This window comes from Coregonus clupeaformis, chromosome 3 (genome assembly GCF_020615455.1).
Source record: "Coregonus clupeaformis isolate EN_2021a chromosome 3, ASM2061545v1, whole genome shotgun sequence".
Taxonomy (NCBI): Eukaryota; Metazoa; Chordata; class Actinopteri; order Salmoniformes; family Salmonidae; genus Coregonus; species Coregonus clupeaformis.
In genome coordinates this window covers 25,008,600-25,068,668 of record NC_059194.1, presented here as the reverse complement: position 1 = coordinate 25,068,668, position 60,069 = coordinate 25,008,600, and the positions used below count along the sequence as shown (strand labels likewise).

At 44.6% G+C, this 60,069-nt stretch overlaps 5 protein-coding genes, 1 long non-coding RNA gene, 1 other non-coding gene and 1 pseudogene across 11 annotated transcripts; 3 read left to right on the top strand and 5 right to left on the bottom strand.

The window, feature by feature from the left end:
- The first annotated feature begins 5,629 nt into the window (after nt 1–5,629).
- LOC121542759 lies at nt 5,630–8,192 on the top strand. The gene is made up of 3 exons (XR_005995959.2): nt 5,630–6,294; nt 6,754–6,866; nt 7,441–8,192. It is a non-coding gene; the product is annotated as an uncharacterized LOC121542759 (long non-coding RNA).
- A 906-nt stretch (nt 8,193–9,098) lies between these two features.
- Nucleotides 9,099–12,128, bottom strand: LOC121542752 (short coiled-coil protein B). Its single transcript, XM_041852283.2, has 4 exons — nt 12,008–12,128; nt 10,414–10,485; nt 10,240–10,320; nt 9,099–10,141 (listed from the first exon to the last, which is right to left on the bottom strand). The coding sequence occupies exons 2-4, from the start codon at nt 10,430–10,432 to the stop codon at nt 9,999–10,001; spliced, it is 243 nt and encodes an 80-aa protein (XP_041708217.1). The 5' UTR covers nt 10,433–10,485; nt 12,008–12,128; the 3' UTR covers nt 9,099–9,998.
- Nucleotides 12,129–14,635: 2,507 nt separating this feature from the next.
- Nucleotides 14,636–15,685, bottom strand: mgst2 (microsomal glutathione S-transferase 2). 2 transcript variants are annotated; one of them, XM_041852233.1, is made up of 5 exons: nt 15,544–15,685; nt 15,288–15,387; nt 15,114–15,184; nt 14,941–15,022; nt 14,636–14,836 (listed from the first exon to the last, which is right to left on the bottom strand). In XM_041852233.1, the coding sequence occupies exons 1-5, from the start codon at nt 15,602–15,604 to the stop codon at nt 14,719–14,721; spliced, it is 432 nt and encodes a 143-aa protein (XP_041708167.1). In that variant the 5' UTR covers nt 15,605–15,685; the 3' UTR covers nt 14,636–14,718. The 2 variants fall into 2 exon arrangements, with proteins under 2 accessions (XP_041708167.1, XP_041708174.1); XM_041852240.1 differs by lacking the exon at nt 14,941–15,022 and having other exon boundaries at nt 14,734–14,836.
- A 3,088-nt stretch (nt 15,686–18,773) lies between these two features.
- On the top strand, nt 18,774–29,848 carry setd7 (SET domain containing 7, histone lysine methyltransferase). 3 transcript variants are annotated; one of them, XM_041852137.2, is made up of 8 exons: nt 18,778–19,044; nt 24,331–24,460; nt 24,621–24,822; nt 24,987–25,176; nt 25,269–25,350; nt 26,920–27,037; nt 27,690–27,847; nt 28,451–29,848. In XM_041852137.2, the coding sequence occupies exons 1-8, from the start codon at nt 19,008–19,010 to the stop codon at nt 28,638–28,640; spliced, it is 1,107 nt and encodes a 368-aa protein (XP_041708071.1). In that variant the 5' UTR covers nt 18,778–19,007; the 3' UTR covers nt 28,641–29,848. The 3 variants fall into 3 exon arrangements, with proteins under 3 accessions (XP_041708087.1, XP_041708080.1, XP_041708071.1); XM_041852153.2 differs by lacking the exon at nt 28,451–29,848 and having other exon boundaries at nt 18,774–19,044; nt 27,661–27,782; XM_041852146.2 differs by lacking the exon at nt 28,451–29,848 and having other exon boundaries at nt 18,774–19,044; nt 27,658–27,782.
- Nucleotides 29,849–30,111: 263 nt separating this feature from the next.
- Nucleotides 30,112–34,289, top strand: zgc:113425 (uncharacterized protein LOC541425 homolog). Of its 2 annotated transcripts, none has more exons than XM_041852174.2 (6): nt 30,112–30,515; nt 30,626–30,685; nt 30,835–30,966; nt 33,165–33,311; nt 33,462–33,522; nt 33,656–34,289. In XM_041852174.2, exons 1-6 carry the CDS (start codon nt 30,351–30,353, stop codon nt 33,760–33,762), a joined length of 672 nt encoding a protein of 223 aa, XP_041708108.1. In that variant the 5' UTR covers nt 30,112–30,350; the 3' UTR covers nt 33,763–34,289. The 2 variants fall into 2 exon arrangements, with proteins under 2 accessions (XP_041708108.1, XP_041708116.1); XM_041852182.2 differs by having other exon boundaries at nt 30,113–30,515; nt 33,659–34,289.
- Nucleotides 34,290–37,749: 3,460 nt separating this feature from the next.
- Nucleotides 37,750–39,463, bottom strand: LOC121542676 (ras-related protein Rab-33B-like). The gene is made up of 2 exons (XM_041852163.2): nt 38,961–39,463; nt 37,750–38,401 (listed from the first exon to the last, which is right to left on the bottom strand). The coding sequence occupies exons 1-2, from the start codon at nt 39,189–39,191 to the stop codon at nt 37,901–37,903; spliced, it is 732 nt and encodes a 243-aa protein (XP_041708097.1). The 5' UTR covers nt 39,192–39,463; the 3' UTR covers nt 37,750–37,900.
- A 5,317-nt stretch (nt 39,464–44,780) lies between these two features.
- LOC121542612 lies at nt 44,781–57,414 on the bottom strand (annotated as a pseudogene).
- Nucleotides 48,889–49,022, bottom strand: LOC121547286. Its single transcript, XR_005996514.1, has one exon. It is a non-coding gene; the product is annotated as a small nucleolar RNA SNORA18 (small nucleolar RNA).
- Nucleotides 57,415–60,069: the final 2,655 nt, after the last annotated feature.

The following is a 60,069-nucleotide window of genomic DNA, read 5'->3' as shown; positions in this document are numbered from 1 at the left end:
TGTCTGTGTGGGTGATTGTTTATTGTGGAGATTAGTGCAGCTCGGTGGAGCTCGTGTATTGTGTATCGACGGGAGTATTTTCCCGTGTGCCTTGTATTTTCCAGTGCGCCTGTTTTGTGCCCTGGAGTGTGTTTGACGCATTTCTACGTAAACCTGTATTTTGCGGATTAAAGCCTGTTATTCTGTGATTTACCCTCCTGTGCCTGACTCCTTCAACACCACCTCATCACAGAATCACCCACCTGAATATGGAGTCAGCGGGAGAGACGCACATGCCTGGAGTCGTGGAACGGGTCCAGGAGCATTCAACTATGCTAGCCAGCTTGGGTGAAGCGATGGGTCGGGTTCTTCAGGTCGTCCAACGCCTGGAGAGGAGAGAGCCCGATCCGTCGAGACCAGCTGGTCAACCGGATCCCACCACCTACACCCCAGCACCCGGAGGCATCCAGATATCCCGACCAGGGGAGTTCGACGGGACAGCGGCGCTGTGCCAAGGATTCCTTCTCCAACTGGAGCTCTACTTCTCCAGCATCCGGCCGGTTCTATTGGAGCGGGAGAAGGTGTCTGCCCTCATCTCCTGCCTCTCGGGGAAAGCCCTGGAGTGGGCCAACGCGGTGTGGAACGAAGGAGGAGCCGCGTTGGAGAACTATGGGGAGTTCACTCGCCTCTTCCGGGTGGTCTTCGATCACCCGCCCAAGGGTCGAGAGGCGGGCGAGCAGCTGGTCCACCTGAGGCAGGGGACGAGGACTGCGCAGGACTTCGCATTGGAGTTTCGAACTCTGGCAGCTGGGTCCGGGTGGAACGAGCGGGCCCTGATCGACCAGTTCCGGTGGCATCTGCGAGAGGACGTCCGACGGGAGCTAGCCTGCCGTGACACCATGTTGTCCTTCTCGCAACTGGTGGACATGGCCATTCATTTGGACAACCTGCTGGAAACCAGAGGACGTCCCGGAGGAGGTCTGCCCGTTTCCATCCCGGCCGACTCGGATCCAGAACCGATGGAGATGGGTGGAACTGCTAGCCGAGAGAGCGGAGGACGACAGCGCCAGTGTCACACTGGTGGCACGAAGGGACATTTCACCACACGTTGTCGTCAACGCTCTTCTGGGTTTGGAGGCAGCAGGAAGGGCACTCTCACATCAACCCAGGTATCGAACACCCACACTCGTTCAGAGCCCTCTGCTGCACACTGTAAAATACACATCTCCTTTCCTGAGCACATGGTAGTTCCACAGTGTAAGGCGCAAGTCGATTCAGGCGCAGCTGGGAACTTTATGGACAGGGCATTCGCACACCGTATAGGCATTCCATTGATTCCCCTATCCATTCCACGCCCCATCAGAGCACTTGGTAGTCGACCATTAGGGTCTGGGTTGGTTAAGGAAGTTACTGCACCAGTCACCATGATTACCCAGGAGACTCATTGTGAGCAGGTTACTTTTTCCATTATTGATTCTCCTGCTTTCCCTGTGGTATTAGGTATCCCTTGGCTAGCACTCCACAACCCCACCTTCTCATGGCCGCAGAAGATTCTCACGGGGTGGTCGCGAGAGTGTCAGGGTAGCTGTCTAGGTGTTTCCGTTGGTGCAACCATGGTGGAAAGTCCAGACAGTACCTCCACCGTGCGCATTCCCCCTGAATACCTCGATCTGGCGCAAGCGTTCTCTAAAACGCAGGCGACTAAATTACCACCTCATCGGGCGGGGGATTGCGCGAAAAACCTCTGGATAGACGCTGTACCTCCCAGGAGTCATATATACCCCCTGTCACAGGCTGAAACGGTGGCTATGGAAACATATATCACCGAGTCCCTGCGCCAGGTGTATATATGTCCCTCCACTTTACCTGCCTCCTCAAGTATCTTCTTTGTGAAAAAGAAGGACGGAGGTCTGCGCCTGTGCATTGATTATCGACCACTGAACAGGGAGACGATAAGATTTAGTTACCCTCTCCCCCTCATTCCTTCAGTGATTGAATCAATGCATGGGGCGCGCTTCTTCACCAAATTAGATCTCAGGAGTGCGTACAACCTGGTGTGTATCCGAGAGGGAGATGAGTGGAAGACAGCATTCAGCACAACCACGGGGCATTATGAATACCTGGTGATTTCCTATGGTTTGATGAATGCTCCCTCAGTTTTCCAGTCCTTTGTGAACGAGGTGTTTCGGGACATGCTTGGTCGCAGTGTAGTGGTCTACATCGATGACATCCTGGTGTATTCCGCTACGCGCGCCGAGCATGTGTCCCTGGTTCGCAAGGTGCTGGCCCGACTGTTGAAAAATGACCTTCATGCTAAGGCAGAGAAGTGTATGTTTTTCCAGCAGTCCGTCTCCTTCCTTGGATACTGCATTTTCCACCTAAGGTGTGGAGATGGAGGGAGATCACATTTCAGCCGTGCGTAATTGGCCGACTCCAACCACGGTTAAGGAGGTGCAGCGCTTCCTTGGCTTTGTAAACTACTATCGGAGGTTTATCTGGGGCTTTGGCAAGGTCGCAGCTCCCATTACCTCCCTGTTGAAGGGTGGGCCGTCCCGGCTCCGCTGGTCTGCTGAGGCTGACCAGGCCTTCAGCAAACTGCGGGGTCTGTTCACCTCAGCCCCAGTACTGGCCCACCCTGATTCATCACTACCGTTCGTAGTGGAGGTGGATGTGTCCGAGGTTGGGATAGGAGCTGTCCTGTCTCAACGCTCAGGTACGCCACCCAAGCTCCGCCCCTGTGCGTTCTTCTTGACGAAGCTCAGCCCGGCGGAGCAGAACTACGGCGTTGGTGATTGGGAGCTGTTGGCTGTTGTCCGAGCTTTGACCGTGTGGAGGCATTGGCTCGAGGGGGCAAAACACCCTTTCCTCGTCTGGACGGACCACCTTAACCTGGAGTACATCCGGGCAGCGAGGAGGCTGAATCCTCGCCAGGCCAGGTGGGCCCTATTCTTCACCCGGTTTGATTTCACTCTATCATACATCCCGGGTACGAAGAACGTGAAGGCAGATGCGCTGTCCCGGCTGTATGACACAGAGGAGAGGCCCAGCAACAACACTCCCATACTGCCGGCCTCCTGCATTGTGACGCCGGTAGTATGGGCGATGGATGCGGATATAGAGCAGGCATTACGCACGGATCCCTCTCCACCTCAGTGTCCAGATGGGCTACAGTACGTGCCTGCTCTTATCCGTGATCGTCTGATCTACTGGGCACACACGTCACCCTCCTCTGGTCACCCAGGTATCGGCCGTACAGTGCGCTGCCTGACCGGACAATACTGGTGGCCTACCTTGGCTAAGGACGTGAGGGTGTATGTCTCCTCCTGCTCAGTGTGCGCCCAGAGTAAGGCACCTAGGCACCTCCCAGCTGGTAAGTTACAACCTTTACCAGTTCCACAACGACCATGGTCTCACCTAAGTGTTGATTTTCTAACTGATCTTCCCCTCTCCCAAGGTAACACCACCATCCTGGTCGTTGTGGACCGCTTTTCTAAAGCCTGCCGCCTCCTTCCTCTGCCCGGTCTCCCCACGGCTCTGCAAACTGCGGAGGCCCTGTTTACACATGTCTTCCGGCACTACGGGTTACCAGAGGTTATAGTGTCTGACCGAGGTCCCCAGTTCACATCTAAGGTCTGGAAGGCGTTCATGGAACGTCTGGGGGTCTCGGTCAGTCTGACCTCTGGGTTCCACCCCGAGAGTAATGGGCAGGTGGAACGGGTAAATCAGGACGTGGGTAGGTTCCTGCGATCCTACTGCCAGGACCGGCCGGGGGAGTGATCGGTGTTCTTGCCATGGGCAGAATATGCCCAGAACTCTCTCCGCCACTCCTCCACTAACCTAATTCCTTTCCAGTGTATTCTAGGTTACCAACCGGTTCTGGCACCGTGGCACCAGATACAGACCGAGGCTCCTGCGGTGGATGACTGGTTTCGGCGTGCGGAGGAGACGTGGAATGCTGCCCACGTTCACCTCCAACGTGCCGTGCGTCGTCAGAAGGCCAACGCTGACCGCCACCGCAGTGAGGCCCCCGTCTTTGTACCGGGGGATCGGGTCTGGCTCTCGACCCGGAATCTGCCCCTCCGCCTGCCCTGCCGGAAGCTGAGCCTGTGGTTTGTGGGGCCGTTCAAAGTCCTGAGGAGAGTCAACGAGGTCACTTATAGGTTATTACTTCCCCCTGATTACCGTATTAACCCCTCGTTTCATGTGTCTCTCCTCAGGCCGGTGGTAGCTGGTCCGCTCCAGGAGGCTGAGGTGCGGGAGATCCCTCCACCTCCTCTGGACATCGAGGGGGCCCCGGCGTACTCTGTCCGTTCCATCCTGGATTCGAGGCGTCGGGTGGGGGGCCTTCAGTACCTCGTGGAGTGGGAGGGGTACGGTCCGGAGGAACGGTGCTGGGTCCCGGTGAGGGATATCCTCAATCCCTCCATGTTACGGGATTTCCACCGTCGCCATCCAGCTCGCCCTGCTCCGCGTCCTACTGGCCATCCCCGAGGCCGTTGTCGGCGCGCTGCTGGAGCCGCGCGTCAAGGGGGGGGTACTGTCACAACTACCGCCGAGGCTGCCTCCCCTCCTTGTTCAGGCAGGTTTCGGCATTCGTCGTCACCGGCTTACTAGCTACTGCCGATCCCATTCTCATCACTCCACTTGTCATGTCTTGTCTTGTCAATCACACACACCTGGTGCTCATTCCTCTAATTAGTATGTGTATAAGTGTTCCCTCTGTTGCCCTTGTCTTTGTGAGTGATTGTTTCATTGTGAGAGCGAGTAGCTCGGTTGAGCTACTCTTCCATTTGTTATTGCCAAGGTGGAATATTTCCCTTGTGATAGTTTCGTTTGGACGCTTGGTGCCTCCATCCTGCTCCTCATGGCCTATAGGCAGAAACGTAATCAGGAAACACTCGTGGTAAAGACGTTGGTCTGACCAATCGGAATCTATGCTTCAAGACTGTTTTGATCACGCGGAATGGGAAATGTTCTGGGTCGCCTCTGGGAATAGTATTGACGTATACACTGACTTGGTGTCCGGGTTCATCAGGAAGTGCATAGATGATGTTGTTCCTACTGTGACAATTAGAACAAAAACCGTGGATAGATGGCAGCATTCACACAAAATTGAAAGCGCGAACCACCGCTTTTAACCACGGCAAGGTGACTGGGAACATGGACGTGTACAAACAGACCGGCTATTACCTCGGTAAGTCAATCAAAGAGGCTAAACATCAGTACACTGACAAAGTGGAGTCGTAATTCAACGGCTCAGACACGAGACGCATGTGGCAGGGACTCCAGACAATCGTGGATTATAAAGGGAAAGCCAGCCACGTCGCGGACACCGACACCTCACTCCCAGACAAGCTTCTTCACCCGCTTTCAGGAAAACAACACAGAGCCACCGACGTGGGCCCCCGCAGGTGGTGAAGGTAGGAAACAACACCTCCGCTACGCTGATCCGCAACATGGAGGCCCCACCATGGTGTGTGCTCAGCCCCCTCCTGTACTCCCTGTTCACCAATGACTGCGTGGCTACGCACGTGTCCAACTCAATTTATGAATTATAAAAGTGTTGAATACAAAGTGTTGACAGTGCTGAGTAAGAACTTAAACATGAACTCACTAATAAAAACAGCATCTCTTTGTTGTATTCGTTGACAGTCTCTCTCTAGTCATGGTTTTAAAAGTTTTGAAATCTCACAGTATCAACTTTGCTGTAGCTTTCTTTTATGCCTACTACGCTACTGCAGACACGATCATCTGAGCCATCCGATTGGCCAGAGGTAGGCCTATAGTTCACTTATTTGCTCTCTGGGCCCGCCAGGAAGACAGAGTTTGTACCTTCAGACAAATTAAATGGTTCAAAATGGAAACAGTTCGCCTAACCGGAGCGCAGGGCAACTGAATCGGGTGCACCTACCGCCAACAGCCCGAGACAAATAAAAAAAATAGTAACACAAGGCTTATTGTTTTTTGCAATTGACTAGGAATACCTTGGTGATCGACAAATCAATCGCGTTTGACCGGTTGGTTACCACTTCTCTAGAAAGTTGAGTGAATTTCAATCTCGTGCATCTCTCTGTGGGCTGATATTTCTGTGCCGCAGTCCCGGGGAGCTGCGCGGAAGTCTCGGCTACTGCAAGCTCCCCGAGACTGCCGCGCAGAAATATCAGCCTACAGAGAGAAGCACGAGATTGAATTTCACTCAAGAGGGAACATTGATTGTAACATGTGCTTTTCCTCTCCAGAGCTCCGTGAGAGACAGACTGGTGGGTGGCCAGTCTCCTCAATACAAAGGATCTTATGGAGGCTTCATAGTGATTGGTACATGAGTTTCACTATTCTATATCATTACTAGGAGCATGAGTTTTTACTGAACATATGACGTGACCAGGAAAAACTATTTATGGCCCAGAGTAAGGAAATACTCCCATCTTCTATTATTACACAAACATTTTTCAGGGTCAGACAGGCAGACATACCTCCATCAAGGTGTTGGTCTGTGTATCAGGATGATTCTGAATCATAGAAATACAATGACTAGAATGACCCCTCCCCTTCAAGTCATGGTACTGTGATGTGTGGATCAGCAGCCATACTGAGTGTACCCATGCCAGGAATGCTATTTCTATGCCCAGCTTGCCAATGGGCTATATCCCACTGTGGGTTGTTTTGTATGTGACTGGTTGTACTGTTATAATATACTGTATATTCTGCCAGGGGTCTAAAGAATAATGCTACATTTAGGTAACTGATATGTTTTAAAAGTTTGTCATGTTGTAGGTTGCTTTGTGGATGGAGTGGCTGAGGGACAGATAGACGCACAGATGCAGCCCATCTCTGCATTACGTCTACTGGTAAACAACGACTCTGACATGTGGGTTCTGCTCAGCGAGGTGAGCTGTGTGTGTGTATGAGGAAGTGACAGGAAATTGTTTTTTTATTAGTCAGTCAATGGTTGACTAGATTTAAATGTGTTTTCAAACAACTTCTAGGTGCTCAACTGAAAGAGGAAGGGGGCTTGTTTCCCTAGAAAAACATGTCACATTCCTACCTAGTTCCCGCTCTAAACTTAGAGGGACTCTGTGAACTTATTCACAATAATAATCAGTATCCTTGGTACCTTCAGTAGCTCTGACGTCAATCACTATCAACAGATATGAGAACAAACCATAACATTCTGTAACTAGTCTAGTGACCACCCGTCCACAAATGAGTGTCACAAAAAGAGCATGGGAAATCATGTGTATTACAGAATGGGAAAACATTACATTTACATTTTACATTTTAGTCATTTAGCAGACACTCTTATCCAGAGCAACTTACAGTTAGTGAGTGCATACATTTTTCATACTGGCCCCCCGTGGGAATCGAACCCACAACCCTGGCGTTGCAAACGCCATGCTCTACCAACTAAGCATTCATTAAGTTAATTAGTAATAACCGCTCATGCTTCTCCCTGTCTGTCAGATATTTATTCAACTTTGATAAGGGTAATAGAGAGAAGAAACCTTGGAGGGCATGCGGCACTCGCCTGTGACTCAACAACTGGAACAGTGACCTATATTGGACATGGACAGTCAATGCAGTTCCTCCAAGAGCCTCACCTGCTACTGTATGGAAGCACACACACACACTCTGTGGATGTTCTCTTTGCGCACAACAGAGAATTGTTCAACCTTTGACTATAATGTGAATCTGGAGGAGAAAGTGTGTTTTTCTGTTCCTAAATGAGTTTGTCAATCAACTTGAGCACTTCTACATTTGTGGAAGACTTTATACTGGGCACCAGTTTTCAGCTGTGGTTTTAGTCTCAGTTGTCTAGAGGGAAAACATGATTAACATGTACAGGGCTATACTAGAGTGTAAGAACGACAGTTCAGTGATTGGATTGATACACTCGGTGAGTAATGGATGCAATGTACTATGTTGTGTTTGAGAACAAATATGGAGTGGTGCAATTGTTTGTATGAGTGTATTATTGACACTGTTTGCGCAAGTGTGTGTGTGTTCATGTTTCTGGCCAAAATGCTGTAGATCAGGTTCATTCCTCAAGTAGCTTTTCTGCCATAGGTGCATTTCGTTGTTAATCTTCTGTTATGTTTCTGGTACTGAGCTGCTAGTTTCAATGGGGATCACTGGAGCGCAGCCACTCCACATGTATATACAGTATGTATGTGTTACTATGTGCTGTAAATAAATAAATAAAACATGAAAGCATTCTTGATTGTGGATAACAGTTTAACTGCTTGGCAAATTCTCATTTTTTCCCAACCCTTACAGTAGATAGAAAACACAGGTTACCTCTACTCTCTAAAAACAAGAACATTGTCTGACATTACATCCCCTACTTATTTTTACAGATATAACCAAGTTGATGAGTAGTATTTGCTCAATCTCTCCCCACGTTTGGTCTCTAGTTTACTCAGACTAGCAGACAGAAACAGATAATGTTCCCCAGCACAAGTCTAACAGCTGGGTCAACTCAACAATCACTTCTATGGAGACTATATGGGGAGATTCTTAATTGGTTTTCCTCTCCTCCGGATTTGTCAAAAAACTTCCTCGTTAGCCGGCGGGAGAATACATCTGTGTATCATCGGCTGGAGGAGGCAATCAAGGAGATGGCAAACTCATCCTTTCACCTTATAACTAAGAAACTCCTACATATGGCGACCACTTATCGGTATCCAGCTCACAGAGGACTGAGTCGAGGAGAGGACAGACTTTTTCCAAATTGAGAATTAATGGATTGACCTTAAAAAGGGATTGACCCTCAATCTAGGGATTTGTATGTCAACTGAATATCAGGCTACCACAGGCCCATGTAGAGTGTGCCAGATTCTGAAATATAATGTTAACTACAAGAACATGTTCCAGATTGTTGTGAGATACTGAGCCTTCTTAGCTGCTGACATACAATACCTCTACATTTCAACAGATACATTTACAACATGACGTCACAATGAGACGCAGAATATCAAAACTCAAAGCTGGCTGTGCCTCATTTGTCCTTCCGGACACCCTTAGAGCCCCTGTGGAAGGGTGGAAGATGGAGATATCGTTTAGTGAGAGAGGAATATGAGGAGACTACACAAGGGGAGAGGAATACCACCACAGACACTCAATCAAAAAGGCAAATAAAACAGTTTTATTAAAACAAATGTTGAAAAGAGCAACATAATGGTCAAATGTACACACCGGCGACACAGTGCATACACAGCAGGTTTAGGGTGACTTCCTCTGGATCATAAATGCAATGAATTAACTTTCTTCACCAGTGATTCATATGAGCAAGCCCCAAATGGTTCATTCAATTACAATTTATTTGAGCTAATACAAGGGCTGAGCTCTGTTTTAACAAATTGTTTGTTTGAGGAAAACTTTGGCAGTGGAGAGAAGTAATCATCATTGCAATTGAGCCTAGATCTAAAAGCATAGTCTAATAATATTGATGACAAACACAATATTAAAACATGACAATCTAAATTAAATAATTTAGCCTTAGGGTTGCAAAATTCCAGCAACTTTCCCCAAATTCCCTGGTATTCCAGAAAAAGGATAAGCAGGACATTTGTGAATACTCCAACCGGGATTAATGGAAAACCTGAGAATTTTGGGAAAGTTACCAGACATTTGCAACCCAAACTACTAGGCAATCTGAAATGACACAGTTCCCTTGTCTCTTCCTCCAGGTGAGGTTATGTGTAGTAACAGGTAATAAACATATACACCCCAAAATAACATAATGTCGGATACAACAACTGTGCAACAATGACAGCAATACTGTAACAAATACAAAAGGGAAAAAGTAACCCAACTTGAGCTTCACTGAAAAAAACGTAAAGGTGGCGAAGTGAGGGGAGGGTCTAGGGTTGTCATGATGACAAAGGCATAAACTCTACCAGTTGTAGTTCGGGGGCGGTTATGGAGTGGTATACAGGTTATGAGGGATTTGGCTGAAGGTAGAGGGGGCCAGGGGAGGAGGGTTGGTTAAGGAGGGTAGGGGGGGGTTCCTGGCTGGTCGCTTACTTTCGTTTGCTCTTGGTGTCAGTGGTCTGGAACACGCTGGAGGCAGACATGAGGTTCTCGATATACTGACCCAGAACCTGGTTCTCAGACTTCAACTTCAGGTTCTCCTCCTTCACTGCATCCACACGCGATGACAGGTCTGACAATGACAACAATGATTTTCAAGGAACTGCATTAACTGTAACATTATTTACTGATGCTTTCGCCTGTCTGTCTGCACATATCCAGCTGTCTCACCTTCTAGAGTGTGCTGAAGCTCCAACACCTGGTTTATAAGCCTTGTCTTTTCTTCCAGCTCAGCCTGATTCTCCATGTCACCTACAACACACACACAGTGAATTTATTTACAAACATGTCCACAGCAATCACATGCTGCTGGCATTTCACATTTCCCAGAAGTGTGTCTCTTACCGTCCCCATCGGAGCTCATGGCGAAGTACACGTCTTCCTTTTTGGAATGCAGGGCTGCGACTTACAGGGGCACTGGAAGTGGACAACAATAAATGTGAAGGAAGGCAAGGGTCAATGGCCCCATGACTGACGTGTTCAACTCTATTATGTAGTTCAGAAAAGTCGAGGTTTGTGACAACATGGCGCCTACATGTGTGGATTGATTAATAACCGTTTTAGGATTGATTGACTTGCTGTAAATAATTAAATACAATCAACGGTCTCTACAGGTAGGCCTACATTTGATGGCACTGTTCCCACTGCTCCATTCAATTCGCCATCCAAGTGGTACACTTCCACTTGTGATTATGTTAGTTGTTGGCAACATTTCAACATTTCCTTTCAGTTACTTTAAAGGGGCAATCTTGGGATTGCGACATCCATTTTTGGACTTTTAATTATGTAAAATTAATGATATAGCTATACCCTTTAATTCTTGGATGGTCAGTCCTTGCATTACATTTCCATTTGAGTAATTTAGCAGATGCTCTTTTCCAGAGTGACTTACAGTAGTGAGTGCATACATTTATACTTTTTTCGTACAGTGGCGCACTCCCGAGTGGCGCAGTGGTCTAAGGCACTGCATCGCAGTGCTAGCTGTGCCACTAGAGATCCTGGTTCGAATCCAGGCTCTGTCGTAGCCGGCCACAACCGGGAGACCCATGGGGCGGCGCACAATTGGCCCAGTGTCGTCCAGGGTAGGGGAGGGAATGGCCGGCAGGGATGTAGCTCAGTTGGTAGAGCATGGCGTTTGCAACGCCAGGGTTGTGGGTTCGATTCCCACAGGGGGCCAGTATGAAAAATTGTATGCACTAACTGTAAGTCGCTCTGGATAAGAGCGTCTGCTAAATGACTAAAATGTAAATGTAAAATGTACAGGTCCCTGTGGGAATCAAACCCACAACCCTGGTGTTGCAAGCGCCATGCTCTACCAAATGTGCCAAGGATCTCATGGATGGTCAGTCCTTGCACAGCTCCGTCTCTGAATATGAGAGTGGTTACATCTCTCCAGCCCCATCCCTCAGCTGTTTACCAAAACAGTGGCGGGGTTTTCGTTTTGTTGTTGTTTGAAATGCAGATTTCCCATTTAATGTCTTTACATAATATACACGTGCTGGCTGCAAGACTATTACCCTATTATTACCCTAACCCTAGCTTTGAGCAGAGAGATAACGAGATAGCTAGGTAGCTACTGGCTAAATTACCTAGCTAGTTACCATGCTAGCTAACGTTAGCTAAAGAATGGCATTTTGTCTGCCCGTAGTCACAATAAGCAAATCTAGAAACACTTGTCCACCCAAATGTATGTTATGCTACCGGTAATGTTATGAATCATGTTCTTCTACCGGCGTCCAGGCTTAGCACCAAAGTTAGCCACGTTAGCAGGCTAGTTAGCCGGTTAGCTAATCTTGCTAGCTACGCCGACAGAGGCCAGCTGGCGAAACAATAACAAACCCTGACAGACCTCTCTTATTTGCTACCCAGAACAATACTTTCTACAAAACCATTAAAACAGCACAAATCGACATTGACAGAAAATATGTAACTTACTTACCCTCAAAGACCAAGAAAATTATTGAATGTTGTGCTGAAATGGAAAATGACAGGAAAAATACAACAATCCTGCCAGCAGCTGCTCAATATATCTAGCGCTTCATTCGTGTGATGTGTCACGTGTGTCCGCTAGGGGGGGTCCTCGTCGTCGTCTTCTTCGATGAGGTTTAACGGCGGTTGGCATCCAATAAATGTTGCATTACCGCCACCTACTAGACTGGAGTATAACTCCCTTATACTTTGCTTAAAAAAAAAATAATAATTCCAACAAATACCCTACCATCTAACACTACACTCACAAAAATAAAATAATAAGAAGAATAATTATTACCATACTCCACTATTTAAATCTATTCATTCCTACTTCAGGCCAACAGCCTGAAAGGATGGGACACCACCACATAACACACCCTGTAACTCTTCTGATGTCAAGTCTCGCACACCCAAATACCTCTCTGCAGCTGCCACCACAACCTATATTTTCTGCGACTTACGTTTCATCCCTGCAGTACAGTTGATAACCATTGCTATAAATGCCAAAAATCCAATCTTACTGAAACATATATAACTTGTTGATTTATCCCTCTTTACTGGTACATATCTACTATTCACACCACTCCTCTCAGGATCCCTCCCCCTTGACCCATCTTCCTCTACTTTCTTCACTGCCTCAGCATAAGACAACTTCTGCACTACTCTAACCCTGGAAACCTCAACCTGCCTCTCACACCGGACATTTCGGATCCCCAGCCCCATGGGCACCCCTACAATTAACACATACCACTACTTTCCCCAATGCTACACATTCCTTTGTCTCATGCCTTTCTGCACACCGAGGAACCTCCCTCCTACACACTGCTGTCACATGCCCATAAGCTTGACACTTGTAACAACGTAATGTATTCGGCACAAAAGCTGGTACCGGAAAGCATATATATCTATTGGGGATTTATTATTCTCCTAAACTGATGGGATGACTAACTTAGAAAGAATGCATTCTTGACTGGGCTAATGTAGGCTGTGACACCTGGCAAGGCTGTGATTGATGTGAAGAGCTGTTTTAGGGGTTAAAATAAGATAAGGATTGTGTCTTCAAATGCTAGACTATAATAGTTATTTGTGACCTGTGAGCCTTCCTCTGACGTAGGAATGATGTCTAAGGGAGCTGGCTCTTCTCACTATGATAGGTTGTTATGATAATCTTGTGCCTGGCTGAAGTGTGTAACAAATGGCGCCGAAGAGATGAGACCAACCTCTGAATCAATGGATTGGCTGAGTAAGTTTAAACCACACTCAGTCCTTTACTCTAATTGGCCAGCAGAGAAGTGGGAAACTCCCTCTGTCAGAGTATTTGGGTATTGTTTCTGGAACAATGAGTTAGTTCTCTGGAGTGTCCTGCGAGACATCTCAGAGAGTCCGTATATACGAAACATCATATTTACCATTGAAGGTTTTTGCATTAATTAAAATAACTAGTATACCTTAGAAGTCGTGTTGACCTCTTTTGTTCCTAATACCAGATTTGAATTGACGCGACTTTGACATATCCTAACATCACTTTGTCGGGCAAAGACAACATCAAAACTCAAAAGAACAGACAATGACTCTTCTGTTTCTCCACTCACGCCACCCTGTCTGCGTCGCACCAAACGACGAGCATCACAAACACCGGAAATCTTCCCCTTCAGTTGGTCAGCTTTCACATTTACCGCTACCCCAGTAATCACGCCTTTCAATGGCGCCCTTTTCTTGAGAGCAAAACAATTAACATCTCTTTCCCCATTCGTTTAACACAGAGCACCTTCTCCCTCTGACCAGCAGAAACACAAACAATTATCACTAGACCACTTCTGGTTACCCTCACCGATTCCATAGCACCCAACTCTGTTTTCACCCACCCTGAAACCACAAATGGATCAGCCAAAAGGCAAGGGTCCACTTTTTCCAAAAACTTCTCTCCTACTGTCACAGACTCATCTTTATCCTGACCCTCCGTGCAAACCTCGGGCTCCGAGAACTTCACCACACCTCCCACCTCCGATACTTCGCCCTCATTCACTTCCATTTCTACTCCTGTCTTCAACTCACTCTGCTTACACTTTCTACCATTCTTCTTTAACAAACCATCTCCATTTTCTCTGCCCTCTTCCTCCCTCTCTCTCTTAGACCTCCTCTGGCTCTCTTTTTCCGTCCATTCCTCCTCCGTATTCCAAGTATAACTCTCCTGACATACATGCCTTATCTAGGGACGCCACTTAACCTGCTGTCACATTCTCCGTACAATCAGCACGAACCCTCAGGATGTCCACAAGTTGTTTTGGAACAACATCAGACAAACATTCCACCATGTTGTTCCCATCTTTCACCGCTAGGGGGTGACATAAAATAGATTATTAAAACCAGAGCATAATTTAGCTACAGCAGCTACAAATGTATTTGTCCTGATTGTTGCCATTATTGCGAGCCCCTTTGCAACAATGTCACAGGGGATCGATGACATTGCATTTTGTTGTTACAAAGTTACAATATTTGCAATTTCTCTGCTTTGACTAGACAGTTTGACACAGACAGGAAAAAGCATGGTCAAACCCTTTTTTTTTTTTTTTAAGATTATATTTTATTTTGGAGTTTCACAGGTGTATAGCACAAAACAGAAATGTCACCAACATAGCATTTTCCCCATCCATTTGTTTATATTAATTGCTAATGTGTTTACATCATAGAAACCATTTTGTAAAAGTATTCAAGAAGAATGCCATGAAGAATACCGACTGTGCTCAGCACAGACAAGCAGAATAAGGCACCCAAAGTCATGTAAAACCCAGGCAACCTAGAAATACAAGGTAAGCTGCATTAGAGTCCAGTTCACGTATTCATTTTCAGGGGAAGGTAGGGTACAGATTAAGCCATGTTCATTTTTTCAGGCAATCCTACCTTTTTTTAGTGGACATGACATATCCATTGAAATACATTTGTCGAGCCACCATATACACAACACCTCCAAGAACTGCAAGCGCTTGGAAGACACAAATGTACAGTATGTAATGGTATTTTATGGTACAAAATGTAAGGAATGCCCTAAAACATTCTCAGACATACAGTATTACCTTCACTGAAGAGCAGTCCAGAAGTCCACAGCACCACTAGGAAGACTGGGTACAACTCAACATTGTTCTGACTAGGGATGCAGTAGAACAATGACACACACACACACACACATCAGCATTGAGTTATGCAGACACAACATTTAATCTAAAATCAATAAAGTTTTGAATTCTTACTGTGCCCTGAATGTTCTCTCAAACTCTGGTGGTCCAGTGACAGCGGGCGGCATGACCTTGTGTGTCATTCTCGCCAGCCCCACCTGTCTCGCCAGGTACCCTGAGGAAGATACCCCAACAACACTTCAATCTTACAAACTCAACATTATATTTACACAATATAGGCCTTCATGGTTCTGTTCCCATAAGCAGGGGCATAGATATTCGTGTAGTCAACCATATTGCAGTGTAAGGCCTGAAAGTTTAGTTTGCTTACCCATTTGTAGGGCAGAAAACAGAGACACGGCAGCCAGCAGAAGGGGTATTTCCAAAGTCATGATTTTAGTATAGTTTTAGCCTAAGACAGATAGGGTTTGTCCACTGTTATAACACCAGGTTGGTTTGCGTAACTTCCTTAGGGAAAGTCACACCCATTGTCAACAAGTCTGTTCTTGTATTATGAATGCTCCAGAGCTGAGTTTCTATAACCCGCCCATAATATTGAGGAGGGGTTGTTTTAGGAGGCTGAGTGAAAACAGGTGGCTGTCCACTTCTGATAGCAAAAATAAATATACAGTAGGCCTATATACATAAATTTTATTTTATTTTAATTTTATATACATTATTACTCACATTCAGTATTGTATACAGTATGCATATAGTCATTCAGTGTAGTAGGCTATATTGTCAGAAGAACTTGGATAATGTTGGAGGTGACATAATGACCTCACTGTGATTTGATGCCCTTTAGATCTTTGCCCAGTGACCCACCGCATGCTTTGGTTGTATAGTGATCGACAGGCACTATGCAGCTCAATATGAGTGATGTCAGCGCCTCTTAAAGGTGCTGCATGGTCAATCAGATATCTGCATTGGCCGTGCAGCATTTACGGTGATACAGCCTCTGCAGAAGTCAGGGCATTCATACTTCTTGTGCTTCGCGGAGCAGTGCAGAGCTGTTGTGAAGGAAGTTGTCAAGGAAGTGAGTTTGTGTTTATACAGGACCTCCCGCCCCCACCTACCATCAAGTAATCATGTCAATGCGGAGCTATAACGGAGCCGATGAAGTGTCGAGTGGAGATGAGAGTGAGAAGAATCGGATTTCAGTGGCGAATGCAAAAGGAAATAAGAGAAATAAAATGGAGGTTAAATCCAAACCAAGTTCTGAGTCTTTTTTGGTTGTAATAAGGGTTTTGGATCGATGTTGTTACCTGGGAGATCCGTTTGAAGTCTATTAAAATTATGGATGCATTGGATGAGAATAACGAGAAGTGGGCTTATTTTGTTTTTGTGTGTTTCTATGGAACAGAAGGAGCGTGCTTTGCGCCTCAACAAGATTTCGGATTGGAATGTGTAGTGTGTGGATCTTCGAAGCAGGGCGCCTACGAAGGGTGTTATCTCTGGGGTGGCGCTAGAAGTAAATGCGAAGGATATACGTGAGGAATTGGATCAAGTGGTTGGTGCACAACGACTGACCCGCATGGTAGATTGAGTGTGGAAGCCCACTCCATAAGCCCACTCCATCCATTCTATTCTTTTTTGATGAAGAGTCTCACTTGTCACGTGTATTTGGGTTATATGAGATTCCCTGTGAGAGCCTCGTGCCCAAACTCAAGCAGTGTGATAAATGTACATTATTTGGTCATGTGTCAAGTGCATTCGGAAAGTATTCGGACCCCTTGACTTTTTCCACATGTTGTTACGTTGCAGCCTAATTCTAAAATTGATGAAATACAACATTTTCCTTGTCAACCTGCACACAATACCCCATAATGACAAAGCGAAAACAGGTTTTTTGACATTTTTACAAATGTATTAAAAATAAAAAACAGAAATACCGTATTTACATAAACATTCAGACCCTTTGCTATGAGATTCGAAATTGAGCTCAGGTTTTATTTTATTTATTTATTTAACCTTTATTTAACCAGGTAAGCCAGTTGAGAACAAGTTCTCATTTACAACTGCGACCTGGCCAAGATAAAGCAAAGCAGTGCGATAAAAACAACAACACAGAGTTACATATGGGGTAAAACAAAACATAAAGTCAAAAATACAACAGAAAATATATATACAGTGTGTGCAAATGTAGCAAGTTATGGAGGTAAGGCAATAAATAGGCTATAGTGCAAAATAATTACAATTAGTATTAACACTGGAATGATAGATGTGCAAGAGATGATGTGCAAATAGAGATACTGGGGAGCAAATTAGCAAAATAAATAACAATATGGGGATGAGGTAGTTGGGTGGGCTAATTTCAGATGGGCTGTGTACAGGTGCAGTGATCGGTAAGGTGCTCTGACAACTGATGCTTAAAGTTAGTGAGGGAGATAAGTGTCTCCAGCTTCAGAGATTTTGGTGCATCCTGTTTCCATTGATCATCCTTGAGATGTTTCTACAACTTGATTGGAGTTCACCTGTGGTAAATTCAATTGATTGGACATGATTTGGAAATGCACACACCTGTCTATATAAGGTCCCACAGTTGACAGTGCATGTCAGAGCGAAAGCCATGAGGTCGAAGGAATTATCCGTAGAGCTCTGAGACAGGATTGTGTCGAGGCACAGATCTGGGGACAGGTACCAAAACATTTCTGCAGCATTGAAGGTCCCCAAGAACACAGTGGCCTCCATCATTCTTAAATGGAAGAAGTTTGGAACCACCAAGACTCTGCCTAGAGCTGGCCGCCCGGCCAAACTGAGCAATCGGGGGAGAAGGGCCTTGGTCAGGAAGGTGACCAAGAAGCCGATGGTCACTCTGACAGAGCTCCAGAGTTCCTCAGAGGAGATGGGAGACTAGTGGGGATCAGGGAAAAGCTGAACGGAGCAAAGTACAGAGAGATCCTTGATGAAAACCTGCTCCAGAGCGCTCAGGACCTCAGACTGGGGCGAAGGTTCACCTTCCAAAAGGACAATGACCTTAAGCACACAGCCAAGACAACGCAGGAGTGGCTTCGGGACATGTCTCTGAATGTCCTTGAGTGTCCCAGCCAGAACCCGGACTTGAACCCGATCGAACATCTCTGGAGTGACCAGAAAATAGCTGTGCAGTGACGCTCCCCATCCAACATGACAGAGCTTGATAGGATCTGCAGAGAAGAATGGGAGAAATTCCCCAAATACAGGTGTGCCAAGCTTGTAGCATCATACCCAAGAAGACTCGAGGCTGTAATCACTGCCAAAGGTGCTTCATCTAAGTACTGAGTAAAGGGTTTGAATACTTATGTAAATTTAATATTTCAGTTATTTAATACATTTGCAAAATTATTTGGCCCAAATATTTGAAGAAGTAATGGTAGTAGGAGTAGAGACAGAATATGATGTTCCTTGTCAACACAGGGATCCTGACATGTTACATGTTAAGAAGGTGGACTTTGTAGCGTTTATTACTTAAATTATCAACTGCACAGCGCAAACGGAGAGCAAATCGGAACAAATAGGCATCATTGTGAGTGCGGTTGAGCGTTTTTGGGGACTTTTGATGCATTACAAGGAGTCCTGTCGATGAATGAATGGGGCCCCACCGTAATGAAAATATCTTATTTTTGTTTTCTTTCAATACCCGGTACAGTAGGTGGCGGCAATACACCAATAGGTGTAGTCTGGCATAAAAATTTAAAGAAGAAGAAGAAAAGCGAGCTGAGGCAAGCAATGGAGTGGTAGATGAAGTGCTGAATATTACAAAAACGACCGCAACACTTCAATTCTCTGCGCGTGTCATCCACAGCAACCTCCACTATGGACAGCGATGACGATATGGAAGAAGTCGTTGAAGGTACGGAAAAGGCTGACAAACTCATATGCGTCGTTTTGTGTGTATTTGTTTTAATATATTTTCCGGTAAACTCTCCGCATAATATACCGTGAACAAATTGATGTTATGGTTTTAACAGGGGTTGTGGGCCCGTCGCGCCCGGGACTTTATTTCCGATGGAAGCCCACTCTTCGGGCGTGTGAGGCAGCAGAATCGACACAAATGTGGGCCTCTGTGCTTTGACACTTGAGTTAAAATGCATGAGATTGAAAAAGTATTAAATTGTATTGTAAACGATTTGCGTGCGCTCTGGGTCACGTAGGCTAAGTCGGTATGTGTGCCAAAATTGTAGACTTGACTTAAAGTTTGTCGTATTAGGTGCTATGCGAAATCCGTGACACTTTATTAACCGTAGGCCTACTTGATGTTTTATCACACAATTGTTACTTTTAGAAAATAGGTGTTATTCACAGTAGCCTACATGTGCTGACGCCGTAACGTTGTTTTTAGGGAATATCAGAGGTAATTCTAAATGCATAGTGTCGGACGACCGCGTGCGTGCGAGTTCTTGTGCCTGCATGTCTACACAATTCCATATTATGTGGGTGATTTTGCAAATACGGGCCTTTTTGTGTCTCATGATTATATTTTTAAGAGAAAATGTGAATTTAGATTTTTTTATTTCACATCCATTAAGTAGAGACTAAAATAACCGTAAACTTTTTTTTCCAGCTTTCAATGTGTTTTTTTTATTTTGTTTTCTGAAGCATTTCATGTCTGTATTTCACTGTTTTGCACTGTTTTTGTCCTGTCTCACACCGACTTTTGACATTTTGCTATGTATTACACTTAAAAGTCTTTATAATTAGAAAATAATTAATGCACCTGTTTAAAAAAAAGAGTCAAATAAATGGAAACTATATAATGGGCGGCAGGTAGCTTAGTGGTTAAGAGCGTTGTGCCAGTAACCGAAAGGTCGCTGGTTCTAATCCCCGAGCCGACTAGGTGAAAAACCTGTCGATGTGCCCTTGAGCAAGGCACTTAACCCTAATTGCTCCTGTAAGTCGCTCTGGATAAGAGCGTCTGCTAAATTACCAATTTTTTTATTTATTTATATACATATTAGATGTGCATAAGCCACTTGTTACTTTTTTAAACAGAAAATACAGTCGTCTCTAAGTATTGGGTCATTACCACCACAACAAGCAAATTACATGATAATAACGTTTTTTCAAAAGTCTGTGTTCTTGGTTACCATGGATGTGAATAGTGACAGTGGCGCACATGGATGTCATGGAGGCAGATTCAAATGTTGATGCCGGGAAATGATAGAAAAATAAAGGTGAATATGACTTGAGAAGATAATATTTTTATTGTACATCATTACCAAATAGGCTATAATGTCATCAAATAATGTCAGATTTTTGAAATTATGTTTTAATTATATGTAGGATACATTGTATACTAGCTGTTCAACTGGAGTTAGCATGCTAGAATCCCTGCTATTTATGACCAAATACTGTAAAAATGTCATTCCCACAACACATCATTACCACCACATAATGAACTGGTAATGACTAAATGTATTAGTTCATAAATTTTTACTAACCTTAAGACCTGAAAAGACACACAAATTACATATATGATCATGGTTAAGTTGAAATTGAACACTTATTTGCTAAATAAGACTATTACATTTTGTATTATGTTAGGATGATTGAGTGATTTGGATGTCTTTTTATGTGACTTACTATGGTTATTACTGATTTAATAACAATTATTAATTTTTTCTATAAGATGCCCCCTAAATCAACCAAGGAGAGGACAAGAACATACATTTGTATATATATATAGTATATGTGGACACACCTTCAAATTAGTGGATTCGGCTATTTCAGCCACACCCGTAGCTGAAAGGTGTATAAAATCGAGCACACAGCCATGCAATCTCCATAGACAAAATCGAGCACACAGCCATGCAATCTCCATAGACAAACATTGGCAGTAGAATAGCCGGTACTGAAGAGCTCAGTGACTTTCAACGTGGCACGGTCATAGGATGCCACCTTTCCAACAAGTCAGTTCGTCAAATTTCTGCCCTGTAAGTGCTGTTATTGTGAAGTGGAAACATCTAGGAGCAACAACGACTCAGCTGCGAAGTGGTAGGCCACACAAGCTCACAGAATGGGACCACCGAGTGCTGAAGAACATAGCGCGTAAAAATGGTCTGTCCTCGGTTGCAACACACTACCGAGTTCAAAACTGCCTCTGGAAGCAATGTCAGCACAATAACTTTTAGTCGGGAGCTTCATGAAATGGGTTTCCATGGCCGAGCAGCCGCACACAAGCATAAGATCACCATGCGCAATGCCAAGCGTTGTCTGGAGTGGTGTAAAGCTAGCCGCCATTGGACTCTGGAGCAGTGGAAATGTGTTCTCTGGAGTGTTGAATCACGCTTCTCCATCTGGCAGTCCGACAGACAAATCTGGGTTTGGCGGATGCCAGGAGAACGCTACCTGCCCCAATGCATAGTGCCAACTGATAAGTTTGGTGCAGGAGGAATAATGGTCTGGAGCTGTTTTTCATGGTTCGGGCTAGACCCCTTAGTTCCAGTGAAGGGAAATCTTAACACTACAGCATACAATGATATTCTAGACGATTCTGTGATCCCAACTTTGTGGAAACAGTTTGGGGAAGGCCCTTTCCTGTGCACAAAGTGAGGTCCATACAGAAGTGGTTTGTCGAGATCGGTGTGGAAGAACTTGACTGGCCTCCACAGAGCCATGACCTCAACTCCATCTAACACCTTTGGGATTAATTGGAACGCCGACTGCGAGCCAGGCCTAATCGCCCAACATCAGTGCCCGACCTCACTAATGCTCTTGTGGCTGAATGGAAGCAAGTCCCCACAGCAATGTTCCAACATCTAGTGGAAAGCCTTCCCAGAAAAGTGGAGGCTGTTATAGCAGCAAAGGGGGGACCAACTCCATATTAATGCCTGTGATTTTGGAATGAGATGTTCGACGAGCAGGTGTCCACATACTTTTGGTCATGTAGTGTATATAAACAAAATCAAACAAGATCCTATAAGGTACCAGGAGTATCTTAAGAAACAAAAAGAAAGATACCTCAAGAGAAAAGAAAGTGGTGTGTTGTGAAATATGATGAAGACCCTTACCTGGTATTATACAAGATGTTGATGCAGAGAGCTGCGCTCTAGTCAAAACCATGAGTCGTGTGGGAGCCAACCGATTATTTTGGCCAATGAGAGAGGACATTGTATGGTACCAACCAGAGAATGTGCTTGGGCTTGTCCCTGAGCCTCATCCAGTGACAAAACGGCATGTGATGCTTGATGGCGCAGTCTGGGAGGAAATTTGGTCTCTCGTTAAGCAATAGAGAGCATAAAAATCTTGAGTGAGCACACACCTGTCTCGTGTCTGAATTAATAGGCTGCAGCCAGTGAACAATAATTTGTTTAATGTCAACCAGTGTTTCCAACCTTGTACATGTATTTATGCCTAATGCATTGAATCCAAAAATTTTCTAAAATATGCTTTAAGTTCTTGAGACATGTAACCTTTGTTTTTTGAGGTTTTGAATGGTCTGTTCTATATCTTCAATAAAATTAAACATGTACAACTGTGACAAAATGTTTAATGTTATTTTTCATCAGTTTTATATTCAATGTAATTTCCACCACACGCTGTCATTACCACAACACTAAGTCATTACCATCACGGTACATATTTTTGAGGAAAAGGTGTATTAAATTACAATTAATATTGATGATTTTTCCCATATGTGAACCTTATATGCATGTTCTTAAGATAATTCCTAAAATAATGTAAAATATTAAGATTTTGATTTGGTAAATACATGTTTCTGAGTATCATCAAGGCATATATAGACATTTAGACATGACAATGATGAATACATATAATTAAAACTTCCAAATAGTAAAAAATACATAATTTAAAAGAAAAACGTAAAATGTTATATAAAATACCATAGGCACAATTTCTGTAATTTCCTTTTCAACTAAAATACCACATTTTATGACGTGGTGGTAATGACATTTACCCTCGGGTATTTGGGGAAACCGATAAAAATCTTTATATTCTTAAAAAGTATGGTCTCAGCCACTATTAGATCTTGTTACCAGGCAGAGTGAAGAAAATATTCATTTTCAAAAACATTTAACATCCAAAAGTACCCGTATTTGCAAAATCAACCATGTAGCTGCTGGCACCTGATTACTTGGAATTTTTGTGAAGGGGTTGAGTTAAACTAAAATTAGATACAGCAGACAACCATTAGATTCGGCTCCAACACCCTCAGAACCAACTAATCTTAAAGCTCCCACCCCATGGCCCAAAAAGCAATTAATATCAGTTGATGTGGTCCTGATAGCGTGCGGAAAAAAGGGCTAATTTTAAATGTCTGGATTAGAGCTTTGATCGGCCTTAATACTTCATTAATGCTTGATTCTGCTCACATAGGCTACTCATTTAGCTAAAATGATCACAAGAGCAGAGAAAGGCCAGTGCCTTTTGCAACCCGCACATTATTTACTGCACACACTGTATGTAATTGTTTGAAACCTGGACGTTTTACCAAATTAATAAGGCATGTCTTACCTTGCTTCAAAGTAGCCTAGCCAAAATCCGACCATAGAAACGATGAGGGAATTATTACTTGTATGCCATTGAAACCAGCATTTCTCTTGGTTTCCAAATCAACATTTCTTTCACCAGCCAGAGGCACAATCCTAGTCATATTGTATGACTAGGATTGTGCCTTTGGCTGATGAAAGAAATGTTGATTTGGAAACCAAGAGAAGTAAGGTATAGTACTACCAACCCTAAAGTGGTGCTGGCATAGCACACAAGTGGTCAGGTTGCCCTAAAATTATCAGGCTTGGATCTGGATCAGAACAGCAAGCAAAGCAAAGGGTGCATTTATCATTTGGGCCCAGTTTTTCAAAAGTTATCTATCTGGTCGATTTCGCCTATCGGATAGGATTAAATGCATAGAAATATGAATGAATAGAACAGGTGTCCCCATTCAAGTCAATGATTCGTCCATCGTATTCGTTCTATTTCAATGCATGTAATCCTATCCGATAGGCAAAATCCAGATAGATAACCTTTGAAAAACTGGGCCCAGATACAGTGACTTGGCAATAATGCAGACTCCTAAATGTGTGGTTCTATTTCCGAGACGATTTGTAGAAATGGAGACTGTTGAACTCCAATGTAAGCTGTCTTGTGCCTCTGTACAATCCTGATGTGTGTGCGTGTCCAGGCCCTCTGGATGAGGATGACCAGCCTCACGGGTTCTGTACAGTCACCTTCTCCTCCAGCGATCGCTTTGAAGGACATTTTACACATGGAGAAAAGAATGGGAAGGGCAAGTTCTTCTTTTTCGATGGCAGGTATGACAGAAAAGCATACACGGTCCATTCAAGTGTGACTGTGTGATCTCTCTCTCTCGCTGTCTCGCTCTCAGGCTCTTATCTAGCTACCTTGCCTTGCCTTAATTAACCCTCCCATAACCCATCCCCTCTCCCTCCCTCCTCCTCCTCCCCTCCACAGCACCTTGGAGGGGTTCTATGTGGACGATGCGTTACAGGGTCAGGGGGTGTACTCCTACGAGGATGGAGGGGTCCTCCATGGGACCTATATGGATGGGGACCTCAACGGCCCTGCACAGGAGTTTGATTCTGAGGGCCGGCTGATGTTTGAAGGCCAGTACAAAGACAACAGCCGCTGTGGGGAGTGTTGGATCTACTACCCTGTGAGTCATCATACTCATCTGTAACTTGTTGTTATGTTACACTACACAAGTTACATTGAGATTTCATAGGGCGTAGAACTGTCTTCTAAAGTTGGCTGCTTTTCCATATTCAAAACTGAAGAATGAATTGATTGAACACTCAACTAATTGCTGTGTGTGTCCAGGACCGAGGCAGTGTATTTGGGCAGGTGAACGAGGATGGCGAGATGACCGGTAAAGCGGTGGCGTATGTTTACCCAGATGGCCAAACGGCTCTCTATGGGAGCTTCGTGGAGGGGGAGCTGATCGAGGCTCGACTCGCCACCCAGGTTTCCATGGAGACCACCAGACCACACTTTGACGTTTCACCTGACAGTGAGTGACATGACACACAGGACAAGTAAACCGGTAGTCAAATATAACGCTGTAGGTTTTCTAAAATCTCAGCATTTCCTGTTATTTCTTAGGCCCTGTGTACTCCTATGATAAATCCACTTCCACCTGTATCGCTACCCACACTCTTCTTCCAGACCCCTATGAAAGCAAAAGGTAGGTACAGTGCATTCGGAAAGTAATCAGACCCCTTGACTTTTTCCACATTTTGTGACGATACAGCCTTCTTCTAAAATTGATTAAATAAAAATAAAAAATCCTCATCAATCTACACACAACACCCCATAATGACAAAGTGAAAACCGGCTTTTAGAAATGTATGCAAATGCATTAAAACATATACCTTATTTACATAAGTATTCGGACCCTTTGCTATGAGACTCGAAATTGAGCTCAGGTGCATCCTGTTTCCATTGATCCTCATCGAGATGTTTCTACAACTTGATTGGAGTCCACCTGTGGTAAATTCAATTGATTGGATATGATTTGGAAAGGCACACACCTGTCTATATAAGGTCCCACAGTTGACAGTGCATGTCAGAGCAAAAACCAAGCCATGAGGCCGAAGGAATTTGTCTAGGTACAGTTCTGGGGAAGGGTACAAAAAAATGTCTGCAGCATTGAAGGTCCCCAAGAACACAGTGGCCTCCATCATTCTTAAATGGAAGAAGTTTGAACCACTAAGACTCTTCCTAGAGCTGGCCGCCCGGCCAAACTGAGCAATCGGGGGAGAAGGGCCTTGGTCAGGAAGGTGACCAAGAACCCGATGGTCACTTTGACAGAACTCCTCAGTAAAAGGAACATGACAGCCCGCTTGGAGTTTGCCAAAAGGCACCTGACCATGAGAAACAAGATTGTCTGGTCTGAATGCCAAGCGTCACGTCTGGAGGAAACCTGGCACCATCCCTACGGTGAAGCATGGTGGTGGCAGCATCATGCTGTGGGGATGTTTTTCAGCTCCAGGGACTGGGAGACTAGTCAGGATCGAGGGAAAGATGAACGGAGCAAAGTACAGAGAGATCCTTGATGAAAACCTGCTCCAGAGCTCCCAGGACCTCAGACTGGGGCGAAGGTTCACCTTCCAACAGGACAACGACCTTAAGCAAACAGCCAAGACAACGCAGGAGTGGCTTCGGGACAAGTCTCTGAATGTCCTTTGAATGTTCCAGCCAGAGCCTGGACTTGAACCCGATCAAACATCTCTGGAGAAACCTGAAAATAGCTGTGCAGCGACGCTCCCCATCCAACCTGACAGAGCTTGAGAGGATCTGCAGAGAAGAATGGGAGAAACTCCCCAAATACAGATGTGCCAAGCTTGTAGCGTCATATCCAAGAAGACTCAAGGCTGTAATTGCTGCCAAAGGTACTTCAACAAAGTACTGAGTAAAGGGTCTGAATACTTACGTAAATGTGATATTTCTGTTGTTTTTTGCAAAACAATCTAAAAACCTGTTTTAGCTTTGTCATTATGGGGTATTCAATTGTAGATTGTTGAGGGAAAAAAACTATCAATTTTGAATAAGGCTGTGACATAACAAAGTGGAAAATGTGAAGGGGTCTGAATACTTTTCGAATGCACTGTAACTCTTATTAAGTCTAGTAGGTACACATTTCTAAAATTCTGTTTTTACATAGACATATCCTATGGGTTTACCTTCGGCTGTCACATATGAGAGAAGCTGATCTGAAGTCAGTTTTGCTGTGTCATTCCCTGTTGTGTCACAGGGTATTTGTGGCAGACTCACTGATCTCAGGAGCAGGAGAAGGCTTGTTTGCCAAGATTGATGTTGAGGCCAATGTTGTAATGGCCTTTTACAACGGAGTACGCATCACACACTCAGAGGTAAGAGGGAGAGGGAGCTGTGTTAGTGTGTCAAATCAAATCAAATGTTACTTGTCACATGCTTCGTAAACAACAGGTGTAGACCAACAGTGAAATGGTTACTTACGAGCCCTTCCCAACAATGTAGAGGGGGAAAGATAAAGAAAAATAATAACGCAAGGAGTAAATACACAATGAGTAATGTTAACTTGGCTATATACACTGGGTACCAGTACCGAGTCGATGTGCAGGGGTACGAGGTAATTGAGGTAGATATGTACATGTAGGTAGGGATAAAGTGACTTGGCAACAGGATAGATAATAAACCGTAGCAGCAGCGTATGTGATGAGTCAAAATAGTTAGTGCAAATAGGATCAATGCAGATAGTCCGGCTAGCTATTTGGTTAACTATTTAATGTGTGTGTGTGTGTGTGTGTGTGTGTGTGTGTGTGTGTGTGTGTGTGTCATACAAAACCTAATTTAGCTCTAGGCGATTAGACTACTAATGTGTTATGAGTTTCACAAAGACAAGGTATGAGCAATAATCATTCACATGGCAAACCAAATACTGTGTATATAGATGTCTGTGCTAAACAAAACATAATTTTTGAATTAAATACTGTTGTTGTTTTTGTTGTTGTTGTTTGTGGTGTTGCCAACGGTGCTTCCCAGGTAGACAGCAGGGATTGGTCCCTGAACGGGAATACCATCTCCCTGGATGAGGACACAGTGATTGACGTTCCCCAGCCCTTCCACCAGATGGACAGATACTGTGCCTCACTGGGACACAAGGCCAACCACTCCTTCACCCCAAACTGCAAATACGACCCGTGAGTATTATCCAAGCATAGCGTGAACAAATATGACCCAACCTGAGAGCAACATGATGTTCAGGAGGGTACAATGGTCTGAATAGTAAAGATAGAATTGTCATGTATTCTAGGGTTGGACGGTATCCAGATGGTCATACCGTTTGCGTACCATACCGGTGTATACAGTATTACCGAATGTGCACACAAGGTGCGCTATTAATAATAAATAAATAATTAAATGCACAAAACAATTTAGGTAACAGGGATCTTGAGATTGAATGTCTCTGCTGTAACCATGAAGCTTGATCTTGACATCTAACCAGTTAGCTAGTAAGGTAGCAAACCAAATTCATAGCTGGAGCCCTGTGCTGGATATAATTAATTTGACACATCTTACATTTCTTAGTTATAGTTATAAGCAGTGGCGTAGCACGCACCCCTGCAGTGGGTGCCCCCAACCCCCCCCCCCCGAAAAAGTATATATTTTTAACGGTATTGAAAATCAGACCGTCGGTATAAACTATATATATCGCCCAAGCCTAATGTATTCTATTATGTTCTATTTCAGTATATGATCCATTATCAAAAACACATCTGTCTGTTGATCATTTGCTTCCTCAGATTCGTCCACCCTCGTTTTGGGCCCATCAAGTGCATCCGCACCCTGCGGGTGGTGCAGAGGGATGAGGAGCTGACTGTTGCCTATGGTTACGACCACGAGCCATCGGGGAAGAGCGGTCCGGAGGCACCAGACTGGTACAAACAGGAACTGCAGGCCTTCCAGCAGAGACGGACTACCAACGGGCAGTAAAAAAACGTACTACTACTCCACTCAATCTACCCGAACAACTACTACCCGTTGGACCCCCCTTTTCATAGAACAAGGGCAATAAAGCATCTACCACTCTACTGACACAACTGCTACCCACCTCCCTGCCCTTTGCACAGGAGCAATAACTCCCAAAAGAAAGAAAATAAATTCAAAATATTGACGCGGTCGGTGTAACAAAGCATGTTACTTTCCCGACCTGAACTAGTGTTACCCTTACACCCAAACATCCTCTTCCTTAACAGTGCTCTCAATGCAGCCCTGCTTCAACCTCCACCTACTCATTAATAACTGCCCCCCTCTAGACTGAACCCCTCTACCTGAGCCCCCAGTCTTGCTACGGCTGCTCCTTGAGGACAAAAGGCACAGCAACATTGAGGGCTCGGATCAGACTATTTCCAAACATCGAAGGATTGTTTGAGAGCTTGGCAACACAGGTGGAAGGTGTGATATGTCGATTTGTACGGTATAGGAATGGAACACCGCTGTACGTGGATGTGGGTGAGGGTGCTATGGAGATCAGCACTAACCCAGCCACACTTGCACTTAAACACAGGAACCTATGTGTCACGTCAAGAGACCAATCAGATGTAATGTACAAGGTTTACTGCTGTATTTGCTGCTCTGTGAGTCTCGTTCTCCCCAGCCTGTGTCTTTTATACAACCTATGGACATGAACTCGTGGTATGTGGAGTGTCCTTGATATTAGTTTGGTAATTGAGATCAAGTTAGACCCTTATTCCTTTTACTCCACTGTGACAGTGTGTTAGTGTGTGTACTGGCTGTTTAAACATTGTCTCTGTGTGAATCTGAATAGGTTTGAAGACATTGGCTTTGCCAAATCATTTCCCCAACATCACCTGAGTATAGTATAAATCATGATCTGAATGTCCTCTTCAGCCACTTACAGTAAATTGACATGGTTGGCCTTCTAACCTTTTTTTTGACATACATTAAATACTAACCAATGATATCTATAGTTCATTAGTTACATTTATTTATCAACACTTTTCTCACCTTTTGGTTGGTGTTATTGTCAACTCTGCACATGATTCAGACCAACAAGTGAGCTCAACTTTGGAGACTGTTTAAATACTCTGGGAGATAAAAAGGTCAACTGTGATAGCAATAGCAATGGTAAACTCGTAAGTAGCCCAGACTAAACACAAATAAAGACAACATGAACCATCCATCTGTGACTTGCTTAGATTTTTTTATTCTAATGTGCTAGTTTTAACGAAGTACGAGTATGTGTAATACAATTATTCATGTGTTGATTGATCTCTATTGGCAATAGTTAAGTGGTATTCAAAACCAGATTTATTGCGTTTGCTCATGAAACGCAACATCAGAAGAGAAGGAAACTATCTCCTACCTACCACAATGATGGCAGAGAAGGGGTTAAATATTTGCATGGGATTTCATCGCTGTGCACCTGCGCGTGGGCGGGTTAATGGTTAACGCGCTGATGTTCACCTGTCGTGCGTGAGTCAACAGAAACCAACACAACAGCCCGGAAGAAAGTCAGTGAGCGGACAGGGGAAAGGACAGTTGACCTATTTAACAAAAGTATAGTAACTTATAAAAATGTTGCAGTGAGAGAACTCATTTTGGAAGTCGGACTGGGTGTTTTTGTGTGAACTCTATAGGACAAAGGACTTTGGACGCGCCAAAGTAAAAGTTCAACTGGAGATGGACCGCTACCGGTATTTCATATTCAACCAGCGCAGTGTCGTCGTTCTGGGCATCCTGCAGGTGGCATGTGCGGCGCTGTGCTTGGTGTGCGGATTCATTGATGCGTTTTTTCGGAAAAACACCACCCTCAGTGAAACTAGGGCACCTGTGTGGGCGGGTTTGGTGAGCATGGGTTTTCTTTCATCTAAACATATGTAATGATTTATCAAAATATAGAGGATGACACTTTGGACTGCCTGTTTGTCGTCATTCATAATGACTTCCTCCTATAGATTATGGCCTGCCCAGGTGCGCTGGCGCTCTTTGCTTCCCAAAGGAAAAATCCAGTATTGGTAAGTGTGATAAAGGTAGCCTTGGCTTGATTCCTCCTATTGAATTACAATTAAAGCACACCAAACATGACTTCATTTTGTCTGACTGAATTCCACAAAGGTGACAAGTAATGTTAAATCCTCTAATAGCCTGGTTTGACCCTGTTCAGGTGAATGTAATGATCGCTGCCTCAGTGTGCTCCGGTGTTTCCGTGGTGATGGTGTCAGGCTACGCCTGCCTAACGTTGACCTATGGCGAAAATGACAACGAGGTGTTCCACCATCACAACAACCCTGAAGTGGTAATACCCGACCCTACCAGCTCCCACAAACGATCAACACAACAATCTCTTTCACACATAGTGCCTACTCTGGTCTGTGTGCCAGTCAGTTTCTGCTTCAGCCAACTGCTTTGTTGTCACAAAGGATTTAGTCTGGTATATCCAACCTGGTCTCAGAGCATGTTGTATAATTCTGTATGTAAATCCGAGACACTCTATTTCAGCCAAACAACTGGCGGACCGCGGTCCGGGTCCGGACCCAAAGAAGGGTCAATCTGGACCGGACAACATCGCTCTTTGTTATATAAAAGCCAATACATTCTTTTTAGACAGCTTTTAAAAAATCAACTGGGCGCAGCAGCCTCTTTAACTCAGCAACCTCTCTTTCTTGCTCTCTCTCGAAGCAACGCCCACCTCTACTAGTGCCCCGTCTAATCCAATCGCGTGGTTATATGCAAATACAAGAGGCCACGTCTTACCCAATCACATTAATGATGAGAACAAACAAGATTCATCAACTCAAATCCCAATATTAGAGGTCCACCAAAGTCCTTGTCAATTTCCTGACAGCCCAACAATGTGCAATGGAGTGTTCACTGAGGATAGCTTGGGTTTTGGGAAAACGCAAAAAAACATTTTCAGACGCTGAGATGGTAAAAGAATGCATGTGTGAAGTTGCTGACACCTTGCTTGAAGGTTAACAAAAAGATCAAACAGATCCCACTGTCAGATTCCACAGCAATGAGAACTGGAATATTACCTGAAGATTTAACTTCACAACTTGATGAGGCCATTCAGAATGCACCATGCATTTCATTAGCTGTGGATGAATCAACAGATAATGCCCAGCTTCTGGTGTTTGTCAGATTTTATAACAGAACAAAGAAGGGGGATTGATCTGAAGTCAGTGGTCCATCACCACAGATGGAGCTCCAGCCATGATAGGAAGAGGGGGGGGACTGGTTGCACGTTTGAAAGACGACTACCCTGACCTGACATATCACTGCATCATCCATCAATCTATCCTGTGTGCCAGTCTGGGAAAAGAGTATTCTGAGGTCATGACAACGATGATGAAACTGATCAACTTTTTGAGAGCAACATCATCCCTACAACAGCGCCTGCTACGAGGCATTCTGACAGAGGCCAATGCCAGTTTTGATGACTTACTACTGCACAACAATATCAGATGGCTCAGCAAAGGCAGGGTTTTGGAACGCTTTTGGGCCATTTAGGAGGAAATCAAAGCTTTCTTATCAGAGCAAAAGAGTGACAAGGCAACTGAGTTTTTGGAAGATGAGGAGAAGATGGAAACAGTTGCATTTTTGACAGACATTACATCACACCTTAATCAACTGAATGTTAAGCTGCAGGGACGGGACAACACAGTGTGTGATGTGATGATAACAGCAGTCCGGGCTTTCCAGAAGAAATTGGAGCTTTTCAAGAATGACCTCCAGGGAGAACTTGTCCACTTCCCCAATCTTCTGGAGCAAACGCAGGGAGACAAAAGTTCCCAACCATGTTGATTTCATCCAGAAGCAGATGGATAACTTCAAGGCTCGCTTTGATGACTTCACTGTTGGAAGAGAACTTCACTGTTGGTTGCTCTCACACCATTTGTGCCAAAGTTCAAAGCATTGGCAGGAGACAGACAGTGTCATTTCTCTCATTAATGCAGGGGAAGGCCCAGAGGGACTTATACATTAATATTGCACGGCCCACAGTGACGTTATGTGCATTCACATGATTATTTTTGTTAAACTCTCCTTTGTTCTCCAGAAACATGCACTTTTATTTTATAAAAAAAAACATTTACAACATGTACAATGGTTCACAGTGCACTTTTTGCACAGACAATTGTTGCAAAAGAGTAGTAAGTAGTTGAAAAGTTGCTAAAATACTAAAGTTGTCCAAGATGAGATTTGAACTCACAACCTTTGGATTGCTAGAGGTTCGCGTTATACATTTCCCTTAAGTAACCATCTGTAAATCAAGTGTGTCGGATGTACGTACAGAATAATACGAAATGCTCTGAGACCAGGTTGGTATATCTGACACTTCCTCCCTGATAGCCTGGGGATGAGGTTACAAAGGATTTGACTAAAGCAGAAACTACTCTCTCTGAATCCTAAGGAGGTACCTAACTACCCTTACACCCCAAACACATCTTGGATGGTTCATCAATAATAATGTGTGTTACTCTGACTGCTCTACAGAGGTTTATGCTGAGCCGGATGGTGAAGGGGGCCAATGCCACCATACTGTTGGTCTGTGTCGTCAGCCTGGTCCTCTCCTCTCTCATCGCCTTTGTAGGCTGTCGCAGTCTGCCCCTCTGTGGCTGCTACGATGGCCTCACTGGCCTGGTAAGAACATGCAGTAGTGCTATATCACACTGTACCATACTATGCTCTACCACACTAAACCATATCAGAGCACTAGATAATCATACCTGCCAATCATATACAGTTGTCTGCCTGATCCTCCCATGTTTTCAGACTGTGTGTTTGTTTCAGGAGCTACTGGTCCCTCAGAATGACCCCAGCACACAGACCGAGCTTGTGTGTACATGGCAAGGTAAGTTATCTAGGTGAGTGAGGAAGAGGGAAAGCTAGGTGGTCGAGCTCTGGCCACTCTTAGGCTGAGTGTTTGCTGTGTTGAGACACTTGTTTGGTATTGACTGTAGTGATGCAGTTGCTCCCTCCCCCAGCAGGTAGCGAAGACAGTGTGTTAAACTCTCCAGTGAACTTCAGTGACAGATGTCCTGAGGTAGAAGAGGCACCCTCCAAACTCCCCCCCTACAGCAGACTCACCTGAGAGGAATCCTCTAGGGCAGTGGTTACCTAACCTTGTGAAAGGGGACTTCGGAGGGAAAAACCCCATTTAGCACCTTTGGCAATTACTCATGTTTGAGTAAACCGAATTAAAACCAGCAGACCCAGCTATAGAGGATTGTTATGTTGTAGTGAGTAGCTAGCTATATTATTGTCCACTAGCATTTCACCAAACAGAGAACCAAGAGGAGGCAGAATAACAGATGCAATATACCAAACATTTCAACCTGCCATTTCCAAATAGATTGTCTACTGTTCTTCCACTTATTACCCATCTACTTGTATGTGTAAATCCCAATGTAATATACACATACTTAGTGTAAATATGCCTTTTTTAATGAATCTGCCAAAGTATCAGCATGGAAGTGCCTTGCACGGTATCCCGTGACAGTTGAAATGTACATGGTCCTTCTGTGAGTCTGCTCACGTTTGGATTGTTGCCCTGTTTTATAGGTGTTTTTATATGCCATGTTCTATTCAACTAAATAAATCTTTTGAAATAATGTTTTATTTGATGATCTTTCTTTAACTGCCTCGTACCACAGACAATAACATGTTGTCCTGAAATAACAATGCCTTGAAATGTACAGGATGCTTTATTGCAAGGTTACACATAACATTTGTAATGTAATCCATAAACCATTGCAAGGCTTTACTCCTTTTTTTACTTCCCAGAAGTTCAGTCCTGAAGTGTTCAGTCTCTCGACGCAATAAATGGCATCTTTCTCAAACATATTTATCGGGGCACTTGAAAAGAGCTATCAAGCAGTACACATACCTCTGTATCAAATAACCCAAATAAAATGAACAGAAATAAATGTATGAACTTCAGAGAGCACCAACACATTACAAACCAAAAGGACACTAAAGACCATATGAAAGTAAAACAAGAGTGCAAGGCAATTGATAAAGCCTACCATTTTCTCTGTCTAGTGTTGTAGTCCAATCTAAGGGTAACAGGTCATAGAGAATATTAATATTAATTAATCAACTGTATCCTGAGAAAAGGCCATCTATCTGAGTCCACAGTACTTTAGAGCAGCTGATTAATGTGATGTGGCATCTGTGTTCTACTGGCTACAAACAGTCCTTTTACGATAAGACTTACTGGTAATCTGACATACAGCACATAAACACGGGCACAAGTCTTCATTAGAGGGTAATTTCACTGGTGGGTTTTCATTGCAACTGTCCCATGTTCAAACAAGCAGAGGGGTGTATTACAAAGCAGGATCAAGGAGTTCGCTAACTTGCCTAAATATTCTGAAATAACATTTCATATTTTAGAAAGATAATCTTGAAATGTGCATGGTCTAAATGACTCAACAACCAAAACAATATCTTAGTTTAGCTTTCTTAATTAACAAAAAGCTAAATTGTTATTTCTGTTTTTTTTATTTTATCAAAGTTAGCTGGCTAATTCATTGACCCTGATTTGTAGTGTACCCCTCAGGTGCGTTAGCTAAGCTTAATAGGCAACAACACAGGTACTGTTCTTCTCTATACTATTTTTGACACATTTTACAGACTTCTAAAGATAAAGAAACCCATGCATTGATAGCAGTCATCCAATTGTGCACTACGTCATCCATTTAGTACGATACGTTACATCCTGCAAAAAAATGTTTTATCTACACATTTGTTTGGGTGCAAATCCAATTTGTACAATATGATACAAATTTGTTGTGCTTAAGATCCCGGACTGCATCTTCAACCAAAGCAGATTATGAAGAGGAAATGATGACAAGTCTTGCCCCACATCAACAATGATCTCATCAGGAGGAGTGGTAAGTGCAGCATCATGCGTTTCACTCACAGTAGTTTACATTTCTCTGATGTTATGCCACACATCTTTCTCACAGTCACACACGTAAAGCTGAAACTCACACTAGCGATGGACCACAGGACCAGCTGTGATCCAAACACACACAAAGCAATGATGACGATAGTAAAGGCATTGGGACGACAACACACTAGGGTAGAAAACAGCTAAGTGGGGACTGAATACGTGTATGGTTACTTAGAAATGTCACTTAGGAGAAATTGTATTTTTTGTATATTGTAATAGTTGTTTTATAGATGTGACTTATGTAAGACACGCTGCATAAGATAACTTTGCTTAGGAAACCATTTTATAGTTGTCTGCTTTACGCAGGGGCACAATTATAAACCCTATGGATGGGAATTTTGTTACAGAAACGCCTGAGTGATGTGCACTGATATGGCCTGCTGTAAACTATGAGAGGTATGTGTGCGTTATTCCTACATGTAAATTGAGTATGTTGTACATCAATCTCAAACAGTTCAGTAGAACCAGTCAACATGATTCACTTCAAACAAGTTCTCTTTTGATATTTTTTCTTTCCCATATCACCGAGATGTTTACCATATACAGTTGAAGTCGGAAGTTTACATACACTTAGGTTGGAGTCATTAAAACTCGTTTTTCAACCACTCCACACATTTCTTGTTAACAAACTATAGTTTTGGCAAGTCGGTTAGGACATCTACTTTGTGCATGACACAAGTAATTTTTCCAACAATTGTTTACAGACAGATTATTTCACTTGTAATTCACTGTATCACAATTCCAGAGGGTCAGAAGTTTACATACACTAAGTTGACTGTGACTTTAAACAGCTCATAAAATTCCAGAAAATGATGTCATGGCTTTAGAAGCTTCTGATAGGCTAATTGACATCATTTGAGTCAATTGGAGGTGTACCTGTGGATGTATTTCAAGGCCTACCTTCAAACTCAGTGCCTCTTTGCTTGACATCATGGGAAAATCAAAAGAAATCAGCCAAGACCTCAGGAAAAAAAATTGTAGACCTCCACAATTCTGGTTCATCCTTGGGAGCAATTTCCAAACGCCTGAAGGTACCACGTTCATCTGTACAAACAATAGTACGCAAGTATAAACACCATGGGACCACGCAGCCGTCCTACCGCTCAGGAAGGAGACGCGTTCTGTCTCCTAGAGATGAACGTACTTTGGTGCGAAAAGTGCAAATCAATCCCAGAAGAGCAGCAAAGGACCTTGTGAAGATGCTGGAGGAAACGGGTACAAAAGTATCTATATCCACAGTAAAACAAGTCCTATATCGACATAACCCGAAAGGCCGCTCAGCAAGAAAGAAGCCACTGCTCCAAAACCGCCATAAAAAAGCCAGACTAAGGTTTGCAACTGCACATGGGGACAAGATTGTACTTTTTGGAGAAATGTCCTCTGGTCTGATAAAACAAAAATATAACTGTTTGGCCATAATGACCATCGTTATGTTTGGAGGAAAAAGGGGCACACTTGCAAGCCGAAGAACACCATCCCAAATGTGAAGCACGGGGGTGGCAGCATCATGCTGTGGGGGGCTTTGCTGCAGGAGGGATTGGTGCACTTCACAAAATAGATGGCATCATGAGGAAGGAAAATTATGTGGATATATTGAAGCAACATCTCAAGACATCAGTCAGGAAGTTAAAGCTTGGTCGCAAATGGGTCTTCCAAATGGACAACGACCCCAAGCGTACTTCCAAAGTTGTAGCAAAATGGCTTAAGGACAACAAAGTCAAGGTATTGGAGTGGCCATCACAAAGCTCTGACCTCAATCCTATTGAAAATGTGTGGGCAGAACTGAAAAAGCGTGTGCGAGCAAGGAGGCCTACAAACCTGACTCAGTTACACCAGCTCTGTCAGTAGGAATGGGCCAAAATTCACCCAACTTATTGTGGGAAGCTTGTGGAAGGCTACCTGAAACGTTTGACCCAAGTTAAACAAATTAAAGGCAACGCTACCAAATACCATATACTAATTGAGTGTATGTAAACTTCTGACCCACTGGGAATGTGATGAAAGAAATAAAAGCTGAAATAAATCATTCTCTCTACTATTATTCTGACATTTCACATTTTTAAAATAAAGTGGTGATCCTAACTGACCTAAGACATGGAATTTTTACTAGGATTAAATGTCAGGAATTGTGAAAAACTGAGTTTAAATGTATTTGGCTAAGGTGTATGTAAACTTCCGACTTCAACTGTATGATAATAGTCCTTCCTTCCTATATCTCCCCTAACCTACCTCTCTTGCTTCCCCCAATGCTCTCTCTCTCACCCCTCCTCTCTCAGCAGCTGCAGGTCCAGCTCACCTTCTCCTCGCCCTCGTCCCTCCCCCTCCTCAGGGTCACTGTGTCCCCCCCTAACACCCCCCTGGGCAGCTGGCTCAGTATCAGAGGCTTCTGGGACTTCAGCTTGTGGGCCACCGTCATGAAGATGGCCTCCACGTGATCGCTGCTCCCCCGGCTACTATCACCGCTGCCGTCACTGCTGGGGTTCTTGGCGGACGTCTCGAACAGTGGCATGGAGTGGGCGTCGGCAAACTGCTGGGCCAAGTCCGTGCCCACCTGGACAGAGTTCTGCAGGTCACATTTGTTCCCCACCAGGATCCTCGGGACCTCCTGGCCCAGGGCGTGCTGCTTACACTCCTCGATCCAGGTCGGGAGGCTGCGGAAGCTGGCGGCGCTGGTCACGTCGTACACAAACACCACTGCGTGCACGTTGCGGTAGTAGTGCTGCACCATGCTCTTACGAAAACGCTCCTGGCCCGCCGTGTCCCATAGCTGGACCTGGAGAGGGAGGGAGAGAGAGAGGGAGGGGAAAGAGAGTACAAATTATAATGACACTGAACAGTTTCTTGGATATATTGGTCCTCTGTAGCTCAGCTGGTAGAGCACGGCGCTTGTAACGCCAAGGTAGTGGGTTCAATCCCCGGGACCACCCATACACAAAAATGTATGAACGCATGACTGTAAGTCGCTTTGGATAAAAGCGTCTGCTAAATGGCATATTATTATTATTATTATTATTATTGAAAGTTGTCAGTCCTCAAGAAACAAACACAGTAGCTAAACATAATGTCCAATGTGAAGGTGCTATAGGATGAACTCAACTGTAATATGTGTATGATTCTACAGAGGGCAGTCGGTGCACCAGACAGATAGCTAGTTCTCTCTGCTGCCACTGCCCTTGAGATCATCAAAGATCTAGACTTATGAAATTGATGCCACAACAATCCCCCTCCCCCCGTCTGCATTTATGCCCATTGTGTGTTTCAAATTGTTCTGTTTTAGAATAATCCAAACAAAAACAAAAATGTTGCATGTTTTATGTCATTTGGCAATTCACCTTGATTGTCTCGCCGTCAATCTCGATAAGTTTCTCCCGAAAGTCCACCCCGATCGTGGCCTCGGTTTTCTCCGGAAACTTGCCAGCACAGAATCGGTAGGTGAGGCAGGTCTTGCCCACCCCGGAGTCCCCAATCACGATGATCTTGAAAATCCGTGTCCGTGGTGGCGGAAGATGAGACGAGACAGTCAGTGAACTGGTGAATTCCATCGACGACTCTACACTTGCCATATTGATTAGTTATTAATTATCGAGGGTATACTAGCTAACTGCCTAGCTAACCCACAGAGCTGTTGTAGCGTGCAAAACTGCAAATGCTAGCTGGATGGTCTGTCAAAATTAGACAAGGAATCTTGGCCAATACAAATGCAATTGGACATTCGTGGCAAATCTGTGAGCTCCAAATATAAACATATGACCATGCATTAGTTTTGTACTGACAATTTCAGGTTGCTAGCTAATGCAATCTTCTAACTCCCTCCCTGCCCTGTGTTAGATATAAAGTCGCGTACAATGTTGACAGAAAACAAGACTCTCGCGAGAGGGAACCAAGAAAGTGAAAGCCTTTCTTGATTGGATCAGATTCGACACAATGGGCGTTGCTTACAACTTCAGCCCGCCTCTCACCTCCCTACCAAGACCAGTCAAAACAGTAAAATAAGCATTACCTGAGTGAGAATAAAGAAATGAACTACAGTACTAAATATTTATAAAATAAAAATAATTATTCAGATGTTTGAAAGTATGTAAAAAGTGTGAAATCCTGTTAATGTTTCAGAAAGTGCCTTTTAACCTCAATCTCAAACAAAGAGTGTGCCTGGCCAAACAGTGGTCAGTGCTCCTTACCAAAGTCAACTCCTGTAGTGAAAAAGGCATCAACATGTCCATGAGTACTCCTATTACAGTTTGTTAAAATTGTATAAACGACAACATCATCTTTATTGTCATGACTGGTGAAAGTTCACTACTTTCCACTCTGTCCTGGTTTTTATTGATGTGTTGCAGTGACATTTTGATCCATTTAAACTTGTGTTTGTAACATTATTATCTACAGACAGACAGTAACCAACTAGACATATTCAAGCACAGGGTACAGTACTTCATATACACACTATCATGTCCCAGTTGAGTGATTTCTTTGCATAGACCCATGAGTTGAGGCATGTTATTTCACAAGTAATAACTCTATGGCCGACAGGCCCCTATAAGCATGGCGCTGGAGCCCTCTCCCCCAAGGTTGGAGGCTGAGTATCTTACTACAGGAACTGGTCTCAAGATTTTATGAAAAGATCAACAAGGTAGGATACAATGCACTAATACATATTCCAAAGTAATATTTGTATTAGCTAGGCCCACTTGTTGACCAACTAAGTGATCACAAAAAAATATACAGTATGTCAACCTATTCTAATACAGTATGTGTCTTTCTGCCATGTCTTCGGAAAGTATTCACCCCCTTTGACTTATTCCACATTTTGTTGTGTTACAGCCTGAATTCAAAATGGATTAAATATATTTGTTTCTCTCCCATCTACACACAATACCCCATAATGACAAAGTGAAAACATGTTTTTAGAAATGTTTGCACATTTATTGAAAATGAAATATTTCATTTACATAAGTATTCACACCCCTGAGTCAATACATGTTAGAATCACCTTTGGCAGCGATTACAGCTGTGAGTCTTTCTGAGTACGTTTCTAAGAGCTTTGCACACCTGGATTGTACAATATTTGCCCATTATTATTTTCAAAATGATTCAAGCTCTGTCAAACTGGTGGTTAACCTCTTAAGGATCCGACCCTTTTTTTCAATTTCCGCCTAAAATGACATCCCCAAATCTAACTGCCTGTAGCTCAGGACCTGAAGCAAGGATATGCATATTCTTGATATCATTTGAAATGAAACACTTTGAAGGTTGTGTAAATGTGAAATTAATGTAGGAGAATATAACACATTAGATGGTTCCATCATCTTTGAAATGCAAGAGAAAGACCACAATGTAATATTGCAGTTTAGGCGCAACTTAGATGTTGGCCACTAGATGGCAGCAGTGTGTCTGCAACGTTTCAGATTGATCCAGTGAAGCATTGCAATACTGGACTATTTTGTATCAAGTCTTCCCAAATGTGCCGAATTGGTCAATCCAATTTGTAAGTCGCTCTGGATAAGAGCGTCTGCTAAATGACGTAAATGTAAATGTAAATTGATACATTTTCAAGTACATAACTATAGAGAACATACAAAAATGATATGGTAATACAAAATGTAAGTTTACACACTCCCAGGAATGTCATACATGATAGATCATTAGCTTATACACTAACAATCATCTGTCCTCGGTTGCAACACTTACTACCGAGTTCCAAACTGCCTCGGAAGCAACGTCAGCACAAGAACTGTTCGTCGGGAGCTTCATGAAATGGGTTTTCATGGCCGAGCAGCCGCACACAAGCCCAAGATCACCATGCGCAATGCCAAGCGTCGGCTGGAGTGGTGTAAAGCTCGCCACAATTAGACTAGAGCAAGTGGAAACGCGTTCTCTGGAGTGATGAATCACGCTTCACCATCTGGCAGTCCAACGGACTAATCTGGGTTTGTCAGATGCCAGGAGAACGCTACCTGCCCAAATGCATAGTGACAACTGTAAAGTTTGGTGGAGGAGGAATAATGGTCTGGGGCTATTTTTCATGGTTCGGGCCAGGCCCCTTAGTTCCAGTGAAGGGAAATCTTAACGGTACAGCATACAATGACATTCTAGATGATTCTGTGCTTCCAACTTTGTGGCAACAGTTTGGGGAAAGCCCTTTCCTGTTTCAGTATAACAATGCCCCCGTTCACAAAGCGAGGTCCATACAGAAATGGTTTGTCGAGATCAGTGTGGAAGAACTTGACTGGCCTCCACAGAGCCCTGACCTCAACTCCATCGAACACCTTTGGGATGAATTGGAACGCCAACTGCGAGCCAGGCCTAATTGCCCATCATCAGTGCTCGACCTCACTAATGCTCTTGTGGCTGAATGGAAGCAAGGCACCGCAGCAATGTTCCAACATCTAGTGGAATGCCTTCCCAGAAGAGTGGTCATGTAGTGTATTTTCCATGGAAACTAAGGGTTTGTATGGGACTACAAAATGTATCTATACTGGCAATGTTGGAGCAGACAACTTTCAGCTTTCAATCTTTCAACCAACAGTGTTTTTTTTAGATTGTGACCATTCTGTCCCAAACCGCTCAGTTTAGCCTTCTTATTATAAAACTGAATGCACCAGATTACATGGGTAATCTCTTTGGGTATATCGTGGTCCATCACTAAACTACTAGTTTACGAAAACTCATTCGATTCTCTCCTAGGTGACCTTACTGACTGACCACAGTAAGTCCTCAACATGGAGAAGCTGTTCCAGACGTGTCATCGTAGAGGATCCCTGGCAGCCCTGCTGCTGCCGTAGGACAGGGACAGTGCCCTCTGTAGAGCAGCCTTGGTCAACATCACCAGGCAAGGACCTATTCTACACAGTCTTATCCACTTCTCACCATCTACAGAACAACTGACTTATTTGTCCCTGATCTATTCTGGGAACACATTTTTTGTCATTTAGCAGATGCTCTTATCCAGAGCGGCGTAAAGTAGTGAGTGCATACATTTTTCATAGTAGTCCACCGTGGGAGTTGAACCCACAGCTCTGGCATTGCAAGTGCCATGCTTTACCAACTGAGCCACATGAGATCAGCAGTGAAGACTGATTGCTTGATTTGTATTTCACTTGGCTCCAATTGCACCATTCAACATTTCTTTTGTGTCTCACTTTCTCATATTTCAGACTGAAGTTACTGGAGATCAAAGCTGGTGTTGATGGTTTCATGGTGTATGACCTGGGCTTGATAGAGCTCATGCAGAAATGAAGTCCTTGATGTAGGACTTATTGAGCTGTTGTGCACCAGCAATACCTTTCAAGGTACTGTTGTCCTTCTCACTTGTCAGTCTCACACTATCACTCCCCAGTCGCTCTACCTATCTGTATCCTCCTCAGCTCTTCCAGCTGCATACTCAGGGTGACAACCGGATGCACCAGCTTAGAGATGACCTCACGGTTACCCCCGACGAGCTGCTTTGTATTCCAGCGGTTAGTTCCTCAATAACATTGTGCTACTGTATATTTGTACTACAAAATGCTATACATCTCTCTGGAATACAATTCCACATCTCATGTACTGTACTGCTCTAAACTTTCTTCTAGGGTGGAGTAACCTTGTATGGCTTGAAGTATAACATCGCTGTAGGAATCCTGTTCATAGATGAATTTTTGTATTTAACTAGGCATGTCAGTTAAGAACAAATTCTTATTTACAATGACGGCCTACTTGTAAAGCACCCCCAGACAAACCCTCCCCTAACCCGGACGACGCTGTGCCAATGGTGAACCGCCCGATCACGGCCGGGTGTGATACAGCCCGGGTCAGTAGCGACGTCTCTAGCACTGCGATGCAGTGCCTTAGACCGCTGCACCACTCGGGAGGCCAGATGCTAGATGCTTGGCTCACTGGTGAGAATTCAATGGTATGCATCATCGTGATGAACCATCATACTTAATGAATGCTAAGTCCATTTGGAACAGATATGTGATTGAGTAATGCTTCATGGCTCTCCCCTAGGCAGAGGTCACTTCTTCTACAGGGGACAGGTGGAGGATTCTTCCACTGCAGAGTCCATGGTCCATTTCATTAGAGATGTCTGTGTAGTGATTTGTGTCCAGGTGTGGCAGTGATTCCGCCATCATACACGGCTCAAGGATGATGACCTGGGGTCTGGTGACAGAGCTGATCCACGAGGTCATGGGGCAGCTGAGGGGTGTCACACACCGTCAGGTAGGAGGAGTAGGACAAGCGCTTGAGGTTTCCAAAAAAACTCATTACTCCTTTAGCGTTCCACCATTTCAGAACTTTCTTCTGCCGTTCTCTCAACTCTTTTCTCCCCCCTCCTCCTCTCCCTCCTCCTCTAGGGAGGAACAGAGTTTGTTGACGGCTACAGCCATGTTCCTAGAGGTGGTCGGGAAGAGAGATTTCCCGGAGTTCCTCACCACCTACCTCAACCTGGACCACATCATCCTCAGCTCAAAAGGCAGGAGGGTGGGGCAGTAGGGGACCGTGCCCAGGCCGAAACTCTGAAGGCCCCGTCCAACCTAGCATGGTATTTACACCCCTCAGTACGTACACCAACATGCATTTGAGTGTTCCTCTTGAAGATCACACAAATGTTGTCTTTCTTGGCAATTGGAATATTAACCACAATAAAATACAAATCAAACTTCTGCAGGAAAAATGCAATCAGGAAATATATTTGTATTTAACTTTAGTTTTGAGAACTCCTTGGTGTTAGATTGGAGTGGTCTGTGTGCAGAATTCAGTATGATTGAGAAAAAGGCTTTTTCAAAATAAAAATAAAGAGGGGATAACTTGGATTTAGCCTTTTTTCAACATTTGACCAACAAACAGAAATAAAACCCCAAAACAAACATTTGTTTTGCTTTATCAGGAAGTGGTTTTATGGGACTTTCACATGGGTTAAACTAGAAAAGGAAATACTGAGCTGAAAAGGAAATTAAAACCAATAAATCTACACGTCAGTCATGCAGCAGTCCAGGTGAGCTTTGAGGGGTCTCTGCATTCAGATCAGCCGTGTCCTGTCCCCTCCTGGAGGCCTCGCCGGGAACTCTACCGCTGCACACCCTTGTGGCCGAGCAGAGGACTTCTTGAGCTCAGTAGCTGATTAACCAAGTGCGTCGCTGCTACGCCTCCCCCGGGAAACAAGTGATGTCTCCTTTTAAAAGTTCTGCCTTTTATTTATTGGCACACACCAGCCTACAAGTACAACCACAATCCTCCATCATCACCACCACCACTACAATTGATATCTTTCAACTTTTGCAAACTTTTTTATTCTTTGTCATTTTTAATATATAAATTACCTTTAAAAACATGAGAAGCAGATGCACATACAGGAGAAACACAGGCATGAAAACACATGAGTAAAAACCTGACTTAACGGCATCCACCCTAAACACTTTCCACTCTTCTCATACCGTTTAATTTGTTTGTTAAAGAATAGAGTTGTCAACAGGGTTTTAAAAAAGTAAAATAGGCATTCGTTTTTCCTCCTCTTCACTCTCTTTTTCCTCTGCGGCTCTCAGTCCAGGTCAGTGCACTGCAGGGGGCATTCACAAACAAACAACCGTAGCTGGGGTGTTGTCTGACTGGCAGCATGTGCGCTCCTCTTCCTCTCTCGCTCCCCTCTCACATGTCGTTTGCCATGTCGTCGTGCTCGCCGGCTGACAGGTCTCCATTGGTGTTGATGGTGGTGGCGTTGTCCTCGTAGCCAGGGGGCATGAAAGCCAGGGTGTGGGGGTACAGCTTGTTACACGCAGCGCGGTACGCCTCTGCTGCCTTTTGCTGCCCGTCGCCCAGATTTCCCTCGCGCAGCGCCTCCAGCACCTCTGTGCAGATCTGACAGGAAAGACAAGATAGGGTGTCTGCTTAGACTTGGGTCACACCATATTCACAATTTTGCCATTATTCCTTGCCTTTGTTTTTCCAAATACTGTTTCTGGTTCAGGCATAGATGTGGTAAAGAGGGCAATGGAACTCGACCAAAACAATGGAAATGCCATGGAAACACTTGGGGTAAAGATGCTGTGGGGGAAATATCCCGAATCTCCATTGCCCCCCAGCAAAATTACCCTACATTTAGGCTACTGTTTAAATGTGTATTTCACACTATGTTGAGGTAAAAATCGGAGTAAAATGCTTATATGGATGTCAACTGCAATACATGTTCATGTCATCGTAACCAATCAACTGCATTACAGTTAAAAACAACAACTGACTACCACCACTGATTTCTGTATGCTAGCTATGCTACCATCTTATACGTACAGGAGTTAGCATTTAGCAGTAACTTATTGTAAACCTGAAAAGGGACAACTTATGATATGCAGCGAAAACAGCCAAATCGGACTTCAGTAACCACATTGTGGGCCTGTCAGTCATGACAGATTTGACGAATATCCACTTTGTTAGATCAGATTTGTTGAATGTGCACCAATCCAGCGTCCTTCTATCCCCCGGTCTGCGTTCCATTGACCTCTTTACCGCATCTATGGGACTACTGTGCCAAAAGTACTTGTTAAATTTCAATATAAACATGTTGTAGAAGGATGATAAAAGTTCAGTGAGTAAGTGCTCACCGTGATGCTTCTCCCAGTGAGGGACTCATCCAGCGCCGTAGCCAGCTCAGAGGCCATCTTGTCCGAGGACGGGTCCAGATAAAACATAATCTTAGCAGCTGCAGGGGGACAACATGGTACTGATCAGTCAAGTTCACACGGTGTGTGTGTGGTAATAGTAAAGTCTCATGTGGGCATAGTTGGAGTGTTGGCTCAGGTAGTGTGTGTGTGTGTGTGTGTGTGCACGCGTACCAGCCACACGATGTGGTATAGAGTTGGAGTGTTGGCTCAGGTAGTTCTTGTTGAAGCTCTGTGGGTTGCTCTCCCCAAACAGCCGCGATATCTCCTGCTTCAAAACAGTCCTCACAGCCTCCGGTAGGTCCTTACTGTCTGACACTGAGGAAGGAACACACCCATTACAACAGTGGTCACCAACCTTGAGTCAAGATCACTTTCGCAGTCAAAAAACAAGCTGAGATCTACCGCTCAGATTGTTATTTATACATGACTCATTTTTTTTTTTTACATCAACCTAATAAAAACAGTTCTGTAAGAATTAGGTATGTGCAGTAGGCCTAATACATTATAACAGCATATTGGCTATATGCCTGCCCTATGGTTGTTCCCAGACCAGATTATATTTCAAAACAAGCTTTGATTAGAAAATAGATCTATTGGTGTAGCACTTGCAAGGCACAGCTGAGCATAAATTGAAATAATTACCAAATAATTTGCTTTCAAGACAACAGGGAACGCCAATGATCTTCAGGTCGGAAAGTCGGAGGTCTAGAAAGATGCCAGAGTTTCCGACTTGGAATTCCGAGTTGGATGACCGTTCAAAACTATTTTTCCCCAGTTGGATCGTTTTCCCCCCTGAGTTCCCAGTTGTCTTGAACACACTGAAGTCAGAGATTTCAGATATCACAGTTGTTTTGAACACAGTCTCAGCAGATAGAGGGAAAGAGCAGCAGAGGGTACGCCTCTCACGGTCCCTGCTCTCTCCTTCCTGACCAGAGAGAGGGGACACAGTCTTCCACTTGATGGCGAAACTCGAGTCACACCACATCTGCCTAATGCACAAATTCATGTTGTTCCTATGACCAGAGAAAGTGAAATATTCTTTGATATTAAAAATAATAATAATAATATGCCATTTAGCAGACGCTTTTATCCAAAGCGACTTACAGTCATGCGTGCATACATTTTTGTGTATGGGTGGTCCCGGGGATCGAACCCACTACCTTGGCGTTACAAGCGCCGTGCTCTACCAGCTGAGCTACAGAGGACCACGTATAATAATAATAATAATAATAATAATAATAATAATAATAATAACAACGCAGGGCTATCGATACACTTGGCTACTCATTCATTGCAGCGCGAGTGAAAGCAGGGAGAAGCACGTTTTTTTTTGTAACAGTACTGAATAAAAACAATGCTGGATAAAAAAAGTCAACATGAACTCACTCAAAAACAGCAGCTCTTCGCTGTATTCTTTGACAGTCTCTGTGGTCATGGTTTTAAAAGTTATTAAATCTTATGTAGACTAGTATCAAACTTTGTTATGGCCGCAGTTGTGGAAGCTCTGTAGGCATAGTGATTTGAGCTATCCGATTGGCCAGCGCAGTAGGCGCACTCGATTTAGCCACATATCTTCCAGTCCGCCGGGTAGGCGGAGTTTGTATTTTCAGACAAATTAAATGGTTCAAAATAGGAACCCTTTGCTTACCAGGTGTGCAGGGCTTCTGAATCAAGAGCACCTACCGCCAACAGCGCAACACAAATAATGCCTCGATCACACCGACAGCGTTGTTGCGCAAAATGCTATGCAGCATAATCTGGATATGTGTGCAACAAAAGTTAAACATTCACATTGTGCTACCATTTCTGTCAAGCCATGTATGCATAGTTTGAGGCATACGTTCAATAAAGCCAACGTATGCACCACACAGAACGCACTGCAACTACCTCTGCAAGCAATGCTGCAAGGCAAACGCAGCGTTCCATTGGAAATTAAGGTACTTCTGGTGTACCAAAATGCAACGACGCGGTCGGTGTGATCAAGGAGTAAAAAAATGATAATAAAGGAGCGCAAGCCTTCATCACAACCTTTATCGTTGGCTTTTCTACAGAAATGTTTGGTGATCGATTAGGAATGCCTCGCGATCGACCGGTTGGTGACCACTGCATTACAGCATAGAATCAGAACTTGGTAGAGATCTTTGTAGCAGAACACAGACAACTATCCCAGTAACAATTCAACAAAAGGGTTCAGAGACAGTATGAGTTTTAGGTAATGACAAGGCCCCCCAGCCTGGCTGTGTGACAGCCCTACTCTACTGTACCTCCTTTGAAGAAGCGCACTAGACACTGGTGCAGCCAGGGGTGGGAGGGCTCCATGGAGAACGCTCTCTTTACCGACTGCAACATCAGCAGGTACTTCTCTACGAGAGGGAAATAAAGTTGTTTTCATTGACAAAAGGTACCGGATTCTTCTCGTGTCAGAACGTCAATCAGCATCTTGTTCCTTTACCTTTCCTGAAGTAGATCTCGAAGGCCAGGAGGTGGGTCTCAATCTTGTTCTTCACCAGGTTTTTCAGGGGGGTTAAAAACTTCACGGCCTCCTCTAGTGGGTTCTCCACCTACAAGAAAACATCATGGGTCTTTTTCCAAAAAACTGTTCAGTCTCCTAATTTGTGTAATTTCACCATGTTCTGCAGTGATATCCCACAGGGCTAATGGTAGTAGCCATGAGGGTAAAGCGAAACCACAGGTTTGTTCTTTGAGGCATTTCCAACGACTAGGGCTCACTGTGAGGAGTCTGTCGGGATAGGCCTCAGTCATTCCTTCATCTTCTACAGGCTACACACAAACCTTGGCTAGCTTATCTGGTATGAGCTCCTCCTTGGGTCCTCCAATCTCCTCGTCATCATCCTCTTTCTTCTTCTTCTGGTTCTTCAGCTGTTTCTCCTTCTCTGCGTTCTTCTTCTCCTCCTCTAGTTGGGCTTTCTTCTGGGCTCGTCTCTGCTTGTTCCTCAGCTTCTTCAGCTCTTTGTCATTCAGGTTCTCTGTGGGACAAACGGGTCACTCAGTCACTGGGATCATTTACCAATCAAGACACTACACCAAATCAAAAACCATTGTAGAAAACATCAAATGAGTGATATCAAACAAGCATCAGTTTGGGGTCTCGCAGACAGACTCCCTCTCTCAAACACACACGTACCGGCGTCGGCCTGGTGTTCCTTGTTGTCGTCGGTGAGTGGGTTGTCATGCAGGCCGAGGTAGATCTGGATGGCGGTGCGGGCAGCTTTGTAGTAGAAAGGGTGCATGCGCAGCACGTCCTCCAGCTTGAGCAGGTCCACGTAGGATCGCAGCGTCATCTTCCTCATGCAGTACGTGTGGAAGTCAAACTGGTCGTCCGTGATCTCCACAAAATGCTGATGGGACACAGAACAGAGATGGTTATGATGAAATCCAACCACTGTGAGAGCAGACCTGCACTACCACTGGGCCATCTATACAGGTTTAACCGTAATCTGTGAATCTGCATGACCATCTCTAAATACAGGGACCACATTGACTTCTCATTTGAGCACATTTTGAGGGGGAGGGAAATCTAACTTACTAATCACCTTCATCATTAAAAAAAAAGTGCCTTCTTTCCCCTCTCTTAGGTTAGAAAACGTACCCTCTCGATCTCATGGCACTTCTTGAGTGCGTCTCCAAACTTGTTCATGGACTTGTAGGCCAGAGCACATTCTGTCTGGTACCACATACACTGCATCTCATTGAGATTCTCTACTGCCGACGCACCCTCCTGAAACACACAGATAGTCAGCAACACACACACAGAGGCAGACACAAAGGGTTTTAAGGCAACACACACGTACAGTCCACACAGACAGCTTAACACACACACACACACACACACTGACCCGTGTGAACTTGGAGCACATCTCCTCAGCATCTTTGACTAGACCGGCCTTCAACATGTACTTGGCACATTTTGAGTTGATGAAGCGGTCAGCAGTGTCCAGAGCCTGGGCCTCGTCCATCCACCTGGCCGCTTCCTTTATGTTACCTGCATGCTACAGAGACACAAAGATAGAGAGAGTAATAGTCAAAATCAACAGAGACACCTTAGCAGAGAAGAAGAGTGATATAATCACGTTGAGTCACACTGTAAATGTTCACTATGATGGCAGCTCTAGAAAGTGTGTGTGTGTTACCTTGTATATCTTAGCCTTGATGAGGAACAGTTCTATGAGCGTGGGTGTGCTCTCGATGGCTGTGTTGATGTAGTCCAGGGCTAGCGTCTGCTGGCCCACATGGTCAAAGTGTTGCGCCAGAAAATACTGGACCCACAGCAGAGTTGTGGGGGGCTCCTCCTTACCGCCATCTACACACACACACAATAATACTTATACACGTAATGAGATTCTAATACTATTCCTATTAGATCTCATAACACATGAAAATCTGATGGCACTCACCATTTTGATTGAACATTCGACAGCTTTTCAAACACGTCTCGTATCCAACCACTAATTCTTCAATGATTGACACCTACAGAGGGGAACAAAGAAACACAGGATTACCCTGACATCTCAGTCCAGGGCAGGCATGTTATTTCAGTGACTTGCTGGAGCCTAAGGAATGGCAGTGGTTCTCCCTCACCTTTTCCTTGTCGTGATACAGAGACTTCAGAGTGGTGAAGACAGGCGGACAGCCTTTACTGAAGTTCATCCTCAGATAGCAGTCCAGACATTCACGGAACTTCTCACCTGAAAAGAAAAGTGAATGGCGCTCATCAACCCCCCATCCTCTAGTGTTCCACAAACCACGTTTCCTCATGCTTGCGTCTATCCGCCGTTGTTTTAAGGTCATCATTCCATGGATAATTACATAGCAATGATAATGGCAGGCTTATGTACCTGTGAGGAAGGTGAGAGGCAGCCTCCGGGGAACCAGTCCTTTGGGATACTTTACCCACGCCTCCTCATAGAGCTTCTGCCTCTCCTCTATGCTAGCTGGGGACACACAAGCCAACAGTCAGAGCATGGCATTCATACACAGATTCAAATCTGGTCAGAAAATCTACAAAACACATAAGCCAATGTAGTGAGAGGACTCATGCTACAGAGGGGACTGGTGAGAGGGTCCAGTGGGAATAGGATGGGTAGCAGTGGGGGTTCAAAGGTTACCTGGTTTCAGTGCTTTCTCCAGACCCTGGTAGTAGGCCCAGTTCTCAGGGTTCCTCTCCTGGAGTTGTCGGTAGACTTTTGTGGCCTCCTCCGAGCGATCTAGCTGCAGCAACAGCTCTCCTGCAGGGACAGATAGGATCACATGATTCATGTTAGATCTATACACATCTCTCCACCACACACTGACGCAAACACTCAACATATGCATATTTTCACTCTCTCCCTTCCTCGCTCACAGACACACCTCTAGTCTCCTCCACAGCAAGCTTGTCACAGATCTGTTTCTCATAGGTTGTGAGGTGCTCCAGTGCTTCCTTGAACAGCCCCGCCTCCCTGAGCACCTGGTTCTGGTACAGCAGCAGTTCACTGTACTCGTAGTCCACTTTGTCTGGCGATGTCTGAAACAACACAGCACCTCCAATCACATTTACTGACACAGGCAGTCACCAATCAGATTTGCTGACACAGATAGGGAGACCAATGAGATTCACTAACACAAAGCCAACAAATAAATGACTGACAGACAAATTATTAATCAGGTGTACTGATCCAGGCAGGGTGACCAATCAGAATAATTGACAGACCGGTGATACAGGAACACGACAGAGTAATCAATGAGACTTCTTAGACTCAAAAACAGAGGTCAGGGAGAGGTCAAGCCAAGCTCACCTGTTGCGTTTTGCGGAACTCTTCGACGATCTTGGCGGCCATCTCAAAGTCCTCCAGCAGGTGGTAGGCCACGGCGTAGCCGATCCATGAGGCCCTCTGCGCTGGACGCAGCTGCAGGAGCTGATAGCGGGTCTCCTGCAGAGAGAGAGCGAGAAAGAGCGAGACAGAAAAGACAAAGAAAGAAGGATAATTATACACAAAGCAAAAGAGAATACTTGAGAGGAGACAGACTCTCGCCCCCTCTCCAGGTCCTCACCCTGTAGCCCTCCAGGTCTCTCATCTGGATTTGGAGCAGTGAAAGGTCCCTGAGGATCTGCAGGTTGTCCTTGTCCCACTTCAGAGCGTTGCGGTAGCACTTGATGGCCTCGTCGTACTTCTTATCCGACCGCTGCAGCAGACCGTACACATGCCAGCCTGGGAGAGGAAAGGTTAAGGAGGCAAAACAGACATACCCTCAGAGAAACAAAATCCCTTGCAAAAAAAAAAAAACCTTTTGGAGGAGGACTGAAAGTGCATGGGAACAGAGAAACGTAATACTCATGGTGACAAATCAAAACAGTGGACCCTGTATTAATGCAACCAGGCCTATACTATTAGCCTTAACAGTAACAATCAGAGCCAATCTAGCTCTCTCCCATTCCCTGTCTAGATTATGTGGGGAAGACATGGCGCAGTAAGGGCTTGTGGGATGGAGTAGAAAGTTTGGTCTTATTATGATGTGGAGCCTTTGGTGAATGTCCTCGCGCCTCTGAATAGGAGCTTCATATGAATCCTCACCTCATTAGCCCTAGTATAGAAGGATACAGACATGGCTCTTGAGGTCGTTGCGCAGGCCTCGTCTCACCAGCTCGTACGCATCCTCCTTCTTCCCCAGGCAGTTCAGGGTCAGGCCCTTCATCGCCAGTGTCTCTGAGGGACAGATGAGAGAGCGAGGAATTAGTGTCAGTTACAGCCAAAACACTACACCAAAAGAGGATGTACCATCACTCATGTTCTAAACAGAGTAAAGGATAAGAAAATGTCCATGGTCATCCAGTTCTGATATCAAACCTGGACCAGATGGTTGTTGAGTCATTTCGTTCTTTCCGACTACTGAAAGACAAGTGAGAGTAGTAGCTGTTGAAGCAGGCCTCACCTCCATGCTCGGTGAACTTTGGGTTGGAGAGGATCTGTTTGCAGAACTTGAGTCCATTTCTGTACTGCTTGTGCTCGTAGCATCTCTGCAACAGGGGAGAGGTGTGTTGTCATCAAGGTTTTTGTAAAGCCTGTTCTTAGAGTTCTGATCTGAGGAATCCCCCAAATATATGGTTACAAAAATGTGTGCAAATATTCTAGAGGGGGTGACTGTCTATGTAGGGTTGCGCATGAACACTTTCAGGTAGATTGTCTGGTGATAATATCCAGCCAGGTTGTCTGGTGATAATATCCAGCCAGGTAGCAAGCACAGTAGCACACCACAACCCCAATACAGTAAGAAGTATGAAAAATCAGCTAGCCTTCCTTGCGTGAATGTGTGGTCTGATGGGTGTTGATATGCAATGATTAGAGAACCAGTCAGACATAGATTCCTATCTGCCTGGGTCAGCACAGTGTGGCCTAGCACTCTGATCAGCCTGCCAGCTCCCCACACAATGCTAATGCCCGGGAATCCCCACTGGCATAGGGAGAAGGCAGGGTGTTCAACACAGCAACTAAAACAAACGTTCTCAGAATGTTACAACTAAAACAAACGTTCTCAGAATGTTAAACAGAAAGTTAGTGGCTCTGAGTGGGAACAGAATTCACATCTATGCAAAACATTACACTTGTGGTAAGCATTCAACAGGGAAACTAGTCCCACCCACCACCACCTTAAGAGCTTTCCTCAAACAGCAGTGGCTATTCTCATGTGCAGGGTAAAATTATGCAAGGATCTAGCCGACTAAACGTAACTATTTACAATGGAGTAGCGGCGACTAGTGTGGGCGGACTCGAGCTCCGACTTCACATAAATTTAAGTTTTTGTCAAAATTGACTGGTTTCAGCACCCAAAGAATTGCCCGCAATTACCCAGAACAATGTTGTGTGTATTGCGGGCTATTCTTGGAGTGCAGAAATCAGTCGTTTTTTAACAAAAACGTCATTTTATGTGAAGTCGGAGCTCGAGTCCGCCCACACTAGTCACCGCTCAACTCCATAAATCGCGGGTTGAGTTTAATCGTCTAGTAAGGATCATATGGTAAAGAGACGTTTGCTTTGCATCAGAGTAGTCTTTTTTTCAAACCCTGAAGAAATATCTTCAGTAGGTCTATATACAAAATTAGTGGATTGGCTATGTCAGCCAAAAATCAAGCACACCGCCATGCAATCTCCATAGACAAACATTGGTCTTACTGAAGAGCTCAGTGACTTTCAACGTGGCACCATCATAGGATGCCACTTCAACAAGTCAGTTTGTCAAATGTCCACCCTGCTAGAGCTGCCCTGGTCAACTGTAAGTACTGTTATTGTGAAGCGCAACAACGGCTCAGCCGCAAAGTGGTAGGCCACACAAACTCACAGAACGGGACCGCCGAGTGCTGAAGCGTGTAAAAATAGTCTGTCCTCCATTGCAACACTCACTACCAAGTTCCAAACTGCCTCTGGAAGCAACGTCAGCACAATAACTGTTCGTCGGGAGCTTCATGAAACGGGTTTCCGTGGCCGAGCAGCCGCACACAAGCCTAAAATCACCATGTGCAATGCCAAGCGTCAGCTGGAGTGGTGTAAAGCTCGCCGCCATTGGACTCTGGAGCAGTGGAATCGTGTTCTCTAGAGTGAATAATCACACTTCACCATCTGGCAGTCCGATGGATGAATCTGGGTTTGGCGGATGGCAGGAGAACGCTACCTGCCCCAATGCATAGTGCCAACTGTAAGGTTTGGTGGAGGAGGAATAATGGCCTGGGGCTGTTTTTCATGGTTCAGGCTAGGCCCCTTAGTTCCAGTGAAGGGAAATCTTAACACTACAGCATACAATTACTTTATTTTACCCCCTTTTTGTCCCCAATTTCGTGATATCCAATAACAATATTCTCTCATCGCTGCAACTCCCCAACGGGCTCGGGAGAGGCGAAGGTCGAATCATGCGTCCTCCGAAACATGACCCGCCAAACCGCGATTCTTAACACCCGCTCTCTTAACCCAGACACCAATGTGTCAGAGGAAACACTGTTCAACTGACTACCGATGTCAGCCTGCAGGCGCCCGGCCCGCCACAAGGAGTCACTAGAGCGCGGTGAGCAAAGTAAAGCCCCCCCGGTCAAACCCTCCCCTAATCTGGACAACGCTGGGCCAATTGTGCGCTGCCCTATGGGACTCCCTGTCCCAGCCTGTTGTGACACAGCCTGGGATCGAACCCGGGTCTGTAGTGACGCCTCAAGCACTGCGATGCAGTGCCTTAGACCGCTGCGCCACTCGGGAGGCATACAATGACAATCTAGACAATTCTGTGCTTCCAACTTCGTGGCAACAGTTTGGGGAAGGCCCTTTCCTGTTTCAGCATGACAATGCCCCCGTGCACAAAGCGAGGTCCATACAGAAATGGTTTCTTGAGATCGGTGTGGAAGATTTTGACTGGCCTGCACAGAGCCGTGACCTCAACCCCATCGAACACCTTTGGGATGAATTGGAACGCCAACTGCGAGCCAGGCCTAATCGCCCAAAATCAGTGCCCTACCTCACTAATGCTCGTGGCTGAATGGAAGCATGTCCCCGCAGCAATGTTCCAACATCTAGTGGAAAGCCTTCACAGAAGAGTGGAGGCTGTTATAGCAGCAAAGGGGGGACCAACTCCATATTAATAACCATGATTTTGGAATGAGATGTTCGACGAGCAGGTGTCCACATACCTTTGGTCACGTAGTGTACTTTGCTATTTGCTAAAAAAAAATATTTGTTTGCAACCATCAGGTTGTAGTTCAAACTGTAGGCGTGGCTTACTTGAATTTGCAGGCCTTGAGAGATGGCCAGCTAATTACACTACCTAACTGGATAATAATAACTCCAACATAACTGTTCAACACCATGCCCAGAAACAGGACAAACGTGTGAATGGTACTCAATATTTAGCAAAGAAAGTCGACTAAACGTGTGCAGTTCGTTGGCATGAGGACGCAAACTGTATAATTAGTCCCCATCTGATCTGTGTTTCAGCAAAGCGTGAGTGACAGCTAGTTGGCTGGCTGGCTAGCTAGGTTTTGTTAGCTAGCTAGCTCTAGTAGCTATACAATCAGTAGCAAATGATTGCATTAGCTAACACACCCAAGTTTGAAGTAATATAATTGGGGACATCATGCAAATACGTTGTGCATGTGAAATGTAACGCTTACATGGTTACAGATAATATTGTTGCTAAAATGCTGAGTAATGATTAAACACCTGTGCGGTTGGATGTAGAATGAGTTTGCAGCTAGTTCGCGTACATAGCTAACTTCTCTAGCCGTAGCTAGTTAGCAAGCTAGCTAACTATTTGCCAACCGTGTTTTGGAGTCATGCATTTATTGTAAACCACCACCCTACAACGAACTGGGACTAAAGATAACAAGCCAGAGTTAGCTAACTACAAGCCATGTTGCATGTTACCTGCCGGTTGCAAACAAACCGCTAACTAGCAGGCTAATGACAATCTGGCAGGCCATTTCGAGTGCCTCGCAACATGTTAGCCCACGAGTTAGCTAAAGTTAACATTCGTTGGCGATGGAAGGAACTGCACATGTCAGCTAACAAGACAACATGATTGCATGCGGTTTTATTACAAGCTACTCGAATCAAACCTATATTGCTACTTGAAATTGATTTAGCAAGTTAGCTAGCGGCAGCTAGGCACTTAACGTTACCAATATTCTCTTGAAGAGAGCGTTCTCCTTCGGCGGTAGAGTAATTGAGGGCATTCTGTAAACTGGCTACTCTTCTGTAGCTTCAAGCATGAATCGACGTTGTCTCTCTCTCCCCTCTCCGTCTTTTTGAGGCAAAGTTCCCGGAGTTGTCTCGCTCTATTTCGGGCCCTTCTTACTCACGTGGTGACAGCCAAGGCCCCCTTTAGACCAAAATGGCCGAATACCTTCTCCCCCGGGTCAAGCTGCTCTCCGCGTCTGCGTGCTGTACTGTGCAAAATGATGTTACTAAAAGTTGCAAATGTAACCAATCAAAGAAAGTTATGGAAGGGGACGTGTTATAAAGTATAGTGCATCGCTTCGGCAATAGACGTGATGTAAAATGGATTATTTACTGATTGCACTGCACTGCTCTTGTAGCCCTTCTCTTAACTCCAGCCTTGGATTCTGGAAAGGTACCTACATATATACAGTCAGTCATTGAGAGGTACATTGCATTTAGCCAAAAATAACCCTCTCCTTAACTTCTCTCTCCTGAGTCGGAACTGTGCTATGCCGGAATGTGGTCAGCCAGAGCCCAGCGCGATATATGGCTGGGAAAATGTACCGCAATCCAGGGATGGAATACATCGTTGTTCTCATAATCATCCCGAAATGATGAAAGGTGAATGTAGAAGATTTAAATACTACTGTTTATTTATTTATTAAACTGCCGATTTCGCCAGCATGTTAGCATAGCAGCGGGAAGTAGGGGTGCTGCACCCCCTGAAAAATCGGAATATAATATATATATATATATATATATATATATAATTTTGTGAAACAAATATTTTCCAAAAAGAAGTGCATTAGACCTTTACTAGTATTAGCGACCAATATAGATGTATTGGGGTCAAAAAACAAATCTGCATCTCTGCTTTGTCTAAAAGGGTAGTTGTATAATTAAGAACAGTATCTTGCAGGATTTAATAGTTGAAATTGTAAGAGTTGTTGCCCTGTCCCTTTCTCTGCGATTGTCATTCTAATTGAATCCAGAAAGAACAAAACCCTGTCCTTAAACATTTACATCAAAAGGTGCAAAGTTATGAGCAAAAAACATCCACAAAACATCCACATCAAATTAAATATTTTTCTTGATCAAATAACATGGAAAACAACCACTTTTTGTGCAGTAGTAATTAGTACATTACTGTATTGTACACTACATGACCAAAAGTATATGGACACCTGCTCGTCGAAACATCTCATTCCAAAATCATGGACATTAATAAGGAGTTGGTCCCCCCTTTGCTGCTATAAAAAGCCTCTCTTCTGGGAAGGCTTTCCACTAGATGTTGGAACATTGCTGCGGGGACTTGCTTCCATTCAGCCACGAGCATTAGTGAGGTCGGGCACTGATGTTGGGCGATTAGGCCTGGCTTGCAGTCGGCATTCCAATTCATCCCAAAGGTGTTCGATGGGGTTGAAGTTAGGGCTCTGTGCAGGCCAATCAAGTTCTTCCACACCGATCTCGACAAACCATTTCTTTATGGACCTCGCTTTGTGCACAGGGGCATTGTCATGCTGAAACAGGAAAGGGCCTTCCCCAAACTGTTGCCTCAAAGTTGGACGCACATAATCGTCTAGAATGTCATTGTATGCTGTAGCGTTAAGATTTCCCTCCACTGGAACTGTGCCTAGCCCGAACCATGAAAAACAGTGCCAGACCATTATTCCTCCTCCACCAAACTTTACAGTTGGCACTATGCATTGGGGCAGGTAGTGTTCTCCTGGCATCCCCCAAACCCAGATTCATCCGTCGGACTGCCAGATGGTGAAGCGTGATACATCACTCCAGAGCTTGCGTTTCCACTGCTCCAGAGTCCAATGGCGGCGAGCTTTACACCACTCCAGCTGATGCTTGGCATTGTGCATGGTGATTTTAGGCTTGTGTGCGGCTGCTCGGCCATGGAAACCCATTTTATGAAGCTCCCAAAGAACAGTTATTGTGCTGACATGGCTTCCAGAGGCAGTTTGGAACTCCGTAGTGTGTTGCAACCGAGAACAGACGATATTTACGAGCTTCAGCACTCGGCGGTCCCATTCTGTGAGCTTGTGTGGCCTACCACTTCGTGGCTGAGCCATTGTTGTTCCTAGACCTTTCCACTTCACAATAACAGCACTTACAGTTGACAGGGGCAGCTCTAGCAGGGCAGAAATTTGATGAACTGACTTGTTGGAAAGGTGGCATCCTATGACTGTGTCACGTTGAAAGTCACTGAGCTCTTCAGTAAGGCCATTCTACTGCCAATGTTTGTCTATGGAGATTACATGGCTGTGTGCTCGATTTTATACATCTGTCAGCAACAGGTGTGGCTGAAATAGCCGAATCCACTACACCGAACAAAAAGATAAACGCAACATGCAATAATTTGAAAGTTAGTGTCCACATCTCCTTCGCAGAGTAGATCAGGTAGATCCGGCTGTTTATTGTTGCCTGTGGAATGTTGTCCCACTCCTCTTCAATGGCTGTGCGAAGTTGCTGGATATTGGCGGGAACTGGAACACACTGTCGTACACGTCGATCCAGAGCATCCCAAACATGTTCAATAAGTGACATGTCTGGTGCGTATGCAGGCCATGGAAGAACTGGGACATTTTCAGCTTCCAGGAATTGTGTACAGATCCTTGCGACATGGGGCTGTGCATCATCATGCTGAAACATGAGATGATGGTGGCAGAGCAATGGCACGATAATGGGCCTCAGGATCTCATCACGGCATCTCTGTTCATTCAAATTGCCATAGATAAAATTCAATTGTGTTTGTTGTCTGTAGCTAATGCCTGCCCATACCATAACCCTAACGCTACCATGGGGCACTCTGTTCACAACATTGACATCAGCAAACCGCTCGCCCACATGACGCAATACACGTGGTCTGTTGTGAGGCCGGTTGGACGTACTACCAAATTCTCTAAAACGACGTTGGAGGCGGCTTATGGTAGAGAAATGAACATTCAATGCTCTGGCAACTGCTCTGGTGGACATTCCTGCAGTCAGCATGCCAATTGCACGCTCCCTTAAAACATGAGACATCTGTGGCATTGTGTTGTGTGACAAAAGTACACATTTTAGAATGGCCTTTTATTGTCCCCAGCACAAGGTGCACCTGTGTAATG

Coding starts and splice junctions, on each gene's coding strand:
- zgc:113425 (XM_041852174.2), top strand. CDS start 30,351: ATGGACCGCTACCGGTATTTCATATTCAACCAGCGCAGTGTCGTCGTT. Junction 30,967..33,164: donor ATCACAACAACCCTGAAGTG/GTAATACCCGAC, acceptor ACTGCTCTACAG/AGGTTTATGCTGAGCCGGAT. Junction 33,312..33,461: donor ACGATGGCCTCACTGGCCTG/GTAAGAACATGC, acceptor TGTTTGTTTCAG/GAGCTACTGGTCCCTCAGAA.
- mgst2 (XM_041852233.1), bottom strand. CDS start 15,604: ATGACTTTGGAAATACCCCTTCTGCTGGCTGCCGTGTCTCTGTTTTCT. Junction 15,185..15,287: donor GAGAGAACATTCAGGGCACA/GTAAGAATTCAA, acceptor CTGCATCCCTAG/TCAGAACAATGTTGAGTTGT. Junction 14,837..14,940: donor GTCATGTCCACTAAAAAAAG/GTAGGATTGCCT, acceptor TTGTATTTCTAG/GTTGCCTGGGTTTTACATGA.
- LOC121542752 (XM_041852283.2), bottom strand. Junction 10,142..10,239: donor GCTTCAGCACACTCTAGAAG/GTGAGACAGCTG, acceptor TGTCATTGTCAG/ACCTGTCATCGCGTGTGGAT.
- setd7 (XM_041852137.2), top strand. CDS start 19,008: ATGGACAGCGATGACGATATGGAAGAAGTCGTTGAAG. Junction 25,351..26,919: donor GACCCCTATGAAAGCAAAAG/GTAGGTACAGTG, acceptor GTTGTGTCACAG/GGTATTTGTGGCAGACTCAC. Junction 27,038..27,689: donor TACGCATCACACACTCAGAG/GTAAGAGGGAGA, acceptor GGTGCTTCCCAG/GTAGACAGCAGGGATTGGTC.
- LOC121542676 (XM_041852163.2), bottom strand. CDS start 39,191: ATGGCAAGTGTAGAGTCGTCGATGGAATTCACCAGTTCACTGACTGTC. Junction 38,402..38,960: donor TTGACGGCGAGACAATCAAG/GTGAATTGCCAA, acceptor CTCCCTCTCCAG/GTCCAGCTATGGGACACGGC.